Consider the following 72089-nt stretch of genomic DNA (forward strand, 5'->3'; position numbering starts at 1 on the left):
GAATACTTCAATTTAAATTATAGGAGTATTTGAAAGGACCATATTGTCATATTTTCTACACACATATAGTATTACTTACACAGATCTACAAATAGAGAATAGAGTTTACCGTATAGTACCGCAAGCGCCGCGAGTTTTATTCATCAGACGCTATGACAGCGTAAAATTAAGTAAGGCCACCAAATTGCACCCTTTTTCTCCAATACGGATATCCCTATTTTTTTTCTCGGTGTACAATAAAAGAGTTTCCATTCATTCTTAAAAACTGAAATTTCTTATTTCTTAATTCAAACGGACCAGTTGAAAGTCGATTTACTACATAAACTCCGTAATTAACTTATATGCTAAAAAAACGAAACGAATTTAGAATCTCAGCGTTTTTGAAAGTAGGTTTGAAAAAAAAAAAACATTGGCCGCTTTAGTCTGCGTTAATTTTAAATCTAACACAGATGTGACTTGTATAGAATAGAGAATAATCTAAATTTATAACTTATATATAAACGCCAAACCCTAGTAGTAGGTAGTCGGACTTTTATATGCCATTTCTTCTTATATCATAAAATTCTAACTTTTCATAAATTTCAGTGGAAAATATGTTAAACGTAAAAATATATATTTTTTTTAATCACAATTTTTTATTATATTTAAATATATTTATTAATACAACCATTTTTTCCTAAAAAAAAATAAAAATAAAAAAGCCTTTTAATTCTTGCTCACAACATACTGATAACATCAACAACACAAAATTAACAGAAAAATAAAAAAAAAATGACAAGTGATTCAATTAATAATTGTTATCTGGTGTTATATAACTTCTAGCAGGAACCCCTCTCATGCGAGGGTAAAGGCCTCCTCCAGAGATGACCACCGGTCTCTATCCTTGGCTATTTGCATCCAGTTTATGCCGGCAACTTTAGCGATATCGTCAGACCATCTTGCATACGGTCTGCCTACCTTTCTATGGCCTGCAGGACCTGGCCATGACGTCAGCCTTAATGTCCAACGGTCGTCAACCATCCTAGCTATGTGGCCTGCCTATCGCCATTTTAATCTTTGGGAGTAATGAAGGGCATCTTTTACCATCGTCTTTTGTCGTATGACATCATGGCGGATTTTTTGAATTCTTTTTATTTTCATCACACTTCTCTCCATACTCCTTTGACAAAATTTGATTTTATTTTTTATGATACGATAGGTGTATTTCCAGGTTTGGCACGCATAAGCGATTGACGGCAACAAACATGTATCCAAAACCTTTGAATTTACTTTTATTGGCATGCAGCATTTTAAAACTTCTTTTAAGCTCCAGGGAGGTGCAGACCAAAACCCTCCAGAGAATGACATTTTAAGTGACTCTACGAGTAACCTTTTTTTTTTTTTTTTTTACATTAAAGTTATATATATAGTCATAAAATAATATTCGCCCACGACCTGTCGGGAATACATTCTCAAAACGGCCTAAGTGTAGGTTATATTATTTAATAGGCGATCAATTTATTCATCATCATCAAGTTTGAGCTTGGTGAAGCTGCCAGGCATGGTAGGACCTGAAAAATAATTAAAACAATTAGTACTATTTAAAAAATATATATATTACGGCGCCATCTTAATTTTACGTCACGCTATCGTGTTCTTTCATTAATATTCATAATATTATTAAAAAAGTGGAGTATATATGCATAGACACAGTCATATATTTTTAAACAAATTGCTCTGCTGTTGTCCGGTAAAAATTAAAACGTTTTTACTGCATTTGTTGACGCATTGAAATTGACAAAGTTGTCACATTGCAAACTAGATGGCGCCACTTGTTTTATATATTTTTCTATCTCACGCTATAGTTTCGTTTGCATCATTTGCCATACTAATATTATAAATGCCTTTAGTTTTTTGAGTTTGTTATACTTACATCGGCCCGCTAGCGGAGTCGCGCCGGAGAATTCTGTCAGCTCAGGAGCCGCAAATCGGTCAGCGTCTAAACAAAACAATAAGGTTTGCATTTAAACGCTTATTATTTGCCTGAATGTAACAAACATCTTTGTTAGTACTAAATACATTAAATAAATATATTTGAGGCGAATAATTTTAACTTTAAATAAATAGAAACTAGTGAAGGAACTAGATGAACTAGGGAATCGCCTAGGCTTCGAACCTAAGCAATTTTTATAATTCCGTTGTACACAAATTACATCTATCTCGAAAGGTTCAGCCAGCGTTTGCAATGTAAGCCCACAAAATATGTTTATTCCACAATCTCGTAAAAACTGAATAGCAAAAGTATCTAAATACTGGGACCTTGCCCACGAGATCACTCCATGTGAAGTGTCGAGTCGACCGTTATTGTTCCGATAGTCGTTTCAGTCAATGGTATTCTCGCGGAAAGCTTCGTCCAATATCTTAAGAAGCTTTCGCTTGGTTGTTGTGTTACGACGTCACATTATAAATCTATGAATTTCTTTGCTTTTCTCTACTATCATATGCTTTTATACTACATAATAAAATCCTTTGCGAAGTTAAAAAGATCTAAGCGGGTGCGACTTTGTTTTATATGTAAAAATAGCCATATAGCCAGGTTGTATAGAATAGAGTAGTAAAAAACAAACTTGTTCCTTTTATAGTTACACTTACAATTGGTCTTCGGCATCCGGAGCGGTTTGTGGACTCTCTTTTCTTTTTGGCCTGAAATATAAAAATATGATTTAATCTATGACACTTTATTGTATAAAAATATTAATTTTATAACCCCCAATCTCACGTGAGATTTTCAAAACGTGGGTTTCTTACGTTGGTTAATGTTTTTTTGTTTCAAAAAAGGAAAAAAAAAATTGTGATATTTGCTGAGACCCCCCCTCATCAATAGATGAGATTTCGATCCACTCCTCTTAAACATTTCACGTAGTTTATGAACGCTCTTCTTACTTTTTATTTAAGAAAGTACTTTAGATTTCGGCTTACTGTCTATAGTTGTGCTAAGGGCTGAATATGACGTGTCGAAATGATCGCTGAGAGTCGTGTTGCATGACGACATGGCCTGCTGAAAAAAAAAACAATTAAAATATTGTTAATCCTTTTTAACCTTTTCTTTTTCTTTTTAGTTTTCCTGATAAAGGTTTCCTGGCAGATATCGCTGCTTAGCGATAAGGCCGCCTTTTGTATCCCAGAGCGTACTTGAAGTGTCTGTTCTTTTTTTATTATCCTGCACGGCTAGCTTGGGCTGGAGACAATTATATCCCCGGGGAAATGATAACAATGTATCTTCTCCCACAGCTTTATCAACTCTCCGAGCACTGGCGCACAAGTGGAAATAATATCCAAATAATATATGTGTAGTAATAAACGGGGATAAACTTCTCCTATTCATGTTCCCGTGTTTTAGCAGGTGGACACGTTAGTTATATCCTCTGTCAGAGGATATAGTCGGGGGCAGTGGCGTGCACAGGGTTATTGACCAGGGTATGCATAAAGAAGGAAGATGGCATAAAATTGAAAAATCCTTCCCTTTATGAGTTACACAAAAGTTTTAGGGTATGCAGTGCTTTTGTGCATGTATGAAGTGCACGCCACTGGTCGGAGGATATAACTTTTGTCTCCTGCCCGTGCTAGGCCTACTGAACTTAATGTGGTGTACAAATAAAGAGTAAAAATAAATTTGAAATTTTGGCTGTTGGTAACAATGATTAGGTCTCGGTTATTATCACAAACTACCATATTGATTTTGTTAATGAGAAAGTAGTATGTTTGGTTGAACCGCTAAACCGATGATGATATTTGACAGGATTTACAAATTAATACATTTGTATTGTATTTTTTACTTAAGTATGGATAAAATGGTAAACCAAGCTTGCTAAAACTTTGATTGGTTAGCTCGTCATCCTGGAGATAGAAAATGTCAGTATTCATAGGGATTAAAAATGAGATTAATTGTATTTTTGTGAGTAGTCAATTATTAAGTGAACTGAATAGTGAGTTAGTGAGTCAGCTAGTGAGAGAAAAGTATTAGCTTTATGTGAGGTTGATGACAGCAAGGATGGAGTCGAATCCGGTTAGTATCACTAACATGTCAAAGTAATTGTTAAAACCCGCCAACCCAAACATATAAGCGTCGTGGTGGGTTTATGCTTCAAAAACTTTCGTGGAACATCAATAGTGAGAATAAAATTGTATGATCAACTTGGTTGAATGGCTTACCCCGTATCCAGCAATACTTGGAGCGTTCCTGATTTTCTTTTGCTCTTGAAACACGTGAATACTCTGAAACATGCAATAATACGATTAAAGGGACATTCGGAAATAGTTTTGTGTCAGATGAAATTATTTACAAAATAAAAATTTGCATACAAACCATATTAAGTGTAAATAATGTTTTAAAATAGAAAAAAAAAACAAATATGTTAAAATAAATAAGAAAAACAAAAAAAATATATTTCCATAAGCAATTCTTCTTAATCGCACTATTGTTTTTAAGAAGAAATTCAAAAAATTGTACACAATAGATCGTAGCCGGTCGACGTGACACCAGGGACCAGACGAACCTGAGCCGCAAGCAGAAGAAGAAGAAGAAATTCACCTACTATCTTTGACTGCATCATCACTTACCACCAGGTGAGATTGTAGTCAAGGGCTTACTTGTAGTTGAATAAAAAAATAAGATAAACATTCATATCAAAGCGATTATAATTCGGCAACCTCCGCAATCGGCAATCGCTCCGTAGTGTTCTCTTCCAGGCAACCAATAAAATGGCGTAAACGACAAGGACACAATAAGGTGGTGCAAATATTAAACATAACCAAAAATAATACTTAATTATTAAGTAAATAAATATAATTAATAAAACCAACTGATATACAAAATACATACTTTTGAATGAATACAAATAATAAATATGTGTCATATAACAATATACTACGTAACACAATAAATATAGGAAAATAAATCCTCAAAACATAAAAAATAAATAAAAATGAAAATAAGGGATTCTTTTGTCTACCAGACAGAGCATCTACTACGATCAAACAGGTATCCTTTTATAAATCTATTCTTTAATGGCGTGGGTTAAAAACACCCAAGAAACCGCTATTGGTTGCAATCTGCAATGCAATCACTTTTATTGTATAATCACTTTTAAGTCGTGGGTTCGATTCCCACAACTGGACAATGTTTGTGAGATGAAAATGAATGTTTTTCAGTGTCCGAGTGTTTATCCATATATTATAAGTATTTATGTATATTAATCATAAAATTATTCATCAGTTATCTCAGTACCCATAACACAAAGGAAACAAAAGTGGCAAGTGTTGCACCATTTTGATATCTTGAGTAAATGGGCCTTCTTTTCAAATTCAAGGGTAGTATCATACTTTTTTTTTTCCAAAATTAAGTGTCAAAGTTAACTGACAAAATTTTTGTAAACCATGACTCAATTAAACTTAATTTATTTTACTAAATTAACAATTAACAGTTTTTTATTGTTATTTGTAGTTTCGATTTATAACACGGTTATTCTAGATGACGTCACATAAAATTCACTGCCAAATTGTGAAATTTGTGATCACGGTACTTAAAAATGCGATCAAGGGTGTCGAATTTCAACTTTTAATGGTTATTACTACTTAACTAAGTGACATGGATTTTTTTTCCTTATTTTCCTAGAACGGGTGTATGGGTTGGCTTGGCTTTTGGCCGGTACCATTTTATCGTTAAGTTTTGGGCCCTTCCTTAGAACTTACTTCTAGATCAAAATCGGCCGGCACGTGTTTCCCAGGCTGCGCATCCACTCCAGCGACGGGGCAACAGCTGTCCAGGATGGTGTAAACCCAGCGTTTAACGCGCGATAGACTGCATTCCACCGATTTATCGTTCTCTTCGTGATGCTGAAAAAAAGAAAAAAAAAACTTTTATAAATGGAAGCTTGTCTCGTATTTTTATTTTTATTCGCAGTAAGAAACTGCAAAAATCTAGCGATCCGCGGTGACGTGCATATGCACTATGCAGTATGAACAGGGTACGCAGATGATATAAATGAAGAAAACTCCAGTACGAGTATTTATAATACTCGTACTTAAGGCATTGTAAGAGTTATAAAAAGCCTACTCATAATTATTTATAAATCGTACTGGAGCTTTCTTAATTTTATATAATTTGCATACCCTCTATGCACGTAAACGTCGAATTTAAATTTATGACTTTAAAGTCAAAAAATCTCTGCGCATATCAAGTTATGCTGCCTATGACGTCACGAGTGCGGCCATGACATCCAACGAGCGTTTTCGCGGGAAATCATTTTTTTAAATTTAAATTACAATTTAAGAAATGCATGCTACAAACTTAAAACCCTTATTATTTATGGAGAATCACCTCACACCCGATTCCCGGAGTATACTTGAAACCGTCCTTTTTGAGTAGCGCCAAGGCGAGTGACTCCTTCGGGAACCCTTCATCGGGGCGGGTTCTGATGGCGTTGATCAGATTGAAGAATAACGTGTCCAGCTGGTAAATGCGGAACAGGGAGTCGTCTTCACCTGGAACATAAATAATAAAAGATTGGTTCGTTTGCTTATTTGTTATCGTTAACCTCTAAAACAATTAAATTCAAATTATCCTCTTATTCTTTCTTTCTTTTATTCCACTACAATCTAATATATATAAATCTCCTGTCACGATGTTTGTCCGCGATGGACTCCTAAACTACTTAACCGATTTTAAATTAAATTGGCATACCGTGAGCAGTCTGGTCCAACTTAAGAGATAGGATAGCTTAGATATTTAATTATAGTCGCAATTTTATTTTATTGCAAATTATTTGTCTATAATTAATTGACAGTCACATGTACTCATTTAAGGCTTAGCGATACTGAATACGATAAAAACAAAATCAGACGCAGACGAAGTCGCGGGTAACAGCTCGTATACATATAAATATTCATCAGTCATCTTAATACCGATAACACAAGCTACACTTACTTTTGGGGTAGATAGCGATGTGTGTTAATTGTCGATATATATTATTTATTTATTGGGATCTGGGCAGATACAGGGTATGCACAGGGTATGCACTAAGTGGGAAGTCAACTCTCCAAGATAGATTTCATGATATAAAATGAAAAAAAATCTCCACGTACGAGTTATAAAAAACTTTAGACATTGAAAGAGTTATAAAAGTCTACCATTAAGTTTTTATAGCTTCTTACTGGAGATTTTGTTCATTTTATACCACCTGCATGCCCTGTGCATAACCTCTATGCACGCCACTGGATCTCGGTGAAGATGGAAATTGACTGGCTTACCCGCTCGCCGGCACATCTGCAGTATGAAATTCTGTACTTCAGCGACCTTGTCCGGCATAGTGAATATCGGCGGCAGAACATCCGACTTCGGATCCTGTTGCTTCAAGTAGTCGATGATGTTAGCCAAGATCTGCATGTAGTTGGACCTCTTAGCGGTTTCGTCTGGCATATTAAGACCGAGATCCTGACTACCGTATTTAACATCCGAAGCATAGCCCACTGGAATCGAACCTGGATGGGGGTAGAAGACAATCTATATAACATAAGAGGTACCTCGCGACCTCGTAAATGTCAATCTTAAAAGATAGAAACCTGCTGTCAAAAACTGGGGAAAAACTATTTCATACGTGATTTTATCGAAACTTTAACCGTTTGCGCAGCGCACGTGGCGTAAGCTCTCAAATATTGGATAAAAGCAGGCGGTACGTTGCGGAAATCCATGATATATTATGAAAATTAAACTTAATTTGCTATACTCTGCGAAAACCAGGAGAATCTGTATGGTGTAATTAACTTGTTGAAATAAATAATTATTAAAACAATTATTATACAGATTCTCCTGAGTATTTTGCGATACGATGCCTGCGATTTCGCAGAGTATAGCAAATTAAGCTTAATTTTGATAATATAAACACTCAAAAGAAAAAAAAAATTTGAAACATTCTTCATTGGTGCTATGCTCCTATTAGTCTTAGCGTGATGGTATATACTTTATAGCTATCTTCGATAGATGGGCTATCCAACACTGAAATCATTTTTCAAATCAGACTCGTACCTGAATAAATCAGCCGTTTCAGTATAGATACTAAATAACCTAGATACCAACTGCAGCGCCATCATCCAGGGTGCCACCCAAACGCATACAAAAAAATTCAATCAAATCGGTCCAGCCCTTTAGGAGGAGTTCACGAAATACACACGCATAATAGAATTATATATATAAAGATAAAAACTATGTTCGTACTTTAGAAAAGAGCTGTACCATCGATATAATATAAAATTTATAACGCGAAGTAATAGTTTACATACAAGAGCTTTTTATATACTTGTGTCATTACTTGGAGAGTTAACCAAGCTGTGGGAGAAGATACAATTTTATTCTCTCCCTGGGGAAAAAAATGCCTTCTGCACATTCTAGGCTATACTGTAGGTTATTACAGAATAATAGGTAAATATATATATTACGCTGAACAGTGTGTATGACTGAAAGCGTTTATCCTAAGAAAATAAAGTGTCGAAAATTTGATATGGTTATTTTAGTTTCGTTGTCGCAAACTAGATGGCGCTACAACGGAAAAAACACACGATATCGTTGTGCTTTACCAAATACCATAAGTACGTGGCAACTTTCAACATTGAGTCAGCCTACATGACCTACCAAAAAGGTCGTGGGTTCGATTCCTAAGAGATTTTTGAAGTGGAATTGTACAACTTAGTACAACCACAATATAATAATGCTTGCTTATAAAAGTAAGAATGAAAGTTATCTAGAGAAGTCGATACTTTCACTTCACTAGTGCTAGATTTTATTGTTTACCGGTAACGCAATCGAATGTTACGCATGTAATTATGTCATAAAGATAACTATTTCATTAATAAATCTACGTAAGTAGCAAAACGCCGTTAGTTTCATAATCTCCTATAATCTTAAATCTCTGAACCAAATCAAATCGCTATATCAGTGCAATTTGCACCCTAAATCGCTCATTTGTATCGAAAATCGGGAAAGAAAACACTAAAAATTTAAAATATATTAATAAAATTACCTATTTCTTTCTATTAAAATATGGCAAATATTATTCGAGAATAGAGTTTGAGAAATCAATTAAGGTTTGAGTTTTAAAATAATTATATATGACATATAAAAGAAATTGTTGTTTTAATGATTGACACATTCTGAATTAGTATTTATATTTAGTGGTTACTGCACAATAGATGCAATTTCCACTTCAAAAATCCTTAGGAATCGAACCCGGGACCTTTATAAGGTCTATCCTACATTTCACCTGAGCTGCCGCTTACTTGTATTAGTTGGGTGAACACAACGATACCGAGTGTTTTTTCCGTTGCAGCGCCATCTAGCTTTCCACATCAAAACTAAATAAATTGAATCTAATTATTTTTGATGGTTGTAGTTTTTTTTGTTCTTAATAGGTTTAATTATTATATTAATTTTGTTGCAATTTTTGGTTGGTCATTAAAAAATATATAGCTCGCTGTACGTTTTATGCAGTATAAGAAGCGCCATCTACTTGACGTTCTCTAAACTAGCCTTAGATGACGCAACTTCAAACAACATCCACACAAATCTCTTAAACTAAACGAATATTTTATAACATACATGTAGTTCTATGTATTACATACGGAAAGGGATGGCAAAAATTAAGACCTGCCTATTTAGTTAAAGGATTGTGTGTAAAATAATTGGCATCAATATTTAGTATAGTTTGCTATGCCAACAGTTTCACATGTAGTCTATTGTATTTATATGTAATATTTTTTAATACAACATACAATGATATAATAAATATGTTAAAAAAATATTAATTGGTTGTTTAAAACTCGACAATACACATTTTCACCCTCAAACTTGCAATTAAAATTATAATGGCCACAGATTTGTCTGCGTGGGATTTAAAATAGTTAATACCATATTGTACAGTAGGTTAAAAGGTCCATTTTTAACTCACGAAATTTAGGAATTTGTAAATTGTAATTTTGCTCTGGGAAGGCCTGTAAACTGTAGCTTACTTTCATCTGAAGTATGCAAACAATGTCTGTGCTAAGAATCAGAATGTGGTAATTCAAATCAACCACTTTATTACGGTGACCAATAGAATTGAAATTTGTAAAACATTGTCAGAAAAGTTACTGAATAATGGGCATGGCTTTGTTATTCCTTACCAGGATTAATAATTTCATGATAGGAGTCCTTAATCCCTTCCTGTACATTGAATCGTAGCAAAGTGCTCTCACCAACTACATAATCCACACTGGCCTTGCAGTAGCAGTTGACATCCATTACGTATACATCCATTGTGTTCAGAGCTGTAACAGTAACATATTTGTTTTTTACTTATGGTACAGCCTTCGTTAGCTGGTTGGGTAGGTGTAATTTGACAAGAAATTGTTAGTGTTAGGCAATTATGACTGTCCACAACCTACATTTATAATAGTAGTTCATGTGGCAGAGCTCGTCCTGCACGGCTAGTATTGGCAGGAGACAATTATATCCCCCGGGCAGTGGCGCGCACTCCATATATGCACAAAAGCACTGCATACCCTAACATCGATATTATAACTCTAATAGGAGGAGAATTTGTACCGTTTTATGCAATTTTCCAGGTGTATGTATACCCTGGTAAGAAGCCCAGTGCACGCCACTGCCCCAGGAAAAGAATATAAATTTATCTTCTCCCACAGCTTTATCAACTCTCAGAGCACTGGCGCACAAGAGGAAATTATATCCAAATAATATATGTGTATTAATAAACGGGGGTAAACTTCTCCTATTCCATGTTCCAGTGATTTAGCAGGTGGGCAAGTTAGTTATATCCCTTGATATAATCGGGGGATATAATTTTTATCTCCCGCCCGTGCTAGCCCTGCTGGGAAGTACTACCACCATGCTTATTTCACCTACAACTAGGCTCAGGTTAATGTACATGCATAGGGCATCATATTCTAGGAGAGAAGTCATTTGTAGGATTGATTTTAAGCTTATATAATATTAATTCTAGGGTAATTTTGGATTTACTAATACATAAGGTAAAAAAAAATGTTATAACAAATTGATTATGATGCCTTTATTCATTTCTTTTAACTGCAATTTTAGATAAAGACAGGGTTTCACGGAAGCAACCTGTTCTCCTTTTATTCCTTCCTTCCTTATCTCTCACAAGGTATAAAATGAATGTTTAATTGTAAATTTGATATTTTGTAATGGAATTTTATTAAGAATGTATTAACCTTTTTAGACATCAAGAACTATATTACACCAGGAGTAGTCTGTACTTAAATTGTTTATGGTGTGCCAGTCATTCCTAAATGTTTAACCTAGTTTAGTATTAAGGCCAATTAATGGTGACAATAACTCTGCCATACACTTCACTAATAAGACAAGTCTATAAATAGTGCTTTATTTTTCTTCAGCAACTCTTTTAAAGGACTAGTCAGTTTAGTAAAGTTAGCAATATGTGTTAAAACAACTTGGCAACAATATCTACATATAACTTTTCGACAGTGATCAACAAACGTCATACATACTGTTAGTTCTCATATTTACTATATTTATAATGTCTCTCTTTTCATTCTCTATAGCTTCTTGGAGCTCCCTCGCTTGTTGATCTATTACAGCAAAAGGGATACCATTTGAGGTTAACTTGTGTTCAGATCCACTGTACTTTTGTCTTTCCTTCTTAGCTCTAGTCTCATATTTTGTGCGTACTGGAGGTGGAGCATCCTAAAATCAAAACAATTATATTTAAGAGCATATTATGAAATTGCGGAGTACATCTACTGTCTCCATATTAACACAATCCCTGATTGCAGCAGCTTTCCTTAACCTTCCTTTGGTCTGAAAGGAAATCTATAAGATTTAATTAATTTCCTACTTATCTTTAATTTTTTTTTTTTTTTAGTAATAATATCAACCTGAGGCATATTGATCAACCTCATAGGCCTACGATTACACTGGCAACCACACTCTGGACTGGAACTACTATTTGTACTGTAACAGCATCCATAAAGTCAGTACTCTGAGGAGGCTAATGAAAAAAAGGCAAATTGTTGTAGTGAAAGAAAGAAAGAAATTTATCCCCTAATTAGATCTACTAAAATATAACTAACCTGGGTCATTATTTACTATGGTATTGGAGTTGTATGTGAGCTGCTTGTTTTCTGCTGGACACAGTGTGCTCACAGACAGTCTTGTACCTAGTGAAAGGACCCTACCCTATACCCAATGTGAGAGATTTTAACTAGTGTCCTGGCAGCATACCCCTGTAACTTACCAGTCACTTAACAAATTGACAAATACGTTGCTGCGTAACTATGGCCAATGTAAACAGATAAGTAATGTAAATAAACTTTAGCCTTTTTAAGTAAGAAAAAGGGATAGATGATGACTGTGTCCTTTTCTCCCGCAAAAAAATAATGTCAGTTTGTTTATTTACCTTGATCTTTGTAGGGGAACATTACAAGACACATGTGTGACAGATAAACAAAGGTCAGAAACTCAGCAACAGAGGCCGGATTATTTAAATTTGAATGCTGATATTATATATAAGCTGTTGTTCAATATGTACCACAACATCCGGAGAAGATATTCCAATACATTTGTTTTGCCGCCAAGATTTTGTGGTACGTTTATGTAGCTTCAACCTTTAACAATATATGAGAGAAATCGCTCACCCTCCAAAGTGGCCCTGCAGCTTCAGCAACTTCTGCCATGTTACCGTAGTTTATGCCTTTTTTCCGTTGTTCTTCTTTAAAATCAACCATGTAGAAATAAAATGCGTTCCTCGGGGGCTTTTTCGGCATTTCGTTAGGGAGTATCTTTCCTGAAAATTCTCAGCACAATTTGATGAAAATATAGAGTTTCTGCAAAAGTAGGTAGGCAGCGGTAGAAAACGGAAAAAGGAGAAAAATAAACCACCAGAGACACTGCACAGACCATTTACCACAGAACAATGACACTCCTAGAGAAGAGAATTATATAGTTTGGCAGTTGGTTAAAGGGCTGATGCCGGCTGAAACTGATAGCTAAAATCGTATTTTAGTAAAAAAAAAACCAAACAAACCATTCGGACTTTCTGCAAGATATGGCACCAATAGGCCATCTCTCGAATATTAATCTGATGACTAATTCTAGTTCTCTAGTTGGGAACTCTGCTACATCTACAAATATCTCATTTTTGGAGATATCAAGGGTTTTGTTGATATAAAATGCAAATTAAAATTGCAATTGCATGCAAAATTGCAAAAAATATTTTCCGCGTAAAAGCTCGCCTTGTCAGACATAACTATAATTAAATAATGTTTTTTAATAAGAATTTTATTAAAAATTATATTTATCAGTCAAATCTTTAATATTAAATATATAATCTCAGGGATTTCTATACGATTTTACAAGAACTACATTACTAAGAAGTACCTCTTAAAGTTTAGCACATGTAAACCTTATGAATCTTTTTTTTTCGGTTCTAGTCGAATTTTTCGGTGACTTAGTTGCAATTTTTTTGTAACTTCTTGCAGAAAACCTCAATTAAGCTAAATTATTTAAATCTCTCAAATTATCTAAACGATGATGAAACCCAATAATCATGTTCTTTTGCGTGGTTTATAGTGGATAAACAGACACATTTATATTACTTCAAACTGAAGAGCTAGTGGAAATAATATAAATCGTATTTAATACGTTTTTCGATTCCTTATATTTTACATCGATATATCGTAATAATAATATAACCATAAATGTTATTTGACCACTCAAAAAATATCGATGTCGAAACATCAGTTTATTTGTGCACGCGAATCGCTCTGTCGTTTGAAGATTACAGGTTCTGGTTGATGTGTTGTTCTTTTCACCGTTCACTGTTGTTCTTTTCACCGTTCACTGTTCACTGTTCAGTGTAGTTCTGTGGTGTAACAGTAGTTCGCACTTCGCGTTTGTCACTTTGTGTTTTTTTATTTCAGTTAAAGTTTAGACTGTAAACTGGTTTTGTGATAAAATATAATTATAGTTGTGAAAAAGTGTATTAAACATATTTACCATTGACTGTGTGTGAAGATAATATTTTTACGAGGTAAGATAGGCCTTTAATTTAATTTTGTGAATAATATTGTTACAATTCCATCGTTCTATCTTCAAAACATTTCTGTATCCAGTTGGATTACGATCTTATTTCCAATGTTTTATTCCTATACATTTTTAGTTTTAATTCATAGTACTTACTCGGTGGGGCCAGATTGGTCTTAAATCATTTATATCCGGCGTCACAGAGTTCATGGGTGATATTTATCGCCACTCCTCCCGTTATAAATTCAGAGGAATGATTTATTCAGTACATTAGTTATAAGTCAAAACCATAATCAATCACGTTTCTTTTTTGTTTTGTTCATTTTTTTTTGTTCATTATCAAAAAGTTGCCGAGGAATAGAAAAATAAAAATCGGGTGCTCAAGACTGGGCTAAGTGCTAAAATAGAGTTTTTTATATTATTTATAGAGCATAAAACTCTTACTCAATCAAGCTTACTAATTACTAATTGTAGTCATTTCTTCCTTTTGATGATCCCCTAGAGCTAACCAATTCAACGGGTAATAAGATTTTACAATGAGTTATTACTATGGCAATCCCAAGGGAAACATAGTTAGTCATAGGACATTATAATTCCTTGATGATTTTAGAATTTACTGTATTAAAACACATAGTTTGCAATATTACTTATTATTATTCTACTATAATCTTAAATTGTTATTATGGTAAACCCCTCTTTTTGAATATTACTTTCTCCATCTACTCACTGTAATAGATATATAGATTACAAATGTTTCAATTAGTTTAAGTGTAGTTATCTGTTAGTCTATCTTGTGCTAGGTTAGGTATGGCAGTATAGCAATACCAGCCCAGAGCTAAGAAATCAGCAATTTTATTTACTTTAACTCATTATTAGTATTGCTACTATACAATAATAATTGTTAAAGCACACCAATTTATTTTGCATATACTTTAATGCACACACATGATAAAAGCTATAAGATGTTAATAGGCTGAGATAAAAAGGTTTATTTGAATAAAAGTATTTAAGTTCTCCAGCCTCCCTATACATCTCTAACTTTTGAGAATGCTGTGCATTTTAACATTGTGAGGTAGGTGTCTTTGACATGTGAAGTCTATTAATCTAAACTTTGCCAGTATGGTGGACTATGGCCTAAACTCTTCTCTTCTAATAATAAATAATAAATATACTACGGACAATACACACATCACCATCTAGCCCCAAAGTAAGCGTAGCTTGTGTAGGTAATTATTTTATCAATCCAGTCTAGTTTCCATACTGATTTCGCTTATATATTTACTAATGGACAACACACCAAATCTGCTTATATTCAGACAGACTGATTGCAGATAGCTCATATCCAATACATATACCAAAAAATTACATATGTATATATATTTACAGGTGGTAAATATATATATTCAAATTTGTTTAAAGGAAATTGCATTCAATTCTACAATAAACTATCCGTTGACATCTTGGAGATGTCTCTTAAAAAGTTCAAAGGTTGTATTAAACGTAAGCTTATAGAAAAGTCCTATTATAGTATAAAGGACTATGTAATCGATAAAAATGCTTGGGTGTGAATTATTGCTCTAACCAGGTTGCTCTTCTACATTGTGAGATGGTGATAACAAAAAAAAAACACCTGGCTAAGTTTGTTGTGGGCTTCTTCTTAGACCAGGATGCGTTTGGAACCCTCGTAGCTTTAGTTTTAAGTTTACGAATGTGGTTATCGCCATCATCTTACTACGGTGTAATTCTTATGTACGCATCAAAAGTGCCAACTATGGGCCTACTTGAATGAAGATATTTTTGACTTTGACTTTGACCTTGACTATTCTATACTGGAGATTTTCTTCATTTTATATCATCTGCATACCCTACACACGGCACTGCCTATGTGTCTGCAGGACACACTGATTTGGAACCGGATCTATGTGCACACACTAGTTTTTTTTTAATTGACAGAAATCTGTAAACCAGAAATAAAGGCTAATTATTATTATTAAGGACTAGTGGTCCACGTAATAAACCCACCTTAAAAGATAGACATACGCTGTTGAGGACTTTTTTTTTTAACTTCAAACTGGGATCAACTTTGTCTTACATAATTTTATCGAAACTAACCGTTTACGCAGTGCATGCAGCGAAAGCTTTTAAAAAGAAAAAAAAAACCAACGATTTTGAAACATTCTTAAGAAGCGCTATGCTCCTATTTGTCTCCCTTCCTCGATAGATGTGCTATCAAACACTGAAAGAATTTTTCAAATTGGCCCAGTAGTTCCTGAGATCATCGCGGTCAAGTAAACAAACAAAATCTTCAGCTTTATATGTTAGTTATGTATCTTAATCTTATAAGATAAATTTACATTAACAAATAAATTAATAAACTTTGAAGGAGGTGATGGTCACATCACCCGTGTTGCGGCGTGGTGGGCGACTGCTTGCTTACTGCATCTTTAAAATTTTCCTGTAGATCCTAAATGAACAATAATATAGTTCATTAAACACAACATATACTATACTTCTGTTAAATAAAACATTATAGGTAGTCTAAGATAGAATGAAAAAAGTTTTAACAGGTGAACACATCTGCCCCTCAGCTATAAACCTGTATTCTGGGCGTCAGTACTCTCCTTTTATAGAATGGCACTTAAATTTATACTTCATTAAGATAAAATACAGAAAAGGATAGTATATTATAATAAGTTTAAAAAGCAATTTTGTGGACCTTCCCAGTGTAGCCATGTGTTACTTTAACCAAACAAACAGAATAGGTTTTTCTAGAGCATCAGCTAGTTTATTAATATACAGACTTGTTTACTTTGAAGATAACCTTTATATTCAGTACTTACCTACTATGGCGCCAAATGCCTGTTAAAAAGATTTATAATAACTCAGCATAATAATTGATTACTTACTTTTAATTTATTCTATTACTAGCTGTTGCCCGCGACTTCGTCTGCGTTTTATTTTGTTTTTTGATGTGGCATTCAATTTAGTTGTGGTTCTAAAAAAAATATTGTGTTCAGTATCGCTAAGCCTTAAATGAGGTGTTTGCTGTTGTCCGCTGAGGAGTTCTGTCCTCTATCTCCAACCACATTCATCAGATCTACACAAAGTTTGGGCAAAATTAAACACATTGTAACCTCTATAGTACAGAAATAATTATTTACTTAATTCGGTTATAATTTGTCGGAGTTAGGTATGGTGTAAAATCGTAAAACACTTTTATTCTCTATTCCAAAGGAACCTAGCTTAATGTCGAAATAAAAAGTAGCCTATATTACTTCTAACATTTCCATGAATATGTGTACAAATCATGAGGATTGGTTATATTGACATTTATAATATTAGTAGGGATTAGTAGGGAAGGGGGTTTACCACTATAACACAGCTTACGGTTCGTATGACACAGATTAATAATAAGAGATTTTAAGAGAAACTATAAAATCACACACATAAAGAAGAAATTTCTTTCCCCCTCTGTAACTGTTTAGAGCTAATCGCTGATTTTTGCAATATCATATTTATTCCAGTACACTACAATAGGTAGAAATCACTTGAACCTATAACGCCACTTGTAACGGCCAAAAAACTTAACTGGGCACACAGGGGGGTGGTCGCAGTAGATAGTAGTCCCAAGGTAATTTTGGACGTGCAGATACACAAGTTTAAACAATGTGTTTAAAGCACATTTAATAAATCGTGGTTACTATACGATCGACGAATTTCTTAACGAAAATGCTGCTTGGAAGCAGGCTACACTTTCATCTCTCACCAGGTAGAAAAATTATTATATATCTTATATATATATATTTCTTGTGTGCGTGTGTATATCACTGAACTCCTCCTAAACGGCTGGACCGATTTAAATGAATTTTTTGTTATGCTTTTGGATGGCACCCTGGATGGTTTAGATTCACAAATCAGCCGGACGGATGGCGCTGGGGTCCGCTAGTATATATATATTTTTTCGTAGTAAACTGTAAAATTATGTTGAAAAAGAGCAATCTGCTGAGTATCTTGCCGGCTCTTCTCGGTGGAATCTGCCTTCCGAACCGGTGGTACAGTCACTACAAACAGACTGACTTGACGTTTCAAAAGTGCTTATAAACTGGGCCTACTTGAAATAAATGAATTTTGAATTTTGAACTGAAGACACTACTGCCCGTTTTCTGTTAATTTTCCTTAGTTACCTTGTGAGACACTTGTGGGAAGAGGAGAGGTAGTGACATATATATATTATGATCTGCCGGTACCACAAGGCTTTGAATAATTATATATACTGATTATATTGAGCATAGGTATGCACCGCTTTTAATCTGTTTTCCTAGTCCTAAGGTTGCTTGGCAGAAATACTGAGCCAGTATGCTTGGATTCCATAGGATCATAGATATTTAATATCTATTATGTTATGTTATTCAATATAATAGGATTTACCTAGAAGCTTACGTTTAATATGAACATTGAATTTATTGAGACAACGTCGAGTCGTCATTCCATAAGTATTCTATATTATCTATACTTCTATACCAATACTATATTAAGTATATTTATTTATTATTTATTATTTATTAATACTAAATATCTCAGTGGGTAGGACTTCGACTTTACATTCGTTGGGGCGAATTCGAATCCCAGCCTCGTAACTTTTCTAAGTTATGTGCGTTTTAAGCAATTAATTAAGTTTTAAGCAATAAACCGCTGAAGCAAGTGCTGCACTTGCTTCAGCGGTGAAGGTGCGCGCAAAAGTAATGTGAAGTTTTAACCACTAGGCTAATACCGTTCGGAGGTTGTTTAACAATAAGTTATTTTAACTGCGTATACGTACGTAATTATTTGTTAACATGTTGAGTACCAGATTCGTCCTCGCTGAGTTTCTACCTCTTGTTAAATTAACGCTGCCGCCTTATGTGCTAACAACCATTTAGTACTGTGCGTAAAGTTTCTTTGTTATGTAAATTGTCACACATAATCAACTTCTTCAAAATGTTTCTTAATGTTTTAGTCTAAACAGAGATAGTGTTTTGTCGGCTAAAATACTCTTCAAGCCGGAAAGCCATTTTTTTTTTTAAATTTTCCTATACAACTTAGCCGTTGACAGCAATCTCAATGCGGTTTATGGCAGTTATTTATTTATATTATTAGTAATCCAACAGCGTTACAAATTATTTTGCTTAGGGGTTTATCTGCTAAAAAAATTAAATAGTTCAAACAAACTAAAAAACACGCTTGGTATAAAAAACTAAACTAATTTCTACCTTTTATTAAGTTTATTTATAAAAGCGATTTTTTTAGTTTTTTTTGATCTATGATTTTTATTAGAGCAAAATTAATCGGTAACCAATTCACCATCAAAGAGACAATTACAGATTAAGAAATGGAATAATCTTATCAAATTAGTATATTGTCATCCGTCCTTGATATATCTTCAAAGTTTGAACGAAATCAGACCGTTTGAGGAGGGTCAAAATCAAGTCCAAAGGAGTCGGTTACAAACAAACCAACAAAGCTAATAAAAATCTTATTTTTTATATTGAAAATTGGAATAATCTTCTCAATTTAATGTATTGTCATCGGTGATCGGTCCTCGATATGTCTACAAAGTTTGAACGAAATCTGACCGTTTAAAGTGGGTCAAAATAGCGTCCAAAGAAGTCGGTTACAAACATACAAACATACAAGTGAAGCTAATATAAAGCGTGTAATAAGGCCAAATCTAGATTACAAATATAAACTGTGACAATGAAGCAATAGGTGCAAGTACAACATATACAAAACAATCAGTTACGATATTCACAACTGAATGAATGAGTGTGAGTGGGTGTGAGTGTGCGTAAGTGTGTGTGTGTTATATTAAATCCATAACCCTAATCGGTTTCTACGCGACATCGTACCGGAACGCTTAATCGCTTAGCGGCACGTCTTCAATGCGTGCTTATATTTTGAAGCAAGAAACCGTGGGAATCATTGCCATCATATATACTCACAGTAAAAGAACAATATAAAGATTATATAAATAAACATTGTTTTCTTCATGAACTCTGTATTAAGTGCGTAGGGCGTCACGCATCAAATCCTTGGGGATTCCGGTCTAGTAAAGCCTTAAACGGCTTTTCCTAGCGTAGCTGCAATGGAGCCTGCGCTAGACGTTTTATTTAATGTTTCGAAATATTTAAAACTAAAGTTATTTATAATATACAACGTTATAGATCTCATAGATCTTCTATTAACGTTGATATCGAACTCCTAAATAAACATTTTTCTACTTCTGATACAATTAATAGTTCCGATAAAGAACGTACTCTTAGTATTCTTTCTTCCCACTCAACTCCTAACTTTTTACCATTTACCTTCGAGTCTTTTACTGAATGTGATGTTAAGAAGAGCATAATATCCATTGCATCGAATGCTGTTGGTGTAGATAGCATTACCCGTAATATGATCATTCCAATTCTTGACGTTGTTTCCCCTATTCTAACCCATATCTTAAACTCTTCCATTCTCTGTAGCAAATTCCCTGAAGAATGGAAGTTTGCTCAGATTATTCCTCTACCTAAAAAAAACAACCCTTCATCGTTTTCTGATTTTCGCCCCATTTCTATATTACCATTTCTCTCAAAAGTTCTTGAAAAACTCGTATCTCAACAACTTAGTCTCTTTCTTAATAAGAATAACCTTCTCAGTTCTTTGCAATCTGGCTTTCGTCCTGGTCATAGTACGGCTACTGCTCTTGCTAAAGTAACTGATGATATTCGATGGGCGATGGATAACAAGCAGCTAACAATTCTTATTCTGCTTGACTTTAGCAATGCCTTTAATACAGTTGACTTTGACATCTTGCTTAGTCTTTTACGCTCTATTAACATATCTCCATCAGTAATAGACTGGTTTCGGAGTTACCTCAATGGCCGTCGACAGCGCATTCAGATTGACGAATCCTTTTCGTCTTGGTGTGATGTAGCGGCTGGGGTACCTCAGGGTGGCGTGTTATCTCCTTTACTTTTTTCTATTTTCATTAACTCTATTACTCAAAACATCTCTTCTCTCTATCACATGTATGCAGATGATATCCAAATATATCGCTCATCTACCCTTCAAAATCTTGGTTCTGCTATTGCAGCTATAAATAATGATATGGCTGCAATTTCTGAGTGGAGCAGGCAATATGGGCTAAAGGTCAATCCTGCAAAATCAAAAGCTATCGTTATTGGTAGCTCAGGAATGATCGCGAGGGTTGATTGGCTGAGCATTCCTTCTGTTATTTATAATGGCATCGCTATTCCTTTTTGTGACTCTGTGAAAGATCTTGGTGTATACCTCGACCGGGAATTGTCATGGACAGTGCATGTCAAAGAGCTGAGTCAGAAAGTGTTTGTGGCGATGAGCTCGTTGCGAAGGCTGCAATCATTTCTTCCAATTCCGACCAAAGTTATGCTAGCACATTCTCTTTTTCTATCTATTCTCGATTATGCGGATGCAAGCTTTCTTAATCTGACCGAGGATCAGCTTAATAAACTTGAGCGTCTTCAAAATCTGGCTATTCGGTTCATATTTGGCCTTCGCAAATATGACCATGTTTCCGTATTTCGACAAAAACTCAAGTGGCTTCCTATTCGTCGTCGCCGGGATATGCATGTACTTTCTCTTCTGTACTGTGTGTTATTTCATCTAAATACTCCCTCGTATTTAAAAGAGAAGTTCACTTTTCTTGGTGAGCAATCTGGTGTAAGATCGTGCCGTGCGCTGACGCTGTGTATGCCTTATCATAAGACAAAATTTTATAAGCGTTCGTTTAGCGTACGAGCTGTGGAATTGTGGAATGCGCTTCCATTGAGCATACGACGATCCAAATCACTGGCGATATTTAAAAGAGCAGTTAAGGCCCATTATATTGTTAACGACTTTTAATAGTATGTATATATGTACTTACTCATTTATTGTATGTTAAAGTATTTAATTATGTAAGTGTTGTTATTATATATATTAGTTTATTTTTATATTTATTTATTTATTATATTATTTACTTTTTATCTATTTGTGCACACTAGTTTATGTATTGGCATGTAGTTATTTGCATGTATGTATTTTAATATTTGTACCACCAGCAGTCTATTCTCCTCTTCTTTTTTTTTTTTTTCCTAATTCTAAGGTTGCCTGGCAGAGATCGCTATTAAGCGATAAGGCCGCCTTTTGTATTACTACTTCTTTCGATGTTTCTGTTTTTGTTACATTTTAAATGTTGTGGTATACAAATAAAGAGTTTAATAATAATAATAATAACGTTTAACCGAATAACGAAATACTGTTGAAGTTTGCATAAGTATAGAAGTTGTCATAAGGAATCACCCTGTAAAAATATGAAATCAAAAGAAGCATATTTTTTTTTCATACAAACTAATTCAAAATATTCTTAAGTGTTTAGATAGATAGATATAGGGTTGTTATAAGTGTGGGTATTTTATCTTCAATAGAAGATAAAATACCGACACGCGCATAGTACCTACGCTACGACACAATCTAATAAAGTTACACGAATCACTTGATTTTAATTTTGCATGGGCTGTATCTGAATTCTATCAAAAGTATAGCAGTGGTTTACTCAAAAACTATTAGCGTTTCGCTTTCACAGATAAGTCTCAGATACGGTAAATAATGTACCTCTTAAGGCTGTGAACTAATATTTCGGTTTTCATTTAAACGGTGTATATAAAATATAAGTTCAAAAACTGAAACCCAGCCACGGAGCGTTTTTATTTTTATATTTAAAACTCCAGCAGTTTTAGACTTAAAAATTAAAACCACGTAAAAGCTGAAAACAATTAGGTGCATAATAAAAGGTTTTAAACCCTGATTTAACAAAAGAGATCTTATATTTAACGATTTTTTATAATAAGTTATGGTAGCGGGCTAACTTGATAGGGGTAATGATGTTATATTGAACCCATACCTCTACTTGGATTTTACGCGACATAGTATCGGAACGCTAAATCGCTTGCTGGCCCGTCTTGGTCGGTATTCTTCTTCTTCTTCTTTGAGTTAATGGCTTTTTGTCGGGTCGGTATTCGTTGGGTTGTAACTAGCCACGTTCGAAGCCTACCACCAAACCATAACAGAGAATATTCAGGAATTATAAAATACCAAATTGCCACTTCCGGGATCGAACCTGGGACCTCCCACTTAAAACTACAGCCACTGCGCCAGGGGGGACGGCAAAATTTAAGTTCTTAAACTGTAACGTTATGGATTATCAGAACCTACATCTTTAAATAATAAATAAAGCTGAAGAGTTTGTTTGTTTGCTCGAACGCGATGATCTCAGGAACTAGTGGTCCGATTCGAAATATTATTTCAGTGTTAGATAGCCCATTTATCGAGGAAGGCTTTGAGCTATTATATATCATCTCGCTAAGACCAACAGAAACATAGTACCATTCGATAATATATCGAAATGACAAAGTTGTTACCCTTTAGAAGTGAAAAAAAAAGTCCGCGACAGCATGTGTATATTTTAAACTCAAATTCAAAATTTCTTCATTCACGTAGGCCTATCACAGGCACTTATGATTTATGAACCGTTCATACATATTAAATATATGTTTACATAATTGTAAGGGGATGGTGATAACTTCGTTGGCCAACTTAGACCTAAAGCTACGAGGGTTCCAAACGCGCTCTGGTCTAAGAGCCCACTATCTCACTGTAAGTTAATATTAAGCTACGAACCCAAGGTTGTTTTATACCGCTAGTTATTGATAAAGTAGGTAGTACGAATAAATTGGGTAATGTATGCACTTATGAATAACAAAACATAAATAATGCAATGGCGTCAACCTTAAAGAAGGGTGTAACAAAATATTAGCGAAGCATTAGAAGTTATGCTGCCTCGTCAATGTAATTCCAAGAACTTCTCACAGGTGGCATTTATGCAATGACTATGGTTTCCACCGGCGACTTCGTTGTCATCAGAGTAACTGTGTCCAGAGATGTTATTATATACATATTGGATATAAGCAGGCGATACTTTGCGGAATTTCACAGTTTAAGGTCAATATAACTCTAACAAGTTTTTTTTTTCTGCATAATTTGTAATTCTGTCAGTTATATCGAAAATCATATTTTTTTTTTATGAATGTAGTTACAATTAATTGCTGGTGTCTTATGAATAAATAAATAAATAAACAAGGTTTTTTCTTTTTTTTAAATGTAGGTAGGTACTTTCGTACCAACGTCATCAAAATGCCTTGTTTGAAATTCTAAAACTTTATAGTAGCATTATGATAATTAAGTTTAATGTGCTATACTCTGCGAAAAGCAGGGGAATCATTTTTAATAATTCATTGTAAAGTCATCATCTCCTGAGGATGCTCCGGTTTTGGAGCGAAACGTGCGTAGAGGGTACCCAATTACCGGAGATCAGTTTGACGTGGAGTATAAAGATTGAAGGAATTATAAATTACATCATACAGATTCTCCTGCTTTCTGCGGAGTATAGCAAATTAAGCTTTATTTTCATAATGCTTCTATAGATTTCAAAAATTAAAGGTTAGAATTTATGGCGTTTATGAATACTTATGGCATTTTTTTAAACTTGGTACAAAAGTACCAATTAGTTTTGAAAAAAATAGGAAAAACTTGTTTAAGTAAAAGGAAAAGCATTCAATTGATCGTTTCTTAGAATAACATATTTCCTTAAATCCCCGCGGTCGTGTCTCAGTAGTTATAAGTAAAGTGATCAAGCTTTCTTTTAGTAACCACCTCACATTCAAAAGTGCATACATACATACAAACGTATGAACCCTAAAATCACAACACTCCTTTTTGGGCAGTCGTGTAATAAACAGTTTCATACAAAATTCAAGATCCCTTTAAAATAATTGTCGTTTCAATATTCGGTCATAAAACAGAATACAACAAAGTAAGTACTTCATATTATTATGATTTGTTTTGAGGTGACTGGTATTATTACACCGATGTACATATCGAGATAACTGTAGTCGTTAGCTCATCGAGTTGTTAAAGTTGGGAACACACAGCCAAAACGCCACGCAAAACCTCAACCGCAAGACCGCGATGCTACGTGTGTTGAGTCAGTATTTATTAAGATAACCGTAAACTCATCGAGTGATTAAACCCAAAAACATGCACGTCGCCATTCCATTATCATTACAAGATTATATTAAAATGTTATTTTATATTCCGCTAGCGTACCCAGCCCGCTTCGCCGGGCTAGATTTTGCTTTATTTTATTTAAACAATGAACTTACATCATTAAATTTTTAATTTAAGTCTCATAATATATTAAATCATTTATTTCTCTCCGTATTCATTCTCTTCTCGAGGGGGTGAAGATCATTATCTACACCCATGTACACCCAACAATAGAATATCATCATAGTAAATAAAAGCTGTATTTTACAGTTCAAAAATAAGAGTGCTCCGATCGTCACCAAACTTTACAGGATTACTCGCCAGGTCAATCCGGAGATTCCCTGAAAGTTTCATTGAAATCAGTCCAGCCGTTTCGGAGCCTATACGGCACATACCCACATACTTTCTTTACTTACTTTATAGATTACAAGTTAGCCCTTGGATGCAATCTCCTTTGGTGGTAAATGATCATGCAGTCTAAGCATATGTAGGGCTAAACAGTTATGGAAGTTGAGTTATGTTAAATCCATAACTCCAATAGGTTTCACAGCGCTTACCGCTGCTCCGCGCCCGCGGATTTGTTAACCCCTCAGGTTCCTCACCTCAACATGGCTAGCATGGGCGGGAGACAATTATATCCCCAGGGAAAGGATAAAAATGAATCTTCTCCCACAGATTTATCAACTCTCAGAGCATTGGGGCACAAGTGGAAATAATATTCAATTAATATATATATATATATATGTGTTATAATAAACGGGGGTAAACTTCTGCTATTCCTTGTTCCCGTCCTTTAGCAGGTGGACACGTTAATTATATTAAAACACATATAAACAATATATTAAAACACATTCAATCAATCGTGATTACTACACGATTGATGAATAAACGTCAAGGCTGCTCGGAAGCAGGCCACTCCGCTCTCATCCCTCACAAAACAGAAAAATTCTAAAGATTGTTAAACTTTAAAATGATGTTGGAAAAGAGCAATCTGTTGAGTTTCTTGCCGGCTCTTCTCGGTGGAATCTGCCTTCCGAACCGGTGGTAGAGTTCAAACAAACAGACTGACTTGACGTTTCAAAAGTGCTTATTAATTAGGCCTACTTGAAATAAATGAATTTTGAATTTTGAATCTTCCCTGTCAGGGAATATAATTTTTGTCTCCTGCCTGTGCTAGCCCTCGAGGTCGGTGTGTCATAGAGCGTGTGGTGTTGTGTGTGTGGCTATGGCATTATGCAACTCTAGATAATCAAGTGTTTAATGTAGCGCGCACTCTTCATGTTTTATCAAGGACAGTATCCTCAGTGTGAGACTACCAGTTGGCCGCGACTTTCTCCGTGAGCAATAGATAAATAACCAAGTACCTATATGTAAAAACCTTTCTCTCGTATAATATAAACATTCGCTTCAGTCTTGTTTTGGAAAAACAACATCGAAATCCTTGAAACATATTCAAGTTTGCGTTTTATACAAACTTATTATTTACGCATGAGTTTAATAAAAAATCCTTTATTTACATGCGAAATTAATAATAATTTTAAACCAAAATTAGATGGCAGAATGAATTTAGACGGGCTTTCCTTAACCTATCGCGCTATCACATTTCAATCAATAAAATATAAGATTCTTTACGGTGAAGGGAGACATCTTGAGGAAATTTGCTTGCCTGAGAGTCATCTATTATGTTCTTAACGGCGTATGAAGTCTACGAGTCTGTCCTCGGCCAGCGTGGTGGACTAGTGTTAAACCCTTCTCATTCTGAGGAGACCCGTGCTCTCTAGTGGGCTGGCAATGCGTTGATGATGATGATGATTCATATCCTATTCTTCCCTGCAGATGCTATCGTTAGCACTACTTAGTTCAGATTAAATTGATTTATTTTATAAATTTAAAATGCATATAAAATTTTTCGGAACCGACAGGATTTGAACCTGCGACTCTCTGGCAATCGCGGCCTGAGCGCTTTCTCCGATTAAGCTACGGCTCTCCTACCGTCGATGCCGAAATTATTATATATGTCTTTCACATCACTCTTATAGCGACTGTAGCGTCATCTAGTAGGAAACGTTGCAGTTACGATCTACTTTTTCAAAGGTCCATATTACAACGAGACACGTTTGAAATAAGAGAATAAATTGATTTCACTACACAGATAGATGGAAAGATGACGCAATACTTCTCAATCGACTTCCAACCGAATCAGTAATATTAATTAAGTATTGTAATTTTATCAAAAGTTGTTTGAACAATTAAATAAATATTTAACTGAAGAGATAATTTGTGTCTTAGGAAACATTTGCACAAATACTGGCCACCATATGTCCAAATATTACAACGACCGAACAATACGGTAACTAGTAGTAATGCAAACAATCAATAATAGTTACTTAATGAACCATTTTGTGTCACTATTAATCAGTTAAATTAATGAGGATTCCTTTTTATTTATCTAACTTCCATAGCGGTGATGGCCGAGCGGGTAGGACTTCGACTCCACTTTCGGGGGGTCGAGTTCGTATCCCAGCACGCAACCTTTAACTTTTCTAAGTTATGTGCGTTATAACTGGCTTCAACGGTGACGGAAAACATCGTGAGGAAACCTGTATGCCTGAGAGTTCTGCATAATGTTTTCTAAGGTGTGGGTGTCCACTAATCCGCACTGGGCCAGCGTAGTGGACCCCTTTTTATTATGGGAGGTCCAGACCCGTGCCGTGTAGTGGGGTGGTAATGTGTCGATAACGAGCTGGTTTTTGAAATGTTAATGAGGCAATACCATACTTTACCTTAGAAAAGAGTGCAGAATGCAAACCTATAGGCAAAATTACGCTAATATCGGTTTATACGTAGCAAAGCTTATGTTACCTTACATCGGCTCATTAACTGTGATGATCTAGAACGAATTTCGCAAATATAGCTTGCACCCGGAGTCCAAGACCGTGGGTTCGATTCCAAAAACTGTAAAATCGTTAAACCAAAAATGGTTTCGTGTGTTGAACATGAATGTTTTTCATTATGTGGGTATTTATCTGTATATTATAAGTTTTTATGTATAGGTATTATTCATAAAAACTTTCAGCAGTCATCTAAATACCCGATAACACAATATTAAGCCAAGCTAGTTATTTTATAAATTAATGTAAATATACTACGACAGTACACACATCGCCATCCAGCCCCAAAGTAAGTCGGTTTAAGGCGAGGGTGGAACTAGAACTGTTTGATCTAGTTCCCCCCTCGCCTTTTTACCATCGAATCGCGATGCACCGTAAGGATCTGCATCCCTACGTGGTCGATATACCGCGGACGCGTACGAAGCGCTTCGCATCTTCGTTTGTGATCCGCACCGCTAGTATCTGGAATGCCCTTCCAGCTTCCATTTTCCCCAGTACCTACAATATGAGTACCTTCAAATAAAGAGTGAATAGGCATCTTCTAGGCAAACGAGCTCCACCTTAGGCTGCATCATCGCTTACCATCAGGTCATTAAAAAAAAAGGACTAACGAGAAAGAGAGTTTGGAAACCTCTACTCTAGACCGACAGAGCAGTTTGATATAGGTACATAGATATTTTACTTGTTCCAGACACTCCAACCACCCGCTGTCCTAGCAGACAAAGCACAAGAATGCGCCGTTCATGATGAAACTCTATCCCAACGGGCACTCGGCTCTCAATGGCTACTTTATGATGTACCTGGCGAAATGGAAACGAGTCGCGGTACTGTTGCTGATCATATGGATCGCTGTCACATACCTGGTGATATCGCCGCTGAGGTAATTCCTTATTTATTTATTAACAGATTATTTAATATAAAAGGAAGTAGTAGAGCTCTTTGTGACACAGCTGTGTGAGAAGTGAAACCACCATGCTTATGTCTGCCGCTGAGAAGCAGTGTTTTAATGCTGTGTGTCGTTCTGAAGTGCGTGGTTACCGGTGTAATTGCAGGCAGATTAGGCTTAACACCTACGTCTCAAATTGATGGACACAGGGCGGCATGTTGCAGGACCTGCTCCTTGCATGCCCCTGCGAAGTGTTGCTCTGTTTATAGGCGAGGGTTACCCACTTACCATCAGGCGGGGCATCTGCTTGGTCCGTCAATTATTACTATAAAATGTAATGTAAAATGCTGTGTTTGAGTGGTCTGAGAGCATTTTGCCGATGTATAGACACGTGAGGCTTAATATCTACCAGTGGCGTGCACAGGAATTTGGATACAGGTTAAGCATCAAGAAGTATACCTGCAAAATCCTCCTCTGTTGCCAGTTATATGAAAATTTTAGGGTAGGCAGCGCTTTTGTGCTTGTATGAAATGCAAGCCGCTGACACATCTACACCTCAGGTTTATGGACACATGGACGACACTTTTATGTGCTCTTTGCATAAATGTGTTGCTCTGGTTAGAATAGGCACTGGTTTTACGCTTACATCAACGGTGAACCATCTGCTTGATGAGTCAGAAATAACTTTAGAAAAAGAAGGAGGTTATCAACAAGGATGCTTTCTTTTTATTTATGTTTGTGCATATTTGATATTTCCTACATTCTTTTTTGTTTTGTTTTTCCGAAATGGTCTCATTTGAATTTTAGGTAGGGGAATTTTTTTTTTTGGTAAATTATGTTTTCGATCTTTACGACAAACGAAAGTAAAAAAATATGTCCTTGTTAAGTATTTAAATAAAATATCACGAGTGATATTGGTTGGTTTAACATTTGGTAAAAGACGTACTTAAAACAATAAAAGAACATTTTTGGAATCTACCCGATTTGTAAAAGAAGAATTTAACAAATCCGTCATTAAATGTCGGAATTATGCCCGAACATACATAAAAAGAGAGCAACCTTCTTAATTTTTTATAGTTATTTGTGACAGTAAAAACAGAGCAAAAGATAAGAGAAAGAAGGGCGTAATACATATCTACTGACAAATATCTTTAGTGGAATAAAAAAAGGAAAATTAATAATAAAAGGTTCTGGATTCGAATTTTGAATTTTAGCAGATTACAAAATTATTCAACACAGAACGTAAAGTGTTGACGAGTATAGAGCTGTAGCTGAGTACCATGAAATTGACATGCCGACTTATTGCTCGAGACGTTATTATTGGAAGTAGCGTGGTTAATGCAGTAAAGCCTTCGGGGATCGAAAGGAAATTAGTTTAAGGCGCGTCACCAAGCAATATGCTGGCCGTTTTATGGTAAATTTATTGCCTATTCTACTCGTTAACGAGGTTTGAAGTGGTGCTATAATCAATGGGAAAACTGAAGTAATATGATAATTGAAAAAATAATATAACGTGAGCGGTTTATGAGTATGATAACGCGGGTGAAACCGCGGGGACAAGCTAGTTCATTTGCCTAAATCGCTGTATTATCGTTGTTTAATTACCTATTTATTACTAAAAAAAAGTTGGTGATACTTTATTTAGGTGTTGTTTCAAAGGCCCAAGGTTTCAGAGAGCTTGTTCATTTGAAAAATTAAATTGAAAAATTATTTGACTGGAAATCTAAGAAAAGTTCCTCTTACATAATGTATGTTGTCATTATTGTGACGCTATGCTCAAAACTATATTCGTTAACTTAAAACTAAAGCTAGGAGGGTTCCACACGCACCCGGGTCTAAGAAAAGCCTACAGCAAACTTAGCATTTTTTTTGTTATCACTATCTCAGAGTCAATTAATATTTAGCTATGAAGTAAGAGCAGCGGCGTGCATAGCCTTCTATATATTATATAGAAAATCTCCAGTACGAGTTATAAATACTTAAGGGTAGGCTTTTTGTAACTCTTACAATGCCTATCGTTAAGTTTTTTATAACTCGTACTGGAGATTTTCTTCATTTTATATCATCTGCATACCCTGTGCATACCTTCTATGCACGCCACATTGGAAATAGTGGTCTGATTAATTGGCAGGAAAGCGTCAATTGCTTAAAAATTCAGAAAAGTAAAGTCAGTTAATTAAAGTCTAATGAATAGTAGTAGAAACGGATGTCCAAGCTGCATTCATGCCTACTCTGAAATTTTGCAATCCCGTATATGAATTTAAAATTCGTAACGAGGTTGCGGAGAGGCATGGAAATCGCCTAAGGACGCAGCATCGTTGCTGACTACAAAGTAGCGAGACGAAGTATGTAAATAATGCAGGCGAACTACTCACGTGCGAGTACCAAGACTGGTAAGTTTTACTAGCATCCCGTCTGGCGTAAACTTTAGTGGCGCAGGGACGTTTTTAATATTTAATTTTCATTTTAAATGTGCACTGTAGAGATGGCGCGATAGAGAATTTTGTTTGGCTTAATCTCTAATCCTTGGCTTAATCTCATAATCCTATATGAATGCTGTCATATCATCATCATCCTTACATTAAGCCAACATGCATTTATTGATGGAAATAAGGATTTAAAAAAGTAATGAGTTCCAGAATCTCAAGAACTACTTTCGCATTCTTATCATCTTCAGACGGAATCATCTTCTTCATCGGAAATAGCGACTCGAAGTATATAAATAAACTAGTTGTACCTTGCCACGCTTCGCTGTGGCACATTGTGATTGAATGGTTGAGAAAAATAGATAAAAACAATCCTTGATGCGTATTATATATCATGCTAAAATTTCAGCCCGATTATTGCAGTACTTTTTGAGTTGTGGAAGCGTACAAAAACCAGCATAACATTTATATATATATCTTAATATATATAAATCTCCTGTCACGATGTTTGTCCGCGATGGACTCCTAAACTACTTAACCGATTTTAAATTAAATTGGCACACCGTGAGCAGTCTGGTCCAACTTAAGAGATAGGATAGCTTAGGTCTTTAATTATAGTCGCAATTTTATTTTATTGTAAATTATTTGTCTATGATTAATTGACAGTCACAACTCACATGTTATATTTATATATATACTACTATACTCATTTAAGGCTTAGCGATACTGAATACTTAAAAAAACAAAATCAAACGCAGACGAAGTCGCGGGCAACAGCTAGTATATATATATAGATAATATGTGTTTTAGCACCAAAGATGTCCCTCCTACTTCCAGAGGCAACCGGTATTATTTGGAAATTATAGATAGTTGCAATCATTGACTGCAAATGTTACATAGACTCTTCCGCACTTAAAGTTTTAGTAGTAGTACATATTAAAGCATTTTGTGGCAAAGCTTGTCCAGGGAAGTCCCTACTACCCCCATTCCTATTAAAGCTGCTAAGCTGCGTTCCAGTCCGAAGGGTGTCATTTCATAGGATGTGTTCCTTGCATGGCATTCAAAGTGTTCCTCTGTTTATGTAACAAATTATGGTTTTTCACTAGCCATTAGGTTACCACAGCTTGGTCCATCATTTATTACTATAAAAAAACCTTTAGGATGTTATCAACAATTATAATAATATAAATAATTTTAACGCCCCCACAATCTACTCTAGGGCTAAAATTTTTCAAAATCTGATGGTAAGTGACCCTAATTTAACAAACATGAAACTTTTATTAAATTTTATTACTGTGGGAATTTTAGTATAAAATTTTCATTTTTTATCATTAGCACCCCGTAACAGATTTTGTGATTTAAAATTCATTCAATACATTCTTGTTTGCTCGTAACATAGCCCAAAAAAATTCTGTCCAAATTTCATGTCTAAAAGAGTTAAAATTCAAAAATTATTTTTTTTCCAATCATTAACGCCCCCGCTATATATACACTTCGGAGATTTAACACTTATAAAAAAGTTAGCCTATCCATTAAGTCAATGTATTCTCTACATGGATGCAAAATTTCAATTCAATCGGATGTATAGTTTGTATTAGTTATTGTAGTTTGTAATAGTTTTAACGGAGCAACCGTAAAAAACTATAGATTAATATATTAGTATAGAGTATAGATATAGATAATGCAGGCGCACTACTCACGTGCAAGTACCAAGACTGGCTAGTTTTGCTAGCATCGCTTTTGGCGTAGAGACTTTTTTAATAATACATTTTCATTTTGAATGTGCTTCGTTGAAGGAACTATATTTCGCATAGAATTAAATTCTATTTTAGCATTTATGATTATGCAATATATTTAAGGATAATACAAATATACATTTTCTGTTGGAAATAAAGTCGACAAAGATAGCACGATGAGTAAATTAAACTGTGCTATTCTCGAGTAATATTTAAAAATTCTGTTTAAGTTCTGCACTTCTTGTTTTAATTAAGTAGCGCTAACATTTCCATTCCTCAGCCTTTTGATACCAGTCATATCAGAATAACAAAGGCAGCAAGATGAGAAAATAAAATCTACAGAATTTCGGGTTCGTTTTTTGGCGTTTTTATCCTCATTACCAATCGGTTTGAGTTATAAAACCCTGCGAGGAACGGTATTATAACAAACCGCATGTACAAAGTTGCGAGACGTATTATAATATTAATGGATACGGAAAAAATATGAATTAATATATAATGTCGCAAGTGCCAAAACTGATAAGTTTTTTTTAGTATCGCGTATGGCGTAGACTTTATTAGCGTATTTAAAATTTAATTTTAAATGTGCTTTGTTGGAGGACTATAGAGATTGTGCCATTGAGAATTAATTATATTATTAAACCATCATGCATTTATTGTTGGAAATAAGGGTATAAAAAAGGGAAACTATAAGCTTTGCAGAATCTCGAGCATCTCTCGACTTTAAGCACTCTGTTTACCTGTTGGACTACGCCTAAGTCAAGGAAATGAACTCTTAAGAATTTCGGTTAGCTTTTTCAGCGTTTTTTTTCTCACCATCAATCGGTTCCAGTAATAAAACCTCCTAAGAAACGGTATTGTTCTGGACTACAAAGTAGTGAGACGGTGTGTTAACAATTGTTGCGAACTGCACATGTGCAAGTACCAAAACTAGCTAGTTTTGCTAGCATCGCGTCTGGTGTCAAACTTTAGTGGCGTAGAGACGTTTTTAATATTAAATTTTCATTTTAAACGTGCATTGTTAAAGACACAATAGTAGGGTATAACGCGATGAGTAAATTAAATTTTGCAGCATCACAAATTTTATTTGTTTTCTACCGTCAACATTATGATCCAACATGCATTCACTATTGGGCATAAGGTTTTGAAGACCTTCCTAGCGCAGCAGCGATCGCTGTGATATTAAGTACTTTTATTTGTTCTTTTTTAAAATTTATTTCATTTTTAACTCTAAATTAACTCTTGTTATACTAATAGCGCAACGTGCGACGCGGTTGTTTGCTCAGTCTGATACTGGAGCAGACTGAAAATCAGCGCTGAGCAATGCACAGCATAAGGCTGAGTTTGCGACCATTTGCCATATTGCTAATATTAATTGATAAACCTTTATTTAAAAATCTTGTATTAACAATAGTGTATGGCAATAAAGGACGTTTCCGGCAGTGGCATTTTGGAAATTTATAATTTCTGAATTTTGTCTTATCTGATTTGGTGGTAGGATTCTGCTCACAATAAAGCAGAATATAAAGCTCATATAGTTGCGCATGCGCACGACTGCTTGCACGGCAGGATACAACATTGCATTTGTACCCATATAGATATGGTTGAGGAGCATATGTATATTGATCTCAAAATTGACTTTCGTTTTAATTGGCAACCCCATATAAACTATATTTGTGAAAAGCTGAGAGCTATATTAAGTAGGTTATACATACTCAAATATAAACTTCCTTACAAGACGCTGAGATTACTATACTTGGCACTAGCAGACTCAATAATTGGATACGGTCTGAGTAGTTATGGTAGAACATATAAAACATATATTACCCGAATATACAACCTACAACTAAAAATGTTAAAAACCATAGTACCTAAAAAAATCAAACTAAAATACTCAAAGGAATGCCATGAATTATTCACATATTGTAAATTATTGCCAGTGCAGAGCAAAGTTACGTTAGCTGTACTTAAGGAAGAATTTGGTAATATACAACATCTTAGACGTAAAGGGCGAGATGGCAATTTACGGAAACTGCCTAGTTATAAAAAGTTTATTCTACCGAAAACACATAATGTGTACGGAAGAAGGAATTATAAATACATATTACCCAAAATATTTGAAGATCTCCCACCTGCTTTGCAATGTGTAAATGGAAAAAAACATATATTTTTAAGAAATTGTAAAAGACATTTTTTAGCTAATAGTTCAAAAATGCCACTGTTTGATTAAGATTGTTTAAATATTTTTACATTAAGATTAAGTAGTTGAATAAATTTTTTCTTTTTTTTTTTTTTAGATATACACTTGCGAACCTGCCATCCCCACCATAAACGCATAGTTTCTAAGGGGATGGATAATTATGTTGGAAAAATATTTGTAACTTTTTATTTTGAACAATAAATTAAAAAAAAAAAAAAAAAAAAAAAAAAATCGTCCGTCGCTAGTTACCACCTTACCTGCGAAGAAGCGCCGCTAAGCTATTTAGTGTTCCGTAACGATGTCGCGTAGAAACCGATAATAAACCACCGATAAGGGGGTTGAATAAACCTGCCATACCGCTAACAGGTTAGCCCGTTACGTAAATAATGTTACAACGTTAGACCAAATTAGTAGTTAGTTTTAAGTATTAAAAATACCACTTGCTTCAACAGTGAAGGAAAACATTTTGAGGAAACTTGCATGCTAGCACCGTACTCTGTAATGTTCTCAAAGGAGTGTGTGGAATGTGTGGAGTCAACCAATTCACACTGGGCCAGCGTGGTGTATGCCCCCCTTCTCATTGTGGGACGAGACTCGTTCCCTGTTGTGGGCCTGATATGATGACGATGACTCAATAATTCCTTCAGCCTTTGATACTCAATTGCTACCAGTCTCCTGTTCACAAAAATATACTGAATTTCGAATGGATCGTAGCTGAACCTTTAAGGGTTGTTAAAACGTCACCGGAGGAATCGAGCGAGCGGGAAAGCATGCCAGGAGTTTAGCTGGGACTCGAGGAATTTCGGAAGGAATGGGACGATCTGAAGGTACCTCATGTGAGGGTCCTACCCAGGCTTAGCTCGACGTTGTGACTTTCTGGACTAGAGTTAAGTCGTAACGCCCTCGTCACGGTCACGCGGGCGTAAGGACCCACGTCCGGATGACGTCATAAACCGGGGCGTTCGTCTTCGCCGCCAAAAACGCTGTGCAGACATTGCGTATGTGCTACGTAATTGGGACACATTGTGGTAAGATCGTCTCGGTCGCTAAGGACGTGTTTGGGGCGTCTCGAAATTAGAGTTGTATTGGGGTCGGGAGCGTAAGTGGGTGCCTAGAGCTCTAACGGGCTAATTAGGATGTCGGTCTGTTCAAAAATATTGTAAACTAGCTACTGCCCGCGACTTCTTGCGTGTCTTTTTTTGTTTCATTAAATTTAGGTATTGTTCTACAGATATTTTTAAACTTGAATATTCTTGTAAGAAAATCGGGTTTAGTTTTTCAATTAAGTGTATCTCAAAAAAGAAATATTTTGTTTATGTGTCGTCCTTAATTTTTTTAAACTCGCTTTAACTTTTAAATTAAATGTCCGATTGCAATGAATTAAAAAGTATTTTAATACTAAATAATATGATAAAACTATTTATTGAAATAATAATTTATACTTCCATACTTATGTAACCCAATTTTGTACCTACCGGCGGTCTAAGAAAATTTTAAAACAAAAGCTTATGTATTTGTAACTCGTTTCATTTTATATCACCCGCATTAATATAAGGCATATTTAATATCCACATAATTTTGATCCAACTGAAAATTCACTGTGCATATGAGTCTATTTCAATAGCTTATATATAAATGCTTGCTGCAGGAGTGAAGTTCGAAGTTTTATTCAGGCCGCAGACGGTACGGAGTTTTAGCCTAAGGGCCTACATATTGTTCGCGGAAAGTTAAGGATATACTTTTCAAGCGAAATAAGTATTGTAGAAGAGTAGCTTTCGGGATATATATATTTTAAATAATCGTTAGTTAAATTTCTCATTATGAAATAATGCAAAAGCTAGTATTGCTCTCGTTCTTCGTCTACGTTCATTACAGTTTTTTTTACAAATATCGTGGGAACCGTAAGTTTCTCAAAAAGTAGCATTTGTTACCTACTCTCCGTTTTTTCAAATAACTCTATGCCAAAGATAAAGTTGATTGGTTCCTTAGTTAGGGCGTAAAGGAAGGACAAACAAACAAATAAACGGACACACTTTCGCATTTATAATATTAGTTAGGACTAGGATAAGTGATAGCATTATTTCGTCTTAAAGTGGTGAACCTTGTAATAAGTGATTATTTTCAATGTCTTCGGCAAAATTATGAAAAAGAATAAACAATTTAAAAAAGTATAATTGTGAATTCGCAAAAAATACCTATGTAACTTTTTCTTCGGACTAAGAGAAATCCAAAAAATCAAATATCATTAAAATTGGTCCAGCCGTTCTTAAGTTATAAATGGTGTAACTAACACAATATATATATATATATATATAGATTTTTTTAATTAATTTTCCAATGGAGGCGAAAATTACATGATAATCGGAGTTCCTGATTTATCGCAACAGTCCTACTAATATTGACGGCCGACTGGCGCAGTTGGCAGCGACCCTGCTTTCTGAGTCCAGGGCCGTGGGTTCGATTCCCACAACTGGAAAATATTGATGTGATGAACATGAATGTTTTTCAGTGCCTGGGTGTTTATCCGTATATTATAAGTATTTATGTATATTATTTATAGAAATATTCATCAGTCATCTTAGTACCCATAACACAAGCTACGCTTACTTTGGGGCTAGATGGCGATGTGTGTAATGTCGTAGTATATTTATATTTATTTGATATTATAAGTGAAAGTCTGGATGTTTGTTACTAAATCACGCAAAAGCGGCTGAATGGATTTTGATGAAATTTGGCATGCATGTAGCCTTTGACATGGAAAAGAACATAGGCTACCTTTTATCCCCTTTCCTCAAGTAGTTCCCGAAGAAAAATTGAAAATTGTTTACGAGCTAAGCCGGGCGGCAGACAGCTTTGAAATTTGGTATGCATGTCACCTATGTTATGGAAAAGGACACTTTCTATACTGATCTCTCAAATAGTTCCCTTAGTAAGATTAACACGAAGGAACGATTTGAGAAGTCCACGCAGACGTAGTCGCGGGCCGAAGCTCGTTGTTTTATAAAGAAATTAAGTTATGACCATATTATAATAGTTTTACGAGTAGTTTCTCAAAGTAGTAAAACCCAATACTCATATAGATGTTTATAAGAATAGTTATTTGTCGCTGTGTTATCTTAATTAGGTACGGAATATTAAAAAACCGAAATAATAGTTATTGTTTTGCGTATAAAGCGATTACATATAGCAATCAAATGCTTAAATGTACCCTCAAAATCAAAATTAATTTCTTTCACGTACTAGCTTATAAGCTTAATAAGTTATATAACACCAGATAACACTTATTAATTGAATCACTTGTTATTTTTTTTATTTTTTCTGTTTATTTTGTATTGTTGATGTTATCAGTATGTTGTAAGCAAGAATTAAAAGGCTTTTTTTTTTATTTTTTTTATTTATTTTTTATTTTTTTTTATTTATTATTTTTTTTATTTACTAGCTTATAAGCACTTTTGTGTAATTCTACGTTTGTAGCAAAAAACGACACAGTTTTAATAGAAACGCATTAACTTATTAATTAAAGAAATGTACATTATAAACATAATTCAATTTGGAATACTTTAAGACTCATTATCGGCCAACCAAGTTTCACTGAACATTAAAATTTGTGATTTTTGTACAATTGAATCAATCACGGGAACAAGCCCGCAGACTTTGACAATTGATAGTGTACCTACACTGCCAAACCTTGTAGCTAACTTCAGGGTGTCGGTTTTTTGTGACGGCGCATTGTCCAAATTTAATCTCATAATTTTTCCCTAACGCGCCAAAAGAAGTATAATTTTTTTTCTTTTCAATAAATCGCTGCGTATATTTATCGATGGAATATATCGATATATTTTTACATTTAATTCCTACTCTAATGCAGTGGTTGTACGGGTAAATATGAATTCCCTTTGCACCCTTAACTTGTGGGAGAATCCGGTGGGTGCACGGGTAGCTTCCCTAGCTCCCTTCTAACTTATCTTGGCCCACGATTAAGTCTGCAGCTCGGGATAGGTCTGGATGGAAAAATGTAGTCTCGGCCCTATGCACCACCAGGTGTTGAAGGACTCAAAGAAGAAGAAGAGATGATAAATAAATAAATAATAGTTAGTTAGAAATGGAGTAAATGTCAAAACTTGTTTCAGATGCGACGGGACTACAGAAGATTCGGCCGACTTTCAGGAGAGATTGAAAGCTGTCTCCATGCAACTGGAGTCCCTGAAGCAGCAACACAGCAACCTCATTTCACAGATAAAAAAGTCCTCAGGGTATGTTTAAATTTCGCCTTTGATATTTTTTGCCGGCCCAGATATGAATTTACGTGAATATTTTTTTCGCTTTGTCCCAGAGCCGACTGACTACTTAAAACTTTACAGGCTTTATGACTCGCTCGGGAAGTGCAGTTTTTTTTTTTAAATAAGACGGTAACAGTTGTGCAGTAGCATTTCTTTTTAGGGTTCCGTGCTCAAAAGGTAAAACGCGACCCTATTACAAAGACTCCGCTGTCCGCCTGTCTGTCACTTGACTGTATCTCATGAACCGTGATAGTTAGACAGTTTATGTTTTTCTGTTGCCGCTTTAACAACAAATATTAAGAAACAGAATAAAATAATATTTAAGGAGGCTCCCATACAACAGACACAATTTTTTTTTTTTTAGTTTTATAGATAATGGTATGGAACACACATGCAGGTTTCATCACGTTGCTTTCCTTCACCGTTGAAGCAAGTGATATTTTAACTGGGTTAGAATAGTAGACTACGGACTTCAACCCTTCTCATTTTGTAAGGAGACCGGTGCGCCCTGCATTGGGCCATATGATGATGCTTTATTTGTTTGCAGATTTAACGTAAACCTTAACGACCTAGAAACGTCCGCCCTTCTTCACAATGGTGGTGGCGCATCCGAAGAGTATGAGAATCTCAGACGAAGAATATACTCCAATACTAAAGAGATATGGTACTTCGTCAACCACGAGCTGACAAAGATCAAGGGGGAGGATGTACAGACTGAGAAGGTACAGGCGATTTTGGACCAAGTTGCTGATAGGAAGAGGTAAGTGAACTAGTCTAGAACTGCACTCATAACTTAATTTTACAAAGAGTAAGTTTTTAGCTATTTTGGGATACTACGTGATAAAATCAGAAATGAGTAGTGGAAGAACCAGAGTTATCTACATAGCTCACCGAGTTGCGAAGCTGAAGTGGAAATGGACGGGGCACTTAGCTCGGAGGACCAATGGACGTTGGGGTTCCAAGGTGCAGGAATGGCAACCCCGCGGCCCTAAACGCAACGTTGGTCGGCCCCCAACGACGGGGACAGTCGTCAAACGAGTTGCTGGGAGCCGCTGTAAACAAGCGGCCCAGGATCGTGGTGTTTGGAACTCCCTACAAAAGACCTATGTCCAGCAGTGGAATTCAATAAGTTGGAGTGATGAAGTTTTTAAGTAAGAATAATAGGTTTCTACGCGACATCGCACGAAAACACTAAATCGCGTAGTGGCACGTCTTTGTCGGTAGGGTCGTAACTAGCAACGGCCAAAGCCTCCAACCAGACCAGACCTGAGAAAATTCGGAAATTATAAATTTCCAAAATGCCTATGCCGGCACCGGCGTACTTAAATTCACAGCGCTCACCATTGCGTTAGGGGGGTCATCAAAAATCCTCTGCATATCCCGGGAAAACCATTTCACGCTGACGAACTCGCGTGCAGAAGCAGGTAGCTCATAAATAAGATTAAAGAACGAAGCCTTTAATTGGCTTAACGCATAATAGAACGGAAATCAAAGGCTGCACGCACCAGAAACTTGTGAAAGTATTCAATAAGTTGTAATGTCAATAATGGATTTATTATATTCTTACATATACTATATATACACATATATATTAATCGACACACTATCATTGCTTTTGGTGTTAAGCAACTAAAATTATAAGTAAAATCTTTGTCGGTTTTCGCATCGAAAATTAGATATGTTGTTCATATATCACATTTCTGATAAAATGCCGGTTTACACGATTCGTTGAAACTGTCTCGATAGAAATAATTGAAAAGTTTTAGGCCGCCTTCTTCTTCTTAGATCTTTATGAAAATGTTGACATAAAATATATAAATGTAGGGTATCTAAATGTTTTGTAGTTAATTTTTATTTAAATTACTATTTTATATAGGATATTTCCTCCTCTAGTTTAAAAAAAAACAATTTATTAGTTTGTACAGTTTAAACCGAGCTACTCTTAGAAATCAAAATTAAAATGAGATTTTTCCTTTAATACTTAATAATTATAATCGGCGGAATGAAAATAATTATCTGAACTTTTAGATGTCAGATGTGAAACCCCCAAACTATTTCGCATAGAAAACCTGCTGATTTAAAGTAAATACATATGACATAATCAAAAACCCTATTTTACCGAAGTAGTAAAAATTGCCGAAGTTTGATATTACGCCCACGCTATCCCTACCCCTACTAATATTATAAATGTGAAAGTAAGTTTGTTTGTTATTCTTTCACGCAAAAACTACTTAAAAGATCCTCATGAAACTTTGTACACATATTCTTGGAAGTGTTAGAAGTAATATAGGATACTTTTTATCCCGACATTAAGCTCGGTTCCTTTGGGAGAGGGGATGAAAGTGTTTGAGGATTTTACACCATAACTCCGACAAATTATAACAGATTTAAATAATTATTTTTGTACTATAGAGGTTATAACATGTGTTTTATTCTGCCCAAATTTTGTGTAGATCTGATGAATGTGTTGGAGATAGAGGACAGAACTCCTCAGCGGACAGCAGCAAACCACTCATTTAAGGCTTAGCGATACTGAATACTTTAATTTTTTTTAGAACTAGAACCAAATTGAATGCTAAATCAAAAGCAAAATCAAACAAAGACGAAATCGCGGGCAATAGCTAGTAATATTATAAATCCGAAAGTGTGTTTTTTTTGTCCTTCCTAAACGCCCTAACTTAGCAACTGATAAACTCAACTTTGGTCATAAATTCAGTTTATAAAAATTAAGCTTAATTTGCTATACTCCGCGAAAAATAGGAGAATATGTATGGTGTAATTTATTTCTTCAATTTTTATACTCCACACTAAACATAGTTAAGTCTTAACAATTATTCATTGTAAAGGCAACATCTCCTGAGGATGCTCCGGTTTCGGGAGCGAAACGTGCTTAGAGGGTAGATTGTCGAAGGGTACATAGTCGATATATTCATTCCGCAAAGTAAGGCTTGCTTCTATCCAATATTGACTTAGTTGAAAGTACGGAGAGTAACATACTCGTAGGTTTTTATCCCAGGAAAAAACGGTGCCAACGGGATTTGTCAAAAACTATATTAAATTCTGACGGGCATAAGCGAGTAGAAAATAAAATGCAATCGGACCTGATTCGACGCTCATCGGTTAAAACAGACGCTATGTCGAAGGTGAAAGCGTCACGGATTTTATGACACGCTTTGTATATAATGTACCTTCGGTAGTACGGTAATAGGTCAGGCTTCATGTCGGAAGTTGACACGCTATTCGAAAAGCATAGCGGTCATATAAGGGAAGAAGTTATATACAATGTGCCCTGCTGTTAAAGTACCGGGCCACTGGGTCCACGATTTTTCGTAGTCCTGGATTGACCTGGATTAAGTGTTCCGATGCGATGTCACGTAGAAACCAATAAGGGGTATGACTACCATACTCCCTAACAGGGTAGCCCGCTACCATTTTAGACGGCATCATAACTTACCACCATGTGAGATTGCAGTCAAGGGCTAACTTTTAGTGGAAAAGAAAAAAAATACGAAATATATCGCACTCGACTTGACGCAAATCTGTTCATGTGTTGTTCTTTTTCAAAAATTCTGGACCCCGTAATGGAAAAAACCGAACCCTTAAGGAATCTCTCTGTCTGTCTGTCTGTTTGTCTGGCATTGGTATTTTTTTCGCTAGACTTGTACAAATAAAAAAAATCACAGAACTCCCCAATGCCTTACAATTTTTCAATCGATCCTGGAATACAAAAACACTAGAACTCGTGATCCGTAGTGGAAAATGCTAAACCCTAGACCGAAACTGCTACTGGTCAATCAAGTCAACTCGAAAACGAGCTACTTGATGTGCTTCGATCTTATCGTGATTTTACGATACTTGCAAACAGGTTTTTATGATTGCGTGATTTTATGACTTGTTTCATTATAATACGAACTTATTAAAATGGTTATTCGTTTATTATGTAAATGGTTGATAACAAAAATGCAAATGGGTTTTTTTTTATTGTTCAACTGATATAGGTCATCGTGTGGATTCCTTGGGGCAAATTTTATCAATTAGTTCTTAACGAGGGATCAGCAAACGGGGCGTTAAAAATAACAGGCACGTTAGATGTTTACGTTCTATTAGATATTTGACAGACGGTCAATAAATCAAGTATATGGCGAATGCCTCTCACATTACCCCGGGGTTTAAAGCGTCTAAAGCAAAATGTGTTTTTTTAAATTTCGATGTTGCTTCAGAAGTGTGATTGATACTGTAAAAGGTAAAGGATACTGCGAAAGGTTAAAAAAAAATGTTAAGTAGGAAACTAAAAATTTAAAAAAAAGTTGAATAGGACACGTAGTATTTTAAGGAAACGTTTAAGTTTGCAACGTTCTGAAATAGAAATCGGGTTGCGACACTGTTGAATATACTGTGGTACTGTTTAAACTTAGTTTTTTTTTCCTTTGCTCTTTTTTGTATTAGTTTACGTAGTTTTGTTCTATAATTTAAGTTCATATTTGTTTTTTTTAATTTATACTACTTATACTCTCATGTTTCTCTTTATCGTTTTTTCTCCTTCTAACTGACAATGTAGTTTTTTATTAGTAAGTTGTGGCAGTCTTTAAGTGGGTCTACAATATTATATTTATATGTTTTTTCATTTTTTGTTTAGTTTTATAAGAGTTGTTGTAAACTGTTTATTGTCCATTAAATAAATAAATATATGAAATCTTGTTTCAGATCATTATTATCGGACCAGCAGAAGCTAATAGAGATCGACGGATACCACGAATGGCGCCGGACAGAAGCTTCCAACCTTAGTGATCTCACACAGAGGCGGCTCAAAGCATTACAAAACCCTTCCGACTGCAGGGATGCTAGGAAGGTCATCTGCAATTTGAATAAGGTAAGATTTTATGTTTGTAAATACCAAAACATCTCCGCAGTACATATGTTATCCTGGTACTTTAGTATTACAAACCCTTCCGACTGCAGGGATGCCAGAATGGTCATCTGCATCTTGAATTAGCTAAGATATCATGTTAGGAAATGTCAAAACATCTCCGTACATAATATGTTATCCTGGTACTTTCGCATTGCTAAACCCGCCCGATATCAGGGATGCTAGGAAAATCTGCAATCTGATCTGTAAAAGTAAGATTTTTTTGTAAGGCACCAAAACATCTCGGTACCCCCATTTTATGTTACACTGATAGTTTTGGTCACCTCCTTGCGTAGGTCACAGTTTTGGTCACAGTTCATTCGCCTGGCCTTACAATGATGCAAGAACGTTCTCATGATCGGTTTTGCTTCAAAGCCGTTTAAAAATAACACTTTTTGAAATAACAATAGACATAAAATATTATTCCTATGAAAAATAAGAAATTTCACTATCAAGGCAATCTTATGATATAAACCTTGCTCATTACAGCACGTTATTTGAACACGGTTTAGGAGATAATGTTAAATTAAAGTATCGCGTGATTACGTTGGTATATGAGCGAAGTACCTACGCGGCTGATATTCTATTTCGTTACGAATGATAATCATCGAGGGTCAAACCGCGGGGAACAGTTAAGGTACATCTCAACGTCATCTTCTATTTACACAATATTAAAGCGGTGGCAGCCTAGTGGCTAAGGCTCCGGCCTACCGAACCGGTGGTAGATTCAATACAGACAGATTGAATTGACGTTTCAAAACTTCTAGTAAACGAATTTTGAATTATGCATTCCCATCGGGGAGAACGAGTTTCATCCCTTTAACTTTTCGGATTTCTGCGCGTTTATAATTGAAGCAATTTAAATATTACTAGCTTTTACGGCGAAAGAAGCTCTTCTCTTTAAACCTCGTTAAAACTTCTCTCCCAGAAAGAGGAGCCCTGTGCCCAACAGTGGGACTTTAATGGGCTGAGGGTGTGTGCTTATTTGCCATGCTTGTTTCTGCCGCCAAGCAGTATTGCTTGCGGTCTGAAGGGCGTGGTGGCCAGTATAAATAGGTGTAGGCAAATGAGGCTTAACTACGCCTAAGGTTTATGGCACTTTGTAGGACCTGATCCTTGCATGCCCTGTGAAGTGTCGCTCTGGCGATAGTTCTCGCTTAACTATCACGTGGGCAATATGCTTAGTCCGTCAATTATAGTAGTAGTAGAGTTATTTTTGACAGTGCTCGTTTGGAGAACTACTACAGCCATGCTTACTTCACTGTTGGCGCGGGTGTCCTCTCAGAGTGAGAAGCAAGAAATTAAAAGACATTTTTTATTTTATTTTGACGGCCGATTGCCGCAGTATACAGCGACCCTGCTTTCTGAGTTCAAGGCCGTGGGTTCGATTTCCACAACTGGAGAATGTTTGTGTGATGAGCATGAATGTTTTTCAGTATACTATTCATAAAAATATTCATCAGTCATCTTATTACCCAAAACACAAGCTACGCTTACTTTGGGGCTAGATGGCGATGTGTGCGTTGTCGTAATATATTTATATTAATTTTATATTTTTTATCAGTAAACACATAAATCATTATAAAACGGATAAGAAAATAATGGAGTATACGTCTGATATAAATCGTTGCAAGACGCTTGTATGAAATTGTCCCGAGATGCACTTACTTGTTAGATTGTACCCGATGATTGCAGGAAGAGTGTTATTTACATGTGCATCGTTTATTGTGGTACAGGGGCAACTAAAATTGCTGAATGATAGGCAATACAAGTTGCATGGATACATTCCACTCATCATCAGCAACCCATTAGGTACCGGCCCACTAGAGCACGGGTCCCCCACAGAATGGGAGGTTTTAGGCCGTAGTCCACCACGCTGGCCAAGTGTGGATTGGTAGACGTCATACGCCGTTGATAACATTATGGAGATCTCTCAGGCATGCGTGGCTTGGCGTGCATAGAGGGCATGCACAGGGTATGCATATGTAATAAAATGATAAAAACTCAATCTCCAGTACGAGATACAAAAACTTAAGGATAGACATTGTTAGAGTTATAAAAAGCCTACCCTAAGTATTTATAACTCGTACTGGATTAACATAACTAATTTTATATGATCTGCATACCCTGTGTATACCCTCAATGCACGCCAGTGCAGGCATGCAGGTTCCTTGGCGATGTTTTTCTTCACTGTTTAAATCGAGTGATATTTAAATTGCTTAAATTGAAAAACGCACATAACTCCGAAAGGTCAGTGGCTGGGCTCGAACACGGTCTCCACGAAAGGAAAGCCGATGCCTTACCCACTATGCTTTCACCGCTTCAATCTCCTTACTAGTATCTAAAAGTGCCAGTGTGAACTTTTGACAGGAAAATCAAACCCAGGACTTCGTGTTAGTCATACTTGCTAACTACTAGATCAATTATAGCAGATATAGTGTCTAAGTTAGCACCTACATACATTTTTCCTTATTTGTCTTTGCGGTTACTGATAAAGCATGCGTATGTTTACTCGAATTTGGTTTTCAAAGATTGTATGTTAAAGCGGTGATAGCCCAGTGGATAGCACTTCGACCTCACTGTAATGGTGCCGAGTTCGAATCCCAGCACGTACCTCTAACTTTTCTAAGTTATGTGCGTTTTAATTACAAAAATATCACTTGCTTCGACGGTGAATGAAAACATCGTGAAACTCACGGGCATACAGGTTTCCACCTGTATGCCCGTGAGTTCCACAACGCACTGCGCCAGCGTTGTGGTCTACTGCCTAACCCCTTCTCAGTAATGGGTTGATGATGGAAAACAATCGTGTTTAATATCCTGGTTTATGAGCCTTATATCCATCTAATAAGGTCCAGGTTAAGAGCAAGTGTGATGATTATTACGGCAATAGACACATCGTGAATATTTTATAAATTATATACATTAATACTTTTTATATACAGATTGACATCCAGACACTGAAAAGCCTTCATGTTCATCTCACAAACATTTTCCAGTTCTAAAAAAAATTAAAGTATTCAGTATTGCTAAGCCTTAAATGAGGGGTTTGCTGCTGTCCGCTGAGGTGTTCTGTCCTCTATCTCCAACCACATTCGTCAGATCTACACAAAGTCTGGGCAAAATTAAATACATATTATAACCTCTATAGTAAAAAAAATATTATTTAAATCGGTTATAATTTGTCAGAGTTATGGTGTAAAATCGTCAAACACTTTTATCCCCTCTCCCAAAGGAACCGAGCTTAATGTCGGGATAAAAAGTCCTATATTACTTCTAACACTTCCAAGAATATGTGTACAAAGTTTCATGAGGATCAGTAAAGTAGTTTTTGCGTGAAAGCGTAACAAACAAACTTACATTGACATTTATAATATTAAGTAGGGATAGGGATTAGTATAGGTACAGCTAACCGGCTTCCTAAGCGAGAGGAATTAATAATGAATTTCTCAATGTGTTCCGGAATGGAGTCTCATGTTCCGATAACTGCATTTATGCTCGTTTTCACTCAACCTAGGAATCGCCTAAATCGAAAGCCTAACGATTATGGCGATGTCAAAGATTAGGCATTAGGTCGTATTTAGTGAAAACGGGCATATTTTAATGCCCGTATTCACTAGACAAATACAGTTACCAAGACTTGGTTGACCTTTCGTGACAAACATGTTGAGATTTCGTAACTTATGGATTTCACACGATTTTTCAAGTTTATTTATGAGTGATTATCACAGTTTTATTGTTGAATTTAGTTTTATTGCTGTCAAACGTCACTTTTGTATATTTATTGTATGAAAGAGTGACATTTGACAGCAGTGATCGCGTATGTCGCAAGCCGGTCCTGTGGCCTGCCGGTCTCCTAATAGAGACGAATGAATAATGAATTTCTTATCGTGTTTTGGGCTTCAGTCGCATTTTCCGATTACTGCATTTATGATCATTTTAATTAAACCTAGAAATCACCTAAATCGAATGCCTCATTATTTTGGTGATGTCTAGGTATCTCCATAGATTAGGCATTACTTATCAAGGCATTGCCTAGTTCGAATTTAGTGAAAACAGGCATTAAGGTCACTTGACACAGTTACCAAGGCTATTGACCTTTCGTGAGAAACATGTTGAGGTTTTGTAACTTATGGATTTCTCACGACTTTACAAGTTCACGTAAGAATGATTATCACATATTATTGTTTTTATGTTAAATACCTTTGTTTCCTGTAATCTATACTTCAAAAATAATATAATATTATTTAATAACAATTCGCATCAAACTATTATCTGCAGCAACTTACTATCATCATAAAAAAAAAATTAAAAAAAAAACATTTTTATTATTCTGAATATCTAGTTGACAAACAGTTTAATTGTATGAGTTATTATTTTTCGTAACACATTGTGATCTGTTATAAAAAAGGTAAATATATTAATCCATACATTCAAAAAAGATATTGTTTAAGGATCTATCTCCGAGTGAAGGCCTCCTCCAGATTTTTCCGCAACTTCCTGTCTAAAGCCTTAGTTTACCAGTTCAATCATCATCATATCAACCCATTACCGGCCCACTGAAGGGCACCGGTCACGACCCACAATTCAAAATTCAAAATTAAAAATTAAAAATTTCCTTATTCATTTAGGCCTATCACAGGCACTTATAAAGCGATGAGAAGGGGTTAGGGCCGTAGTTACGCTGGTCCAATGCGGATTGTTGGACTCCACACACCTTTGAGAACATTATTAAGAACTCTCAAGCATGCAGGTTTCCTCATCATTAAAGCAAATATTCAAATACCTAAAACGCACATAACCCCTGAACGTTGTCTATGTTTCTAGGGCTGCGGTTTCGGCTGCCAACTCCACCACATAGTCTATTGCCTTATATTCGCGTACGCAACGGAAAGAACCCTAATCCTCAACTCAAAAGGCTGGAGGTACAACAATAAAGGGTGGGAATATGTTTTCCACCCCATCTCTGACAGCTGCACCACTTCATACGACGACAAGGTGGTCCAATGGCCAGGTGAGGATTTCGTGGTACTTAAAGATTTTAAACTACGATTTTCGTGGATAATCAACATTTCTTAAATATAAGTTCAACGGGTACATAGCACGATAATATTTTGGATTTGTCGATATTTCCACCCAGTTGCATGAAGTCATGACGGGACCACGATCCATGCAACATGGAAGTGCGACTGATGGATACCATGTTTGTAGTGCTACTGCTAAGCCACACTTTAAAAATATATCAATATCAGTATCGAATCTAAAGTATTAACACCGATGTAATAGTATGGAAAATATATAATTTATTAAGCTAAACTTCTATAGTCAGTGCAAGGTAAAAAAAAAAACTTTTGAGGGCCTATGGAGCGACAGAATTAACGTTTAGTGAGTTTTCTAATACTATTCAGTTAAAAATGTCCGTTAAATTTTTTTGAGAGTTAACTCTGTTTAATGCCATTGCGTTATTCAGAAATAAGTGACACAACTAAAGTTGTGGAAGTTATATGAGATATATTCATGTTCATCACACTAACATTTTGGTTCATCACAAAAGAAAACGAAGCGTTGGTCGATGTTAAATCTTGGCTTAAAAACTTACGCCAATTGTTTTGTAAAAGCACACGATCCCTATTCAGAGCCGCGGCATCAAAAAGTTGCCTTAATGATCGTGTCGGAAGAAGATGGCACTTTAAGAAGTAGAAAAAGACAAAAATGTTTTCCAATTGTTTTGTAAAAACGTTTTCCACAGCCTTGGACTCAGAAAGAGATGTCGGTGCCGTCAAAATGAGTAAATAGTAATGTTTGTTTTATTTAATTTATTTACAGCCTCGTATGATGCGAAGGTGGTATCACTGCCTTTCATCGATTCCATCACGCAGAAGCCCAAGTTCCTACCCCTGGCAATACCTTCGGATTTGGCACATAGGTACCCATTTATTTCACTGTACTAACACTTTCCTATTATTACATTATTTCATAATTTCCTGCTAGAATGTAGTAAATTTAGGATACTTTTTATCTTCTAAGTTAAGTTAGTTCCCATACAGTATTTTATCCATACCATACAATATTTTATCCGCCGATCTAAACACTCTGAACTACCGCGTCGATCGCCCGCCCACGATTTTACTTCGTTTTCTCGACAGCTTAGCGTGATGTTAAATAGTATAAAACGTGTAAAAGAAAACCGAAATAATAGTTCACAGACTTCTAGAGGTACACTATGTACTGTCTCTGAGACTTATTTGTGAAACCCTAATGCTCCTGGTTTTTTTAATAAACCATTTCCATAGTTTTTACTGAAATAAATCAGATACAGCCCTAGCAACACATGCAAAATTAAATCCAGTGACTACTGTTTCTTTATTAGGTATGCATCGCGTAGCGTAGGTACTATGCACGTGTCGATCTTTTATCTTCAATAGGGTTGTCATAAGTAAGCACTTAGAAAGTTTGTATGGATAAATAAATATGCTTCTTATTTTTAAAGCATGATTCCTTATAAAATATACTTATGCATTCAACAGTATTTCGTAATTCAGTTACACGTTGTATAATCTTCACAAACATGAAGTAATAAGTGGCGTGCATAGAGGGTATGCAGATGATATAAAATGAAAAAAATCTCCAGTACGAGTTATAAAAAACTTAAAGATAGGCATTGTAAGAGTTATAAAAATCCTACCCTCAAGTATCTGTAGTAATCTGTGTCATTCAATTTTATATCATCTGCATACCCTCTATGCACGCCACTGGAAGTAATGTGTGTGCGTGTGTAGTCCACAACACCGACTACAGCCTTAACCCGTTTCATTGTGGGTTGAGACCCATGCCCTGTAGTGGGCCGGGAATGGGTTAATATGATGATGATGAAGGATATATATTAAGAGCAGTTTAATACAATGTGTTTTTGTATCGTTTAGGATAGTCCGATTCAACGGCGACCCGTCGTCTTGGTGGATCGGTCAGATGCTGAAGTACATTCTGAAGCCGCGAGCGGCCATGCAGAAGGCCATCAACGATACCATAGCCAAGATGAACTTCAAGACGCCTATAGTCGGGTGAGATCTTATCGAGATTTACTCTCTCGCCCGTGATTTGTATGAGCTTTGTAGCACTGCAAATAACATCAATTTTACTACGATATTCAAGTGTAATAGATATTTAAATAATACCTGATTAGGCTGATGTCACTGGTTTACGAGTCGCAAGTCCTTTACATTCTGATTTTTGTTTCACAAACGTTCTGCCAAAAGTAAGAGCTAAATAATTGTAGGCAATTATGAGCTTTTTATCACTGCAAATAAGATCCATTTTACAACGATATTCAAGTATTTCGATATTTTAATACGACCTGATGTCACTCGTTTACGAGTTGCAAGTCCTGTACATTCTGATTTTTGTTTTACAAACGTTCTTGCAAAAGTACGAGCTAAATAATTGTAGGCAATTATGAGCTTCGTTACACTGCAAATAAGATCCATTTTAATCTGATATTAAGATGTTCTGATATTCGAATACGACTAATACTAAGGCTATTTCATCTTGAAATGGTTTACTATGAAATCCCGCAACTGTATCTCTGTTATATTCTCATATATTCATTTCAGTGTACACATAAGACGGACGGACAAAGTTGGCACCGAGGCAGCCTTCCATCACATAGATGAGTATATGTTACACGTCAAAGATTACTACGCCACCTTAGAGCTAACGCAGTACGTCGATAAGCGAAGAGTTTACTTGGCAACGGACGATTCTAATGTAAGTATCATTCCAATACAAACTCCAAATTCATTCAAATACAACACTTTTTGTTTCGTCTGTGTTTAATTTCTCTTATGCCTTCTCTGTGGTATTACTATTTAAAATGGTCATAATCAATTTGGCTTTAGGTTTTTCGTCATCCGCGCTTGCTATTTCTTTTCCCGGTTCTGGCTTGATACAATGCTTCATGCCTTCGAGAACTAAGAAATTTTCTGCAGCGAAACCCCACTCCGAATAATTATCGCGCCCCTTTAGTTTCGGCACATTGATAAGGTAATTGGTAGCCATTTTGATGAACAGTTTCTATACTTATACAGCGCGATAATTAATACGATAAGTTAGTTCACAGCTAAATCGCACTGAATATAATCTTTTAACACTTGCTTTACTGCAAAATCCTTGTTAAAACGACTCAATACCGCGACACTGACTACATTTTATTTTTAAAACAAAAAAACACATTTAACATATCATTGTGTAGATATAAGACTTTTAACAATGTTCCTAACGTGACTCGGAAATTTCACTGTTAACTCACTTCCAAATAAAAAAATCGTATCGGCACCTAAGAAGTTACACTTCTAAATCGTATTTTGAATGCAGCTCAACTCGTTTATTCGTATATTTTACAAATTATGACCATGCCCACAGATATTTAAATTTTTATTTTTAACTCGCTTTTATTGGATTCACTTGTATTTATCGTTCAGTCGCTCTATGAATACATTCGTGCGATCAAGATTGTAATTTTGCAGTGGCTTTGCTTTCTAATAAATTTTACTGTTTTATTGCCCGACTAACGTATAGGTCGGCGATACGCCAGGGTTTTCACGCTCGGTGTCCATTATAATAAAGTAACGTACTAAATATCACGTAGTTTTTTTTCGCACAATTGCTAGTATAGAACAGAGCCGTTTTACATAAATTAACCGCTTTTATAGTTTCCTTACAATAGCTAAAACGGATATAGCAAATACATCTTCTTTTAAAACAAACAAATAAAATTAGGTACTGCAAGAATAATTCTTAAAATATTCCTTAATATTTATAATTAATGTTTAATCAATTTAAATTACTTCAAATGATTAAACATTTATATAATACAGAGGTTTGTTCATTTAATTTCAACAAACATTAGTCAGTCTAAAGATGGCGCTGCAGGCAAGATTTAAAATGAAATAAAGAAAGACTTTTGCATGAAATAGTAAAGTTTGATACGGAATAATGATATTATTTCTAATAGACATTAATTTGAACATTAACACACTCAATAAAGTAGTTTAACAATAAATGGAACATCAAACCTCTAGAAAACATTCATACAGTCAAAGCAGTGTCTATTAAATATCAGGCCCCAATAAGTAACGGTTTTATGTTTACAAATAACTATTTGAATTTAAATCTTATATATTTAAGATATGTCTATAATAAAACTATTCACTTTAACGATAAACTAAAACATAAATATCAATAGTTGCCAATTGTTGCCGACAGGTGGCGATTTGCGCCACCTGTCGGCAACAATTGATTTGCGCCACCTGTCGGAATAAGAACTTACAACTTTTACGTTCAATTTAAAGTTATATATTCAATATACAATATTACCAAATTATTTCAATTGTATACTATTTTTTCATATAACCAAACACCGCTAGTTCAACTGAGATCCTACAATATTATGACCTAAGAAGTCATCTCTCACTTAAGAAATCAAATCTTGGTAATTTTGAGTAGACGAGACCGTTTGATGACATTGCCACCACCCCAATTAAAATAACAAATATATTTTCAGGTACTAGAAGACGCTAGAAAGAAGTACCCGGACTATGAGTTTTTGGGTGACTCCTCCATAGCGAAGACTGCGGCAACCCATCGAAGATATACCCCGTTATCCCTAACCGGCTTGCTAGTTGATTTGCACATGTTGGCGATGTGCGACTACCTTGTTTGCACTTTCAGTAGCCAGGTGCGATAAACATTTGTTATTATACCTACTAATTTTATTTTAATTTTTAAACGTCAATTGTTTAAGCCTACACACGTCAATTGTTTAAGCCTACGCGAGGCTAGTGGGGTGGGAAATGCACTGTTGATATGTAATTTTAGCAGCCAGTATTAAAAATGATTAAACTAAAGATGATTCTGAATGAATGAATGATGACAGAACCTCAAACTGATAGGTTTAATGTCTCTCGAAAAAAACAAGAAATACACAAAACAAATAGATGAACAGGTTGTTCGTCAATAGACGATTAAACTCCACAAGAGTGACATTATTATATATACAAATGCATCCGCATTGTTGCTTGGTTGATATTGATTCCTAATATTATGAATGAATGAATACAATTTCATTGTACATGCACATAAACATATAGGAAAATTATAAATAAAAATTTAACAAAAAGTATACAATTTGGCGGCCTTATCGCTACATAGCGATCTCTTCAAAGCAACCAAAGGCGTAATGCACAGCTCAAGAAGAGAGCTACCTCTCTTCTGGTGGTGCATATAAATAAACTTATATATTTGCATATATACCTATATACATATAATAAACTTACAATATAATATATAGATACTGATAATTAATACCTATAGAATGAATATCAATAATACATAAATATATACAATATTGTCAAACCCCAAACAAAACAGAAGGGAATAGGCATGTTAAGGTTCCAAAAAATGAAGTTTTTTAAAAATAGTAATAGACTATGTCTCTCGGATTTCAAGATGCAAGGCATTCTAAAGCTTATGTATGAAGCGCAAATCATCTATCAGCTAATAATAATTATAAAAAAAAATGTTTCCGCCAGGTTGGACGCGTGGCGTACGAAATGATGCAGACGAACCGCGTTGACGCGTCGGACAGCTTCTATTCGCTAGACGATATCTACTACTTTGGCGGACAGAACGCGCACGACCGACGCGCCGTCATGCCTCACAATGCGGCAGTTTCTCAGGAGATATCGTTCCAGGTATATTACTAGTTCATTACTGCAGCGGCCATCAAAAGAGCCATTGGTGGACGGACGTGTAAATACGTAAACCCATCCATGCCTAGTGGCCAAGGCTTGTATAGGACCTTTTATTTATTTTGTTTATATAAGGGGAACAAACAGTACTATTACATAAGAGTAATGCCGTATTTTTATATCAAATAATCCTCGTTGGTTTATTTGATATAAAAACACAAATTATTTATACATAAACGATAACATTAAACCGTCTAATTATGCGGGGAAATTAAAACCACGTAGTACTCAGGCACATTTTTTACTTTTTATTTTTATAAATACAATTACTTTAAAATCAATGACGAAAAACAAACAAAAATATTTTTTCCCGCGTTAAACTATTTTTTTACTCTCAAAAAACACCTTTCTATTCGCAAGCCAGTTTGAAATTTAACTAAAACCTTTGATAAGTTCTTCTTTGGTTGCCTTGTTTCGTATTCATTTTCAATTTACACGACAAATATGATTTTACTATGTAATTTATTTGGCCGCTTAATCACGACAGATTTCTATACAACTCTGGTCGGGGCGTATTTGGCCAGTACAGCAATTTCAATTTATCTCAAAGAAGGTCAAGGTAATTTATGTCAAAATAATCCCAAATTTCCAAGCATGATTGATAAAAAAATATTCTTACACAGAATACTTGGGTTAATTTCTCCCACTTTCGGTCACTGGTAGAGATCTCATATAGAGATAAGTGTATAATTATGTCACTTCCATTGGTTGATAGTAAATCAATAAATAAATAAATGAATGAATAAATAAATAATTAAATTTATGAATTAAAAAAATAAACGAACACGCAAGCAAGCAAACAAACAAACAAACACAAACAGAAACATAAATACTATTTAAAACCAAGATAAAAACGTTTTTTCAGGTCGGTGACTTAATCGGCGTCGCTGGCAACCATTGGAACGGCTTCGGCCGCGGAACAAATAAGCGAACCAATTTGGTAAGTCTCAATAGTTATTGTAATCCGGCCGTAAAAAGAATCTTTCCTGACATCTGGCAGTTGGTCGTAAAAAACTACCAGTGCTAACGTACTAATGGGCTAATGCACTAAAAGAAAAAAAAAAAAGCATATATTTTTTTCATTTTTATAAAATTAAATATAAATATAGAGCAAAATTATATATTATGCTGTTTGATGCGTAAATGCCGTAATTATTAAGACAGAGCGACTCTGCTCCAACCCTTGGTACCTTATCAAGTAAGGCAGTTTTAAGACATTTTGGGGTCTTACAAATAAACCTTGCATAACGTCGGAATAGTTAAGCAAAGTTTTCCGGACTAACATTTGAACGGTGCTTTCAGTTTCAAAGTGAAAAAGCAAGTGTGTTTTGCATGAATTAGGTATTAAAATACCTATACATAATGACGCTTTCTCCGTAAAGAAATAATCATCACGTACAGCGTTTGGAATATTTATATTGTTAATTATTATCATTCTTTTTAGTTTATTGTTATTTAAATTTAAATGTGTTTCTTTGTATTTACATAACTGTTTTTAATATAATTCGATTGAGATTATTTATATTAAAACAAGCGTACCTAACCTAACCCCCGTATAAATGAATATATTGAAGGTATTATTTTGACACCCATAATACACCTGTTGCCTGAGATAGATGGCTTTTTAGCGATAAGGCCGCCTATTGTACAACATAAGTTCAATGTGTCGTTTCATGTGTTTCTTGGTGTGCAATAAAGTATACTTGATTTTTTTTTACATTGTGGCTTAATCATTTTCATTCAATAACGTTTTATATAGAATATGTTTGTTTATAGTTCTAATTGACGGACCAAGCAGATGGTCTAAACAGAGAAACACTTCACAGGGCATGCGAACAGCACATCCTGCAACATGCCGCCCTGTGACGAGCAATTTGAGGCGTAGGTGTTGAGCCTCATGTGACTGTAATTACACCACGCCCTTCAGACCGGTACACACCATTGCAGCAGAAATAAGCAGCAAAGATACCTAGTACTTCCCCGGACGAGCTCTGTCACTCCCGCCCTCCTACTTCTAAAAATTATTAACATGTATTTTTCTTTTCCAGAACGGCCTAATCCCCTGGTACAAGACGGCCGATCACCTGGTGCTTTACCCCTTCCCTGAGTACAAACACGTACCGCAGTATCCGGATACGCGACAAAAGGACTTATAGACGATTCTAGTAACAATTATACATTCATTGCCCGCTGTATAGGCCGCGTTCAAATTATACGTCGGTATAAAAAATATGATTATCCTTAAACCGGCCTAAATTCTTCTCATTCTAAGAAGAGACTTCAAAACCATCAGAAATCGGTGATGGGTCAATAATAATAACACATATACTCTTTGGTCGCGTTCAAAATATACATCGTTGTAACACAATACTCGTTTGATACGTTCAAATTATTTATCGGTATAACTTATGATACTCATTTATTCCGTTTAAAATAATACAGCATACAAACATATAAATATTTTGGCTCGTTCAAATTATAAGTTTATATTATACTCGTTTTTCGCGTTTAAAATTATACATTGGTATACAATTTTATACTCGTTGCGGTCAAATTATACATCGATATACAATATACTTGTTGGTCGCGTTAAAATAATTCATCGGTATACCATATTATACTCGTTTGTAGCGTTGAACTTATACATTACTATACAATATTATACTCTCTTTGTCGCAGTCAAATTATACAACGGTATATAATATACTCGTTGGTCGCGTTCAAATTATACATCGGTATAGCATATTGAATCGTTTGTCGCGCTCAAATTTATACATCGGTATTAACTCATTATATCCGTTTGTTGCATTCATTTTATACATCGGTAAAACATGATGATGATAGCAAAATTAAAAAAAATAAAGCACTGATACTTTTTTATGTTATTTATTATTACCCTAACAATCTACGGGTGATTTCATCGATTAGAGAACTAGTTTTTATGACTTTATAGTCTGAGTATAATAATAATATCAAAATAAGTAATATAAATAACATAAATAAAGCATCAATACTTTATTAATGTTATTTATTGTATACACTCCCTACCACTATATGGTGTTTTCATGTAATAGGGAAACAGTTTTTATGATTATTATAACAAGGGTTTTCGTGATTTGAACGCGGTCTTATAGTCATAAATTATAAGCATAAGCTTAGCCGAATTACAAACGCTAGAATTTAGTTGTTAAAGGAATTTGTGATTTGTGATGTTTGAATATTAAGTTCAAATTAGCTTGCGTTGTACGTCTCTTGGTATGCACAAGCGATCAGTTGAGGCATTATTAACTGGTTGATTCATAGAAATCTTAGTAACAATACGCTAGAAATGTTCTGTACTCGCGAACGAGACTCGGAGCACTCGAATTTCAACAAAACATTTGTAAAAAACCGGTGATAGCCTATCGAGTTGGAAAGGCCTTGGCTTCCTTTTTTTAGGTAACAGAGTTCGATCAACGGCACTTTCATATCATAACTTTTCGGAGTTATGCGTGCGTTTTTTTTTAATTTAAGCAATACAAATATCACTCGCCTTAACGGCGTAGGAGAACATCGTGAGGAAACCTGCATGCCTGAGAGTTCTCATGATGTTTTTAAATGCGTGTGAAGTCTACCAATACGCACTTGGCTGGACTAGTGGACTCCGGCCTAAACCCTCCTCATTCTGAAAAGAGACACGTGCTCTGTAGTGGACCGATAATGGGTTGATAATGATGACGACGATGATGACGACGACGACGATGATGACGACGACGACGATGATGATGACGACGACGACGATGATGACGACGACGACGATGATGACGACGACGATGATGACGACGACGATGATGACGACGACGACGACGACGATGATTTGTAACAGTTAGCGACTTTATTGTAATTTTTAAACTACATTGCCTCTTCCGCGCTTAAACAACTAGTGTACGCGGTTGAGAAAAACAGAAATGTACGACAACCAGCGAATGCGCGTACGCATAGTGTTACGGCCGCTGGGAGCCCTAGTTCGTCGACAAGTATTATATTTGCTTAATGGCATTTCTAGTGTGTTGTTATTAAGATTTATATGTTTTGATATGTACATATACTAGTTAATATGTATATCGCTGGGAAACTGGACTAGTATAGACTTGCATATTATACTGTTTTAATGTATGATTGTGTGATAGATCCGATAGAAGAGTATCAGCGATTTTGTGAATTTTCTGTATGTATCAGGAAATCTTGGAAGAACTCATAATATTAACTACCTCCCTGGAGCTCCTGGATTCAATTGGGCAAAATAAATTGAATTGTAAATTTTTCTAGTATGGTTTGTGGCTTTAGCTGTGGTTATCGACACGTACGAACCGCCAAGCGTTAAACGTTCTGCTAGAAACCGATAAGCCTAACCTAACAGATTAGCCCGCTGGCGTGCATAGAGGGTATTCAAATGATATAAAATCAAGAAATTCTCCAGTATGTTTTATAAAAACCAAAGGGTAGGCTTTTTATGACTCTTACTAGAGATTTTATTCATTTTGTATCATCTGCCCCCTCAGTGCATACTCTGTGTATACCCTGTATGCACGACACTGGACTGCATCATCATTTGCCATCAGGCGAGAACATAGTCAAGGCGAATTTTTTTTTTTATTTTTTTTAAGTTGAATACAAAAGTGAAAATAATTTTGCTAAATCGCTGATATACTTATCACCCTATGTCGTGTACATGGTTATCTCTTAAGCTTATAAAATAGAGGAGTATGGTTAACACTCTATATTATAAGTGATGTGGGATTAAAGTCATTGAGCAATTATGTAACGTACTACGTACTGGAGTCGCAATGTTACGCTACGCTTTATGGTCCACTGGGCTGCAAGTGGACAATTGCAGCCTAGTACAATGTAAATGTACAATGAATTGAAAATGTAAGTGTTTTAAAAATAATTTTAATACATTAAAACTATCTCTGCCAATAAAAAGAATCAATGAGACTTAATAATTATCCATGTAAAGTCGTAAATAAATCGCTGGCAAAGAATCATGCATTTTTTACTTTAATCGTCAGTAAAAATTGTACCTTATGGCCCTAAACATAGGGGTCAAAATAAAGCTAGTTTGATTGTCAAGCTATTAGCGAAGCGACTTGGGTCTCTAAAACAAGAACGTAATGATTGTTTTCAAAAGCCAATGAAAACCGATAATAAATTTAAACATTTATATACTGATCATTAATCTTTATTTGCTATACTCCCCGAAAAACAGGAGTATCTTTACGGTGTAATTTATTATATCTTCAATCTTTAGCCAGCACACCAAAAAGATCTTCGGTAATTTTCTCTGGCGTGCAGTATAAAGACCGAAAAAAATAATAAATTACACCGTACAGATTCTCATGCTTTTCGCGGAGTATAGCGAAATTAAGCTGATATTCATTGTATTTTATGGAATTCCGTAAAGAAACGCTTTCTTCTATCCAAATGACGCTATAATATGTGTAAATGGACAACCTTGTCCTAACAAATAAACTTTCAACTATGACTTAAAAATTTAATTACACGCTAAATCGATTTTCATTGGCCTTTTTTTAAGTACGTAGTATATTGGTCAATGGATGAAGTTGGAAATGTAGGCATTGGTATTGCATTTAGCACCGATTTTATGCACAATTGTAGATGTGTTTTTGACTTTTGTACTAGGATTATGTACTGTGTTTTCGTTGTATACACCAAGCTGCATGTGATAAAATATAATGGTAGTGCCAAGGACATGAAGAAAAAAAAATCTCTTTTTGTAATTTATATATACATAGTTTTATGGAGGGTAGAGGTGATCTGAGGGAACGCGGTGTCTTAGAGCCCGCTACCATATTAACCTGTTACCGAAATCGACGGGATTTGAACCCGCGACTCTGGCAATCGCAGCCTGAGAGCTTTGACAACTAAGCTACGGCTCTGCAACTGCCGAAGCCGGAACTAGTATATGCAATTTATAAAATTGATATTTCCCCCAAGTGGTGGTAAAAACACTATTAAGTTATAAAATTTGACAAGATATGTTGCTTTATATAACGTGTTCTACGTTATATTATGGGATCGGCACAATTGCTAGCAACAGATGTTTTTTTTCCCTATTCTACGCTCTTGACTGTTGTTTTTGAAAATAACGCTTTAAGAATTATTCTATAAAATGCTTCATATTGAATAGTCCCCTAACTTTGAAAATGCTATTTTTATAGTTTTTCAACACCTTTGTAATCCTTTGTAATCCTGTAACTGACGGCGTAAGTGCCATCGAAATCGGTCCAGTCGTTCTAGTGATGATTAATCGGACAGTCAAATACACAGACAGACAAAGATAAAATATAATCGTTGTTTTGCTATTAATTTGCAAACTCTCATGCATTTAGTAAAAAAACTGTTATTTTAGAATTACAAGCAGACATTTTTTATTCATTTGTAAAGATGAATGAACCTTTTATTTTTCTTATTTTAAAAAAGCATAATCGGTTGGTAGTTTATTTATTCATGATAGGCCTATTTATAGACATTAAGGAAGGTAAAGGAAAAAATATTGTTTATTTTTGCAAAGTATCTAAATATTTGTCATACTCAGATTTTGATTACAGTTTATTTTTATGTCTTCTTTAACACTGTGTTCATTTTATTTAAAAAAAAATTGGTTGCCTGTAAAGTCGGTATACGGGCGAAAGTTTTACGTGACAACGACTTTGAGTGGTAAAATAATTTTAATGTGAATATTCATTCGTATAGTAGGAAGAAGGATGAAATAATAGTAACAATTTAAAACATTTATTTATACAAAGAATTATATTTAAAACATTAATTTATACAAAGAATCTCGCACTGAATTTCATATTAACAAAATTTTATTTTTACCTTTACACATACGTATTTATATACAAATATACATACAATAACTTGCAATACATTTGCGTACAATGAAACAGCGTTTCCTACAAAGGGACGCGTGCCTTTCACTTTTTATGTCTGTCTCTCTCGCTCTTAGGCGGGCTAACCATGCCCGAGTGGAAGGGACGCGTGCCTCTCACTCGCTCTCATTGTGAGCGCATAACGTGAGCGGAGCGTAACGCAGTTTCTTGAAGTGTCACCGGGCAAACCAATTTATAAGACGTTGTCACGTCAAAATGCTATTGCTTCATCAGTTACTTTACAGACAACACTAAGTTTAATATAACGCTCACTGTTTATTTATACTTTATGTCACCACGCTCAGTTTAACTAACGTTTTAATTTAAAGCTATTGTTTATTGAAAATAAACATTTTATTGTAACGTAATAAGGCTCAGTTTAGTATTACTGTTTATTTTACTTAACGCATTTCTTTATTTTAACAAAATAGCTTATTTCACTCTTATGCTCAGTTTTTTTAAACGTAATTTGGAAATTTGTGTATTAGTAGTATTATTTTTTGTTTTACATTTATTCCAAAAATTAAGTTATATTTAGCCACGTGCCATGTACATAGTTGGCTAAACTAAATTGTCCCTTCCACATCAAATATTGTTGAAAAGGAATAATTACTTTAAGGACCGCCAATTTAGTTTAGTTTACTGATTTGTGTACAACAATTAGCACATTTTTATCAAAATAAACAGTTTATTTAAACGTCGCTCAACTCTCAACTCATTAATGAATTAATTTCAGTGTCAAATACTATTACATTCCGAATATAAATTAAAATATACAAGGCTAAATAAAAAATACCAGAAAGCTCTCAGCATTGTAGTTCCTAGCATTAAAACTAACAAATTTTGTTCTACGACTATTCAAAATTCCGTAGTAATTTAATCCATACAATTTTTTTTTTATGTTATTTCTGTAAATCGGCATTACACTGTCAACGTCGCGTAGTCGGGTCAGTGACCGCACGATAGATTCGTGGTTCGTGCGCTGTTGCCGATGTTACATTTAAGACATAGAGTAGTTATAAGTAGAGTATATTTGTAAAATATTTAATCGCATTAAAAAAAAATGTAGACCAAAAGTTTTTAGTTTAAATGTAAACAACTACAAGTCGAGAGCTTTCTGGTATTTTTTTTATTTAACCCTTATTTATTGACTTTGGTCCTTCTAGTGTAATATCGATGATATTAAATGCTTCTAAAAAAACTTTTGGTCGCAAATTGTGCACGTTGCATCCCATTCGCACAGTAGTAGTGTAGGTTTCACCGATCATCTGTGAGACTTTATTGACATTCGCAACATAAACTCAGCACGGACTCGTTTCAAATTGGAGCATTGAAATGCGAGCTTTATATCGTGTGCTTTAACGGTGACAGAAAACATCGGGAAACCTGCATGCCTGAGATGTATTTATATCGAGTATCCGTGCTTCGTAGAGCACGTAAACTGTCGCTCCTGTGCGCCTGATCTCTTTTCGGTCGTGTCGGAGCTGCCGTCCTATCGGACTATGAGAGTGCACCTGTTTTTGCGCACACACTTGTGCGCTATAATATATATTATTTGGATATTATCTCCACTTGTGCGACAGTGTTCTCAGAGTTGATAAAGCTGTGGGAGAAGATTTTTATCCTTCCCCCGGGGATATGATTGTCTTCTGTCCACGCTGGAGATTGTCCACCGTGGCTGAAATCGGTCGGGAAACCCGAATATGTTTTGTTATTTATTTATATAATTCGAATATGTCACAAATCGGAATATTTACACATAACAATGAATTAGTTATGAATATTTAAGTAAATGTTTCACTTTAAGTTACTTAAATGTGTTTTTTTTATTAAGCTCATTTGTTAAGAAATCGTTTATTAATTAATGAAATACATTTTGACATTTCACAAAATATTATTGTCTATTATCACTGACGACTTTAATTCATCTGGACGACCACGTGCTGGAAACAAAATTCTTTGCTTGCATATGATATTTTGATCTAAAAAAAAGTTTTTTTCACTGACACACAATTGCTAAATTGACTTCGTTCCCCGAGTGGCAAGTGTGAGATTTCCTACCTACGTTAATTTATCCGATCGCGTGTAATTCAGTTAACATTTATATGATATCGAAGGAGCACTACTGTGCGCCGTAGTTATTGTCACTAGATGACGCTCTTTCGATACCATATAAATTTTAATTGTCATGCGATCGAATGAGTAAATGTAGGTAACAAATTTCACACTTGAAGGCTTGTCCGTGGATTTCCACAAAGCGCCGAAAAACGCGCGAGCGTTTAAGCCGCCGACTACGTGCTGCCAGGCTATCTTGGCGTACCGGCGGCTTACTCCTTAACATTATAGCAGAAACCCTTGAAATGTGTAAAAAGATAAAAATTGCTAGACTTTTTTCAATCGTTTAAATATTTGTATTTATTTCCGTTAGAAAAACAATAATTACGAATATGTTAAAAATATATAGTTCAATAATCTTGTGTAACCATTTTATGTTGTAAATTTACACTGGTATGCTATTTTAAAATATCACTGTATTTTCATACATAGAGCATGTAAACGTACGAATTATGTGTGTATTCTTTATGTATACTGTTGTAAGTGCTCCTTCACGTTTAAAGAACTTCTTGTAAGTTATACAGCGGTGCTAAATTTAGTTGTAAACTATTGATTTCCAGGGTACAATTTTGGTGCTAGATATATGCTGTAAATAGTTCACGGAGTGTGCACACCAACCGAAGGCGTGGACCCAAAAAACTGAAAATAGTTACAAGTGGAAATGACAATTATTCTGCTCGTGCATATACGACATGTGTAAACGACGTTTTTAATACATTTGCAAAAAAAAAACAAAAAAAACTTAAGGAAAACTTTGAAAAACAGTTATTCCTTGGAAGAGTAATTAATGGAGGGCAAATTTAATTTTTGATACAGACTATAATTTCAATGCTTAAAAATGTAAAAATGTAAATTCAGGGGAGTTAGTTTCTATTTTCTTTTGTTGTTTTTTTTTTTAATTTGTCCTCTTCTGGACAGACAAAGATTATTGATCATACAGCCTATTCAATCGTATAATTTATGCTACTACAGCTATTTTCTTTTGTTTAAAAAAGAAAATGACAGTGCAACAGTTTATATGCATTTAGCCTATTCCAAGCCAATAATTAATCGAAATAATTTTAATTGCAAATATATAAAAAATAATTGTATGTAAAATATTCATACAAAGAATTGTACAAAAAACTTTTTGACTAAAACCTTCTCCGTGCATTTGGAAGTCATATGCAAGTGGAAAAGAAAAAGCGCTAAATAATATAACCTCAGTTCAGTTATATTAACTAACGCAGATTGGTAACGAGAAATCTTCGTGCATAATGAAGTTCTTATAATGTGGCGGAGATCTTACTGTAGTGTGTAGCGTAGTGCAGTTTGAATTTGAAGTTATATTTATGTCATTTATCAAACAATACTTATACTGAGTACACTTCATAGCATGCATACGGGATGCATGCTATGAAGTGTCACAGTGCGACCCAACGCACAGGGTAAGAGCGAACGACGTATCTAGATATTTTGCGTTCCTGGTCGACGCTGAGGAGTAACACTCTGGGGGTATTGATTCGATGAACTATCATACCCCTTCGAGTAAAGCGCGTTTAACCTTTTTGTATTTGATGAGAATTTTGTATCAGAGCTTGTCTATGGCAGTACTGCCGCCACGCTATTATTTTTTTTTTGCCGCCAATCGGCATTGCTGTGTTACAAAGGGCGGCAATAGGCGGCAATCCTCGCATACTCTGCGAATTATTGGTCTGTTTATAAGCGATGGTTTTCCACATACCATCAGATGTTGTCTATTTGGTCCGTGAAAAAGAGTGCCCGGTCACTTACCTTCAGGTAAGATAGCAATTTGGCTTAACAAAAAAAAAATGACCTAATTGAATGGTGGAACTCACCCTTTGCGTTCTGAAGCACTGTGAGACTTAATGTTTGTGAATACCAGTATGCGCCTTTATTTACTGTGTATCAAAGTCTATACTCGTGTAGCAATTGTTTATTGTTAAGGCTGGTGTACATGAAATGTCTTATTATTCTTGAAATACGATGTATCATTATAATCAAACGTATTATTATAAAAAAAAGTTGATTATTTTATTTATAATGAAAGTATTTCAGATGGATATTTGCACGCTTGCAATCTTAAAAACTTTTTATAGTTTCTAATAAAAGTTATGTCAGAGTAAAATGAACCTAATTTTCTTTGTTTTAAGTTCCTCTAAGCAACTAAAACCAGTGCTGCCAGTTAAACGCTCCTGAAATAGTAAAGTCAGAAGTATATAAAACACGACTTTAAAATGAGGAACGTACGGTCTATTTCACTTTTATGCTATAATGTTTTGCAATTCGAGAATTATTTCGATCGTACAAAATTTATACCAGGGTAACAGGTTGCTACCGATTGGTTCAACGTTTTAATGTAGCCCCTTTAATACCCACTCTTAAAGGGGTCGTTTGTTTTGTTATAGAATTGTAATTCTTATTTGTAGGACATCAAGGTTTGTCAAATAAACTGTCTTTAAAAAAATTCATACGTTGGGCTTATTCAATAAAACAATGTGATTATTGTTTTTTTTATATAAGACAACTTATGATTAGTGATTAAGATTTTTAAAATGTTTGAATCATTGGAATTCCACTGAATTATTTTAGCACTGTACCTACCAGTAACGTGTCTCTAAATAAAAAAAGGTTTTAATGTAATGTTTTATTTTATTGCGTACCAGTGTTTTATTCATGTTTACCTGTGTACATCTAGCCTTATTCCTGTAATTGTTATCAATTTTTTAGGAAACGTTTGTATTGGACGCTTTCGGAGGATGTAATTAATGTATCTAATATGGACCTAAACTGTGTGTATATAGCTTTAGTGTACATAAAGAAGAATAATATAAATACATAATTTTAAATTTTCACGCTATTTTATTTATAACAGTAACCTACCTTAAGTAGATGTGTAATCCAAACCTGCATTATATACGAGAAAGTGTGTTTTTTTGTATATTTGTTTTTTTGTAACTATGAACATAGGAATAAATAAACAAATATACAATCAGACACTCGATCACTGTACCGATCTTAGCAAAATTCGAGTTTTTCTTTTAATTCAGATTCTTTTTTTCAATACATGTTGATAATATTTTTGATAAAATTAAGCTCGGAGATAGCTTGCTACCATTTGACAGACATGTTTTAAATTCAATTTCAAATTCAAAAATATTGTATTCATGTAGACCTTATTACAGGCACTTATGAAGCGTTCATACATTTAACATGTTACACTAATGTTAGTGGTGGTGATATAAAACTAAAGCTAGGTGGGTTCCAAACGCGCCCTGGTCTAAGAAGAGCCCATAACACACTTAGCCAGTTTTTTTTTGTTATCACCATCTCACAATCTAGTTAATGTTTAGCTATGAAGTTAGATCAATTCATACCCAAGCTTTTTTTACCATAAATCCTTAATATTATAATAGGATTTTTCTATAAGCTTACGTTTTATATTTCATCTGGTAATTTAAAAAGATATATAAATACCCTTAAATGAATTTCTAATTTTATGCAGCCTAGTCAACTGCACTACAAGTATATTTTTACTTCTAATATTAATATTGTTACAGTCATAAATTAATTTTTTATGTACATAAATTACATTTTCAAATATGTATCGATTAACTCAAATATGCAATATTTATTGGTTTACTGTTAAGCCCGGCAATATAAACCGTCCCCGTGGGTTTAAAAAAACCAAGTTCGAGTCGGACTAGCGCATGAAGGGTTTCGTTGCATTATATAAAAGGCAAAAAAATCATATCTGTTATATGGAAGCCTCCTTGAGTATTTATGTTTTTGTTCATCTGTGTAAATTTCAACTAACTCACGGTTCATGAGATACAGCCTGGTGACAGACGTACAGACAGGCGGACGGACACCAGAGTATTAGTAATAGGGTCACGTCTACTCTTTGGAGAAAACGCCAGTGAATATATAAATAGTTAAAAATACTTTAAAATGTATACACATTTGGACAGTCGAACTGCTTTTATTATATTTTATTATATACTAGCGGACCCCAGCGCCATCTGTCGGGCTGATTTGTGAATCTAAACCATCCACGGTGCCACCCAAACGTATACAAAAAATGTATTCTAATCGGTCAAGCCGTTTAGCAGGAGTTCAGTGACATACACACGCACACAAGAAATATATATACTATTCATCTATATATATATATATTAATATGCACCACCTACCTCTCTGCTTTAGCTGTGTTTTACGCCATTGGTTGCCTGGAAAAGATCGCCATGTAGCGATAAGGCCGCCAAATTGTAAACTTTGTGTTAAAAAAAATGTGTATGATATAAGTTTATTTATTCATTCATCCATACTATTTATTTATTATGTAGGTACTAACAGCAAAAAATATTAAGTCTTAAAAAAACTAAAGCAGACTGCAGTTTAGTTGAAAATTAATAATCTTAAATACCCAAGTAGGTATATTTTATTATAAGTGCTACAGAATCAGGTTAACTACAAGAAATTCACCCAGATTCGAAAACTGTATCAAGCTCCGGTCATCTCGCATTATTAATCTTTGAAATTCGCTTGGAGCCGTTAAACCAGCGATTATAAACTTTAAAATGTAGAGCATGGCTGGTTTTACATTTTAGCATTGTAGCTTGTGTTATGGCTACTAAGATGACTGACTAATATTTTAATGAATAATATACATAAATACTTATAATATATCCATAAACACCCAGAAACTGAAAAACTTTAATCTTCATCACATAAACATTCTTCAGTTGCGGGAATCGAACCCACGGCCTTGGAGTCATAAAGCAGGGTCGCTGCCCACTGCGCCAATCGGCCCTTGTAAATGGTATTAAGATTAGTTAAACGAATTGGATATTAGAGAAATGTGCAGCGTCCAAACAAACTCACGTGAGTTTAAGGAGCCCAAGAATATAATTTTAGCAAATAAAATAAATAAAAAAATAGTATTTTTATTAGAACTAATACTATTGGTCAGGCAAGTTCCCAACTAGTCAGACTCAATCTTGTTACACAGTTTTGTTTCCGTCGAGTCAAGTTTTGCCTTGGGTGTGACTCATTGGGAACCGTAATGGAAAAAAAGTTGCAAATAGTAACACGTGTGACTCGATGCGTAAGAAAATTTCTAACGTGTCACATAGTGATGATGATACTTAGGTATATTATTTTAGTTATTAAACAAATTGACAAAGCCCAAAGAGCAAGAATATTTATAGCACTCAAAAATTTGTTTTATTAAGTTGAAATAAGTTGTATCGCTATCTTTTACATGTGTAGGTACTTGATATCATAGGTTATATTTTGGCATTACCAGTTTGAACAGTACGTGCTGGTATAGTAGGTGTGTCTGATTTCTTGAGGAAGTTTGTAGACTATGTAGCACTTCAGGGTACAGCTGTCAGCTAGTATAATGTTAAAAAAAAACATTTGCGTTGCGATCGACGTACCTAACAGATTATATTTCGTTTTTTCTGTTTGTTTGGACAACGTTAATTGAGTGAGTTAGAGAATAATAAATGCAATGTGGGATTACCCAGCATGTGGGAATATCCATGCAAACGACAAGTTTAGGAGCTCCGAGGCTGGCGAAAGTAGTCTTTCTCCAGTCAAGTTCAATAACACAGCTAACAGTAACCGCGGAGCTCGCGCATCAAACCGTTACCATCTGCATTTCTCTCGATCGACCATTCTGTCGATTCCGATCATTCAAAATACTCGCCAGTTTTGGTAGAAAAAAAGCGCGCATTCCAACAAAATTTAAAAAAAAATGTAGGATAACTTCACAGATATTGCTAATTTTTTTAGAACTATATTATAACTTTTAATTTGGTAATTGTTTTTTAAAAAAAGGAATTACGAATTTTTGTAGATATCTGGTAAAGTTAATTTAAATGGGGTTTTAATTTTACGTAACAGTGTTAAAAAATCATGAATACTTTAATATTCATCGTCATTTTATGTTGTGTGGCACCCGTGGTGCTGCCAGCTAAATATATCCTCCCAAAATGGAAGAAACAGGTGAGTTTGCATTACTAATTTGGTTATTTAAGACTTCAGTTTGTGCATGTAAATTAAGCTTATATAAATCGATTTTTTTGTGTTTATGCTCTGGTATGTGAGGCTAATGATACAAAAAGTATTTAAAGTTTCTTTAGGCATTGGTAAAAGTCGTTTGTAACACTACCATGAAATCGCGCAGTCTATTAGAAAACACTATAGGTAGTAGATAACTGAAATATGATTATCTGCTATGTTTTGGCCCCACTAGAAGTACAGTGATATTGTAATTATTTTTACAAAGCTTTAACAGTTTGTCTGTCGACAAAGACGTGCCGTTCCCCGGCTGGGAAAGTTGGGGAATTTATATCTATATTCTGAATTATCTCCGGTATGAACTTGTGGTAGTATTTAGCCGTGGACGTAGATTAAGATCGGGTACAAAAAACAACTAAAGAAACAAGCAAGCATACTTTTCCATTTAGAATAACTTGTATTTGTAACCATACACTCTCTAAATTTTTATTTTTTATTTTTTTTATCAGTGAATATGATTTTATTATTCCATAAAATATAAATATAACCTAAAATTTTCATATACATAATAATACATATCGATGGAAATAATAATAAAAAAATATTATTATTATTGTTTTTTAATTATATAAAATAATTAATAATTTTTTTTTTTACTCTCTAATTATTATTGTTCTTTAATTATATAAAATAATATGGTTTGTTTCGAAACCGGATACCACATATTTTCTTCCAAAAACGGTACTTTTTCTGGATGGAAAATACCCCATGACTTTCCGTAAATGTTGTCGCTATATATGCAAATTTTATAAATACTATAAATGCGAGTGTGTTTGTCTGTTTGTCCTTGTTTCACGCCCTAACCAAGCAACCAATCAAATTGATTTTTAGTTAATTGAATTACGGAGAATAACATTACCTAGTTACCTACTTCTTATCCCAGGAATAAAAACCGTAATAGAACGCGAGCAAAATCTACAAGATCTATTATTTCATAATTTATTTACCATACACCGTGGGTTGGATGGACACGCGTCTTTCTAAGCGGTCTAATATATTTAAACTGGTTGTCATTCAATATGAAAACATGGCGTAATTTTATAGAACATATCCACGATAAAATCTGTATTTCTTCTTATATTGCCTAAAGTCGTAAACAGTTTGCAAACTGAGTAAGCAGATGCTAATAAATTCGGTTTAATCGCAATAAACGTGAGCAAGGAAGTAGGTCCTATTACAAATGGCATAATCGTTAACATTGCTCTGCCGTAGCAGGGCAGTATATCCTGTAAGACCTGGAAACGCTTTGCGTGCTTTTAGTGATTAAGTTTATTAAGTTTTAAAAACAAAATAGTAAATATTGATGTTTATTATAAATTATTATCTAAATATTGATTTTGAGCTCGGTTTCTCTGTGTCATAACGACACACTTTCCCATCTGCTTTCTCGCGCATATTAGAAAGTGTCTGACTCACGGTTGACATCCTGACGGGTTGGAAGGAACTTTGCTTTGTTGATGCTAGCAAGCAGTGGGTCAAAAATGGGCGGCAAAATTAGTACACTGGTGCCCATTTTCACTAAATCTAGACATCGCCTTAATTAAATGCCTTATGATTAAGGCGATGTCTTATAGTAGGCACGAACTTGTCCCTCGAA

General features: G+C 35.0%; 3 protein-coding genes across 4 annotated transcripts in view; 2 read left to right on the forward strand and 1 right to left on the reverse strand.

The window, feature by feature from the left end:
• Positions 1-1143: 1143 nt before the first annotated feature.
• LOC120631668 (protein maelstrom homolog) lies at positions 1144-12939 on the reverse strand. Of its 2 annotated transcripts, none has more exons than XM_039901336.1 (11): positions 12700-12939; positions 11554-11749; positions 10192-10335; positions 7288-7518; positions 6359-6522; positions 5731-5874; positions 4192-4254; positions 2959-3037; positions 2632-2682; positions 1913-1978; positions 1144-1550 (listed from the first exon to the last, which is right to left on the reverse strand). In XM_039901336.1, the coding sequence occupies exons 1-11, from the start codon at positions 12826-12828 to the stop codon at positions 1498-1500; spliced, it is 1320 nt and encodes a 439-aa protein (XP_039757270.1). In that variant the 5' UTR covers positions 12829-12939; the 3' UTR covers positions 1144-1497. The 2 variants fall into 2 exon arrangements, with proteins under 2 accessions (XP_039757270.1, XP_039757271.1); XM_039901337.1 differs by lacking the exon at positions 12700-12939 and adding an exon at positions 12136-12243.
• A 1003-nt stretch (positions 12940-13942) lies between these two features.
• LOC120631684 (alpha-(1,6)-fucosyltransferase) lies at positions 13943-58253 on the forward strand. Its single transcript, XM_039901352.1, has 13 exons — positions 13943-14093; positions 28808-28996; positions 39495-39617; positions 40192-40404; positions 44349-44514; positions 49378-49564; positions 50377-50476; positions 51474-51611; positions 52161-52314; positions 54110-54283; positions 55137-55298; positions 56221-56295; positions 57404-58253. The coding sequence occupies exons 2-13, from the start codon at positions 28860-28862 to the stop codon at positions 57509-57511; spliced, it is 1737 nt and encodes a 578-aa protein (XP_039757286.1). The 5' UTR covers positions 13943-14093; positions 28808-28859; the 3' UTR covers positions 57512-58253.
• A 12074-nt stretch (positions 58254-70327) lies between these two features.
• Positions 70328-72089, forward strand: part of LOC120631641 (neurogenic locus protein delta-like) — a 7973-nt gene continuing 6211 nt past the window's right edge. Inside the window, exon 1 of the mRNA XM_039901299.1 lies at positions 70328-70417. Within this exon, the coding sequence (XP_039757233.1) occupies positions 70328-70417 (90 nt within the window). The remainder of the gene's footprint in view (positions 70418-72089) is intronic.

The sequence above is a fragment of the Pararge aegeria genome, chromosome 18 (assembly GCF_905163445.1).
Source record: "Pararge aegeria chromosome 18, ilParAegt1.1, whole genome shotgun sequence".
Lineage (NCBI taxonomy): Eukaryota > Metazoa > Arthropoda > Insecta > Lepidoptera > Nymphalidae > Pararge > Pararge aegeria.

What these genes read in the sequence shown, in the direction of transcription:
- LOC120631684 (XM_039901352.1), top strand. Translation starts at nt 28,860, where the DNA reads ATGATGAAACTCTATCCCAACGGGCACTCGGCTCTCAATGGCTACTTT. An exon ending in CAAGTTGCTGATAGGAAGAG is followed by an intron (nt 40,405 to 44,348) that starts GTAAGTGAACTA and finishes ATCTTGTTTCAG; the next exon opens with ATCATTATTATCGGACCAGC. An exon ending in CAAGGTGGTCCAATGGCCAG is followed by an intron (nt 49,565 to 50,376) that starts GTGAGGATTTCG and finishes ATTTATTTACAG; the next exon opens with CCTCGTATGATGCGAAGGTG.
- LOC120631668 (XM_039901336.1), bottom strand. Translation starts at nt 12,828, where the DNA reads ATGCCGAAAAAGCCCCCGAGGAACGCATTTTATTTCTACATGGTTGAT. An exon ending in TCATGAAATTATTAATCCTG is followed by an intron (nt 7,519 to 10,191) that starts GTAAGGAATAAC and finishes ACCCCCATCCAG; the next exon opens with GTTCGATTCCAGTGGGCTAT. An exon ending in CCGGATGCCGAAGACCAATT is followed by an intron (nt 1,979 to 2,631) that starts GTAAGTGTAACT and finishes TGTTTTGTTTAG; the next exon opens with ACGCTGACCGATTTGCGGCT.